The 66,427-nt window shown below is 41.0% G+C and overlaps 3 protein-coding genes across 8 annotated transcripts in view; 2 read left to right on the top strand and 1 right to left on the bottom strand.

Moving 5' to 3' along the window:
- Positions 1-7,892: 7,892 nt before the first annotated feature.
- On the bottom strand, positions 7,893-11,959 carry LOC116040848 (zinc finger protein 526-like). 3 transcript variants are annotated; one of them, XM_036008295.1, is made up of 3 exons: positions 11,299-11,950; positions 10,396-10,451; positions 7,893-8,351 (listed from the first exon to the last, which is right to left on the bottom strand). In XM_036008295.1, exons 1-3 carry the CDS (start codon positions 11,778-11,780, stop codon positions 8,062-8,064), a joined length of 828 nt encoding a protein of 275 aa, XP_035864188.1. In that variant the 5' UTR covers positions 11,781-11,950; the 3' UTR covers positions 7,893-8,061. The 3 variants fall into 3 exon arrangements, with proteins under 3 accessions (XP_035864188.1, XP_035864189.1, XP_031142408.2); XM_036008296.1 differs by lacking the exon at positions 10,396-10,451 and having other exon boundaries at positions 11,258-11,949; XM_031286548.2 differs by lacking the exon at positions 7,893-8,351 and having other exon boundaries at positions 10,427-10,523; positions 11,258-11,959.
- A 1,271-nt stretch (positions 11,960-13,230) lies between these two features.
- Positions 13,231-32,193, top strand: dalrd3 (DALR anticodon binding domain containing 3). Of its 2 annotated transcripts, XR_004899043.1 has the most exons (14): positions 13,231-13,757; positions 14,915-15,222; positions 15,750-16,063; positions 16,512-16,570; positions 16,690-16,791; positions 16,886-16,950; positions 17,800-17,858; positions 18,078-18,160; positions 18,349-18,475; positions 19,279-19,337; positions 19,518-19,634; positions 19,740-19,808; positions 20,394-21,510; positions 32,182-32,193. XR_004899043.1 is itself a non-coding variant. In XM_031286513.2 (13 exons), the coding sequence occupies exons 1-13, from the start codon at positions 13,524-13,526 to the stop codon at positions 20,511-20,513; spliced, it is 1,716 nt and encodes a 571-aa protein (XP_031142373.1). In that variant the 5' UTR covers positions 13,231-13,523; the 3' UTR covers positions 20,514-23,186. The 2 variants fall into 2 exon arrangements, 1 of the variants encoding a protein (XP_031142373.1); XM_031286513.2 differs by lacking the exon at positions 32,182-32,193 and having other exon boundaries at positions 20,394-23,186.
- A 27,427-nt stretch (positions 32,194-59,620) lies between these two features.
- Positions 59,621-66,427, top strand: part of celsr3 (cadherin, EGF LAG seven-pass G-type receptor 3) — a 112,335-nt gene continuing 105,528 nt past the window's right edge. For all 3 annotated transcript variants that reach the window (XM_031286484.2, XM_031286486.2, XM_031286483.2), the window contains exon 1: positions 59,621-65,803. In XM_031286484.2, the coding sequence (XP_031142344.2) occupies positions 60,079-65,803 (5,725 nt within the window). In that variant the 5' untranslated portion in view covers positions 59,621-60,078. The remainder of the gene's footprint in view (positions 65,804-66,427) is intronic.

Here is a 66,427-nt window from a genome sequence, read left to right as displayed (position 1 = left end):
GTATGTGGCGGAAAAAAAGTCATAGTATAAAATGTTTAAATAAAATCATAGGATAGGATAATTGAAAAAAGTCAGTATATTAATTGAAAAAGTCATAGTATAGTTTGTTAAAAAAATGGTCATAGTATGTTGAAAAAAGTGATAAAAAAGTCATGGTACTGAAGTATGTAAAAGAAAGTCATAGTATGGTATGTCGAAAAGAGTCAAAGTATAGTATGTATAGTATGAGAAGTAAGAATTGTGGAAGTGATTAAAGTTAAAGAGAGTTTTAGGACGACGATGTTCTCTCTCCTCTGCACTATAGCTGTGACATCACCCACACTGAGCAGCCTTTAAAAACGCAGAAAAAAGCCTAAAGAAGCACTCAACTTAAACAGTAATAACAAAAAACTGCAAAAGATATCAAAAAGCTGAATCATTTTCTGTCTAATAGCTGAAGGTTTTGAGAATATTTTAAAGTTTGAATGACGTCTGTATGTGAAAGTATGTGGGAGCAGTAGCATTTAGAAGTGGAAGAAGCCTGAAGAGGATTTAAAGATTGCTCCATTGACTTTCAATGTAAAGAGAAAAAAGCTTAATATTTTAAAAACTATAAATGGTGGCGAAAGGTTGAAGGAAAACTATCCTTAAAGAGCTGAACATTTTGATATATGAATGGTTTTTGTAGCTACAAAGTATGCAGAAGTAGTAGGTGACCCTTAATTATACTGGACTGTTATACCCTTATTATATTAGACTGTAGACACATTTTACATTTTTATATGATCAGCTGACCTGCTGCACCAGCAGTTACTAACAATATCAGTTTCTTTTTTGGAAAAGATAAGGAAACGAGGGGTCCTGTAAAATAAATTGTTTGAAAATAGTCAAGAAAGTGGCCAGGTTGGTTCAGTGGGTAGAGCAGGTGCACATGTACTGAGAGGTTTATGCCTCGACGCAGAGGTCCAGGGTTTGAATCTGACCTGTGAAAATGTCCTGCATGTCTTCCCCCTTTCTCACCTACGTAGCTGTCCTGTCAAAAATTAAAGGTGGAAAAGCCCAAAAAACAAACAAAATAAAAATAGTCAAGCAATGCTACAGTTTGTGTTTGGTACAACCAAACTGTAAAATGAGCTTTTAAAAAGGGGTTTCCTTGAGAAGCTAAGAACACAGAAACTAAATTCATACCCTTATCATAACTAAAAGTCTGCCACGTTGCATGTGTATTTCAATATTCATTTTAGAGAAGTAGAAAGCCAGTTGTTCAGATGGTTTCCAGTCCATCCAATCAGATAACAAACTGCATTGCTGTTAAACTGTTAATTACTGAGTTACATTCAAGGACAAAACGTGGGGAGTGATGCGCAGGTTTCCTCCATCAGAGGAGAACCCGCAGCCATCTTCTCTCCAACCCCCTCACCCTCCTTCTGCCTGCACCAGGTCTCTAGGGAGGCTCAGGTACTCTGCCAAATCCACCGGACTTTCCAGGCTAAACCCCAGAAGGACTGATGGGACTCCTGCGGTCACACTCTGCTGGTCACACCTGTCTCACATCATCCATCATGTCACATGCTAATTGACACACAAGGAAAGAGTCAGCTTACAGGCCTCAATTAGCACAACTGAAAGATCAGGGTTTTACATGGCAAACAAAACAATGATTCATGGAATAATATATCTACCAAAAGTTTTGAAACTTCTTTTAACCCTCCTGTTGTCCTCTGTTTTCATATGTTTCTATATCAGACATTTTGACTTTCTTTCAACCAAATCGCTCCAAAATTCACAAGCGAAATTAGGGATGAGATCTTTACTTTCATTGAATTTTGGGTGTTTTTATTAACTTTTATAGCATTAATCTGACTAAACTAAACTTTGACATATCTGAGATTATCCATTATCTTCCTTCCTCTGATCTTAACTTTTAGTCAAAATCATTCATAATTTAAACTTTTTTCTAACACAAAAATTAGATAATTTCCTATAAATGAGGTTAATGGCCCAGGAATTCCAAAAATAAGTGTAAAACTAGTGTTAATTAATAAGTTATTAATAAATAATTAATAAGTTAGTTCTAGTGGTGAATATACAGATGGTAATGGAAAAAAAGTGCCAAAGATGTTAAAACAAACACCAGAAACATTGAAAAAAACAAGCAAAACATGGGGGGAAAAAACTGTTAATTTTGACCCGGGAGGACCACACGAGGGTTAAATGTCTAGGTTGCATAAAACTTATGTTTTAATTGCATTTAAATACTACTAGATTTTAATGTCAAGCAGTTGCTGACAAACCATTGAATTATATTATTGAAATGCTGTTGAAACCATGGTAACTTACATGTCTAAAAAAAAACTCACTTTTAAACACAAGTTTTCCCATTCTATACCAAAACAACTGACGACTTTTGACATCACAAATCACCAAATTAAAGCTGACTGGCAACCACTGCTGTCACCGCTATGGTCATAACTTGTATTAATGTCAGTACTACTACCATTACCAGTGGTGGAAAGTTACTAAGTACATTTAGTTAAGAATAATCATTCAATTTTCTGTTACTTTATAATTCTGCTTCACTACATTTCAGAATGAAATAGTGTACTATTTGAATTGTACTGTACTGTGTGGAATCCCAATAAGAAATACTTCTTTTTAATAGGGCTGCACAATTAATCGCAATTGTATCGCAATCGCAATATGGACTAGTGCAATATCCAAATTGCAGGGGGGACGCAATATTTGTTAAAAAAAAAAAGCAAAATATGTACAAACCATTCTGAATGAAGTATTGTGGTGCTGCAGAGACGTCCCGGCCTACAAATCCTATCCTACAGACTTAAGAAAAAAAATCTTTGTTTGGTGATTTTTTTTTTGATCCCTGCAAAATCACACTATAAGCATTTTAATTTCTTTCAATGTTAATCATTTTCGATGAAAATTATGATACAAAAACGATCATTCCCTCCAATATCGTGAATCATATCGCAATCGCAATATCAGTCAAAATAATTGCAATTAGATATTTCCCTCATATCGTGCAGCCCTACTTTTTAATGATGTAATATTATAGATTAAACTACCCAGCAGTGAATAAAGTTCAACTTAGCTCCACGTTTATCTGCTCTACATTAAAGCGATGAACGCATTAATACATTCATCGATAATTATAATCCAATGCTATATTATATATTATTCTGAAATGAGTACTTTAACTTTTGATACTTTTACTTAAGTGACATTTGGAATGCAGGACTTTTACTTGTAACAGAATATTTCTAAAACTGTGGTGTTGCTACTTTGATATTTTTAGAGTAAAAGATCTAAGTACTTCTTCCTCCATTGACCATTACTTTAACCATTACTATACCAACCACCAGCACTACAAAAACTACTACTAATACTCCTGATAACAATGGGTGGATTTTGTATGCCACATATTTAAAGGCAGACTTAACTTGAAAACTTAAACTGAGCTGAACAATTAAAAATAAAAATAAATTTGAAGTGTATTTCAAAATTGAGATGGTCTGTTGTCAAAATTTAGTGTAAAAGAAAAAAAGTGTAGTTTTCAAGGCAGTCCTAGCAAATAAAGTAACATCACAGACAAAACATTGGACCAAAACTAGAGGATACTTTTAGAATCTGATTTACTATGGAATTTCCAAGAGGGTTTTCTGGAGACCACAATGTAATTTTCTAAATTACATTTAGAAAAACTGGGCAAATTGCAAAAAAATAAAATAAAATTCACGTATACAAAAACGCATTGTACGAGGGACTAAAAAGGTCAGCAAAGGAGCGGGAGCAACAAATGTTAAAGCGAGCTGGATCACTCAAATTACAATGAAACATTTACTTACTTACCTGAGGTCTCTGAAATTTGGTTTGTGGTGGTTCACAGCTCTGAAAAATTACATTTAGAAACGTTAAACACCAACATCTTTCCAGAAACAGTTGTCGTTAGTCTGAATGATTCACTGAACACTGTCAACAGTTTTCATAGGGTAACTATATCAGTATTTCACAGTCGGGGCTGTTTTGCCATTTGTTTAAAAAAAGAAAAGAAACAATGCTGTTAAAGTTATGGATTAAAAAAAAAAAATACTCTGCATGTCTAGATACAGCTTTATGTGAACAAATATGTTTTTTTTGTAATTTGGGTGAACTGGCCCTTTATTAAATGCCAATAGATTTAAATCTTCATGATAACTAAGGGCAGACATGTAACAAGTGGCGAAAGGCTACAGTGAGAAAAGCCCTGAATAAAACAGTAAATCCGTGAAGGTGCACATACTGTATCCAAAATAAATACATTTAGTCATAACACAAAACTATTAAGACAAACAGAGATCAGTTGACATAATTAACTGATTTTACTTCACTTGTCTATCCTTAAGATATTAAAACAATAATATATAAATGTCTGATTATCTTATTATATGTGCAACTTCTAATTCAAATAATATCTAATCAGTACAGGTTTAATAAATAACTTGAACGTACTTCAAGACAAGAAAAGAAACTTCACATCACAACTGACTGCTAAAAATTGTAAAGATGTAAGCCACCATACAAAAATGAGCATTGAGTTGACCTAGAATGATCTGAAATAAAGAGAACTAAAAAAAAGAGACAACAGAGTAGTAGTTGTGTCTCTCCAGCAGGGAGATGGGGACGAGGAGGGAGTGGATAAAGGAAGGAAAGGAGGAGTTTTGTCTGAGCAGGAGAAGTGAAAGTGAAATGAATCTCTTGAGTATTTAAAGAGGAAGTTTGGCGATTCGGAGCTGTTGGCAGACGGGACGACAGAGGAGGACACGCTGCTCTGAGAGGTTGGTGAGCTGGAAAACTTTCAGACCCTATTCTTCAAACTTAATCAATTGAATCATTTATACTGATGTCTTTTTGTACTTTCACTTTGTTTACACACTATTAGCTTCAAGTGCCAAGTCCTCATTCCACCTCTGTCTTTGATCCTGCTTTGGCTTCTTAAACTTTGTCCTCACATTCTTCTCATAAAATCTTCTTTTATTGCTTGTAAAACTGCTTGTGGCTGTTCCATTGTGTGTCTTCTTTGTTTTAAAGAGTCTTCAGGCGCTCTTATCAAGGGGTTGAAGTATAGGTGACAAACTGAAAGTTTATCTAAGTCCTCTCTTGTTTTTACAACTGCCTCTTTTCTTTCAAGTTCTTATTTTTCAGGGTTTTTGAAGCCTTTGAGGTAAATGTATGCTTTAAATCAGGATTTAAAAGCTATTTTTTAGATCCACAGAAAGAGTCCTGCAATGTAAAGGTGTTCATTTTTTTTTTTTTTTGCAGCTCTCTCCTTCCTTTTATCGTTCTATCAGCTCTTCCTCATCAGGCTGACCTCTGGTGTCTCTTCTTGCTTGCGTTTTCTTTCTTTCGATTAACAGATGACACACAACAGGTTTTTCAAGATGGAGCAACGATACAAAGAACTATTTTTAAGTGATGTGATTGTATACGTGATAGCTCAACATTTCCTGCTCCAATGTTTAATACATTGATACATTGATTTTTTTTCTCCATTTTTAAATTTATGTCTTTTGGTTTGTTTTAATTCCAGCAGCTTAAAGGTGCAGTAGGTAAGACTAACTTTCTGTCATATTTGCTGAAACTGACCCTATGTTCCAGTAGAACTATATGAAGCAGGTAAGTTAAAAAAAAATTCTGGCTCCTCTGGCACCACCTGTAATTTGCAAAATTCCACAGCTCCCTGTTCAGATGCACCAATCATGGCCAGGGGGGGGGGGTGTCTAACTGCGTGTCAATCACTGCTCATGCACATGCATTCATTCTCTTGTGTGGGGGGAGGGGCTTAGGGGGGGAGAGGGGGAGGGGGAGAGGGACTGAGAAGTTGTCCTGGATCTTCACAATCCTACCTACAGCACCTTTAAATAGGAGCTGTAAGCATTGATTCGTTTTATCATAAGCATTATTGTTTTTTTCTTTAAATGTCGTAATCAGGCAGCTGTCGGGTGTTCACAAGGTGCTTTGTCTTATTTTCAGTGATTTCTTTGAGCAAAAACAAACTCTACCCATATTTAAATAAAAAAAATGGTATGTACCTAGTGAACTGTCCCTTCAAGAACCAACATTACAACAGTTTGGCTGAGTGCTTGGTTGCAAAATAAAAGTTTGAAGTTGTGTTTTCTGCATGGGCAGCATGCAAAGTAGGATGCTGTCCTGTACCAATCAAACACTACACATACTGTAAAGCAAACATTATGTGATTAACTGGCTCTTCTGTTCCGTCCATTCAAATGCATGCTGCTCGTCTTATTTGTAAAACCGTTACAAATTCTTTCAGGACTTGCAGATCAAACCATAGAATATTGGTCCATTTGTCCGACTCGTGAAATGTAAAGTCACCTTTTTCCCCCTGTTAATAACCCCCCCCCCTTTAGCTGTGTTAACCTGACCAGAGCTGAGCCCGGACCTGAAGCTCGTTTTGGTGGGTGGGATTGTAACGGAACCCATAATGCAGCTGTGATTCTGAGTTTCAGCTGGTTATGGGGTCCGTTTCCATCCCACAATGCACAAGACATCCTGAGCAGACGGGCGGACGTCGAGCGCTTCACCTTCAACAAGAAAACCCTTAAACATCACAAATTACGCATCATATCAGATTAGTCTGCATTTTTGAAGTCAGCTTGTTTGAAAACTGATTCCCATTATTTCAGTTGAAAACTTTATTGTTCCTTAAAAGGAAAAACAAAAATTAAAACAATGGTATTAACAGTATAGAACAATATCAAAGTATTTACAGTAAAAATACACATCCCAGCTGAGTGAGCCAAAAGTATAAAACCATAGCCTATCTAGCTTATACTCTACCCATTCTGATTCAGATGGTCCCTTCAAGGTGGAATTACAGTTTTGATTCTCGCAAATGAATAAGGAAAGTGAAACTAACACCAGTAATGCCTATGTTTAATGCTGTGTTGCCACTTTGAACAGGATATGCAGGAGTGCAATGACTGATTTTTAGTTTGTCAGATACAGAAGGTGATTTTCCTCAATGACACGTTTTCTCCCGGATTGCTGACAACAGTAAATGCAACCGGGAATTTCGTGTCAGCCAAGAATGACACCAGAACCACAAGCTTTTACTGCAAATTATTTCAGATTCTCAGTTTGTAAAATGTAATTTTTTCCTGTTTTCTGTATAGTATTTCTAAATGGATATTTCTAATAAATCTCAGAATTTTAAACTAATCAGTTAAGGTGTATATTTTTCTTACAATATCAATCACCATGAATACCTGTGCTACAAATAGACTCCCATTCATGAACCACTGAAGAGCAACTTCTCTTCACTACTAGTGTTTTTATTTATATATATATATATATATATATATATATATATATATATATATATATATATATATATATATATATATATATATATATATATACACACACACACACACACACACACACACACACATACACATACAGTACACACACGAAACTGAATTTACATCAATGTTTGACAAAGCAACACTTTCTCTAAATTCCAAGTTGCAAAAATATTACCAGTAACATTACTGGCGCCCCACTTCAGATCAGCTGTAACAGCATAATGATCCCGAATGAAAGCTAAAGCTTATTCAAGAGTTTCCTACAACAAAAGACCGCAGCTGCCGGTGTGATTTGTGTGGTTTACACCAACATGCTCAGATGAGGTGGCAGAATCCATCCATGCCCTTTGTGGGTCTCATTCGTCATCTTTCATGTAAACTGGAAGCTAAGTTCACACTGCAGGTGCTAATTCTCCAAATTCTCTACAGATGTGATGTTCTGATTAACACATTCAGATATTTTTAAACACGTTTTAAGTCAGTAATGATAATATGTCTTTGATATGCTCTACAGGATTATACATATATAGTATGTAAATCCACCAAGCAGTGACCCAGAACGGAGCATGAAGGCCTGTAGTGTGAAAATAAAATAAAGAAATTTGGGCACACGTCAGCTGGTGGAGGAGAGGGACAGAGGTGTTCCCTACACCTGCATAACCCTGTCGTACGTCGTCGTCACTCACACAGAAAGTGTCAGTCAGTAACTCGAAGGTGCTGAAGGTGAAGGGAACCTAGACAGTATCCTGTCCACGAGTTCAAGGTTTCTCTCGTGGTTTTCTCGATTGATCCTTTCGTGCATGGCCACCAGCTGGCTCATTAGATTGTTCTGCATTTCCTTCTCATGGTCCATCAACCTCTGTAGTCGGGCGTCCTCCTGCACCTGCATGGACGCGTCCATCTCTCTGAGCTGGCTGACCGTCGCTGACACTAACGTAGAGACTTGCTCCATCACCGTCGTTTTCCTTTTCTTCGATGGAATTTTGTATGCTAGAAAACAAAAAGAGACAGCCAGTCAGTAACAGGACAGAAACAGTTTTTCATCCTGTCTCTGTGCTTCAACACACTGGAAATAAAACAATGACTATGAGGTTAAAGTGGACTTTCAGCTGTAGGGGTGTTTACATCCATTAAACATTATCGTCAAATCTTCCTTTCAAATCCAATGTGTTGCGAGGCCCTATGTGAACTTGACGTGCAAGGCCCTGCTCAGGCCCGCTTCTATGAGGGTGTAAAAGCATGCATCGCACCCTCAGTTGAAATTTTAATAATAAAAGCCAAGCGCATGATGGTAGCTCTTGAAGGTCTGGCGACAAATGCTTCCTCATTCTGTGGCCATTTGTGGCAGCAGCGCACAGTTTCAGAAGGTTTTAAAACCTTAAATATGTGGACTGTTTTTCTGACTCCATGTGAGAAGACTTAATAACAACCAAAGGGCGGTGTTGTATACTTTGGTGTGTAGCGATGTGTCTGTTTTTGCCATATTTTAAGTCATAGCACATGGTGCGCAGTTTCCCCAGACAGAAAGGTTGTAGGAGATGTACGTCTAGTTACATATAACTCTTGTTAACTTCAAATGGGTTTAATAAGGGATCCAACACTTTGCTCAACACAGTAGTTATCTAAACTAGTAAGTTTCACTTGAGTGAATTAAATAGCTAGCCAGCCAGCTAACATTAAATTCCATTCATCAAATGGGCTGATAAACATAAACAATGGGCTGATAAACTTTCAACTAAAATTGAAAAAGCTTTTCTTTTAAATTCAAATTGAGTAAAGGGTTGAAATTCCGGTTAAAATGAGGTACCCGTGTATATTTTTTTTCATTTGCAAGATTAACTTTACATATAAATAAACCAACCCTGTGTTTTTTCACACAGACCGACAAAACTGAAAAGACTGTCAATCAAAGCTCAGCTTTGGAAGGGGAAGAGATGATCAAGATGAGGAGACTGAGGGAAAAAAGAAAGAGAAGGTGATGAAGATGAGAGGGGAGGAGCAGGTACGGCCCACTGCCCAGGATAGGATAGAATTATGTCTCAGTGCTGTTCAACACAAACAAACTGACCTGGTCTAATTCAAACTATGTAATAATCAGAGATATTATATGTATATGTTGGTATACAATTTGACGAAATTAGACTTCGGCAAGAAAGACAAGTGAGGAGTCACACAGAAAGGGCCAAAAAGGGAAGTGGTGTCTGTAGTGTGAATTTCCCTTTACTTGAACACTTTAATTAAACATAGTCAACATTCATGTTTAGATGTTTTGTGATCATTTTACCGTCTTCTATAATCCCAGATTGTAGTGTGGAATGGATCATTCAGTAACATTTAACCTGATACTCATGTATTACTGCTTGACTAGTCTATGTCGACACCGTTTCATTTCCGGGATTGTTCAGGTGCCGCCAGAAATTCCGCCGGATGTCCCTCATTTCGGCCGGATGTCTGTCACCTTCCGCTTCCTTTGTGTTGGCATTTTAAACTCCGGATGATTTATGAGGACTACGGTTAACTGCTCCTCAGATCTCTGCAGGGTGAACTGAGACAGCTAGCTAGACTATCTGTCCAATCTGAGTTTTCTGTTGCACGACTAAAACAACTTTTGAACATACACATGTTCCATCAGAACAAGTTCCTTCCTGAGGCTGTTTTCCAGAGGCGCCGTTGCTTCGTGCGGTGCTTAGCGCCACCCAAGACAATTGTGATTGGTTTAAAGAAATGCCATTAAACCAGAGCACGTTTTTTTCCCATCCCGGAATGCTGTGTGGACTAGCCAGACCCTCCTTCGCAGCGCTGTGGAGGAAGATCTGGCAATGCCAAACTAATGTTTGACAGATAATTTATGCTACTGCCCACTGACATGGTTTTAAAGCTTAACCAATGTTTGCTCTCCAAACGTCTTAAAATGCACATATTTAGATCAGGGGGGTATGCTCCCAAACCCCTCTAGAAGCTTAGTTTTTGGACCTTCTAAAATCCTGTCCTGTCTTAACACAATAATCAGTGAAACTGAAACACATACGTTTACTGGTGTTAATGGGCTGCAACTGTTCTGGTGGGCTGCACTGCTCGTCAACTTCGTCCCAAAGCCACAACCTCCTGATGCTCCTCGCTGACGTCAGGCGGCAGAGGTGGAGGTGTGGGACTCCACCACACCTGAACATATGAATTTTATTAGGGCTGCAACTAACGTTTATTTTCACTGTTGATTAATCTGTTGACTCTTTTCTAGATCCATTGATTAGTTGTCTAGTCTATAAAATGTCAGAAAATGGAGAGAAAAAAAATATCTGAATAGTTGCAGATTAATGATTAATTTAATAGTTTGACAACTACATTTTATATATTGTAATTTAATCTGACTTTCCGTTTAAATTTCTCAAAAACTGTACTGTAAAACCCACATGAACATTTATAGTCAGGTCATCCTGAACAGGAATCCATTAGAAATTTCAGCTAACCTATGAAGGAAAGGTTTCATGGGACAGGTCAAAGATGAATATTTGATTTTGATATGATAAATTTTAAACTCCCTTTTTAAATAAAAACAGTACAGTATAATTACTTTTATTGCATTTGGATTCCATATGATCTCTAATACAATGTCGTTTTCACTTGGTATATCAAATGTAATAAATTATTGCTGAAATCGTTTTTGGCCGCTCCAAGCACCCGTACCGTAACACCACGAATAGACGCGCATCAAACTCCAAGCAGCGGATGGTTTTTGACTCCGTTTTGACAGTTTCGTTTCCCCGCAAACGACGGCTCTATTGACCGCAGTGTGTCGTCTGGGACCTCAGGACACACACTGGACACACGACAATGTAGGTCATCCAGGTATCTTTCCTCAACACAGTAATAGCCTAAGTGAAAACACATATGCTTACTGGGGTTAATGGGCTGCAACTGTTCTGGTGGGCTGTACTGCTCGTCCTCCATTGAACCCAGATGCTTGTTAAGCTCCCTGTCGTCAACTTCGTCCCAAAGCCCGACTACAACCTCCTGATGCTCCTCGCTGACGTCAGGCGGCAGAGGTGGAGGTGGAGGTGGAGGAGGAGGAGGCGGTGGTGGTGGGGGTGTGGGACTCCGTTGACGTTTCACCGGGTTCCCCACGGCGGCATTCCCGAAAACCCGGTGGCACAGCTCATAAAACGGCCAGTCGACGCGGTCGCTCCCGCAGCGGGTCTTCTGCTGGTGGTACTTGGTGTACTGTTTCCTCAGCGCCTTCAGTTTGCTGATCACCTGCATGTGTGATCTGTACACCCCCCTCTCCGCCAGCAGTTTGGTCATCCTGTTGTAAACCACAGAGTCCTTCACCGTGCCCGTCATCTGGTCACGGATCGCCTCCGACCCCCGGATGATCAGAAGTTCTTTGATTTCGTTCTCCTGCCAGTTGTGCATCTTCTCCATGGATGTAGGATCTTCTCTTTTGCTGCAGCGTCTCTCAACTTATTACAAATACCTCCCTTGTTGTATATTTGCGCCCTTTACGTCACATTTCCGCGCCGGAAGAAGACGTGCTCAAAGCTGGTCTATGATTGAGGATCACTCACTCAGTAGCTAAAAAAGAATATACTTCCATCAATCAAGTATGAAAGTATGATACTATTTTCTTGTTTATGCTGGTGCGCTTTTAAAGCACATCTTTAAAAGAATAATACATTTCAAGTTGTTGCCATATTAGTATTAATTACAACAAAGTCTTAGTGGTATTAAATCATTGCAATACATTATAAACCACTTTACTATAGTTTAACAGTTTCACACATATTAACCACTGGACACTTAAATGAAAAGTCCATTCTCAGTGTATATGACCTGGAGTTTTACATTTTCCACATGACATTTGTGTATTGGAACTTGATTGGCTCCCACACTAGCTGTGATATCGCAAAGTAATTGTGCTTCACACTGAGATTTAAGGTGACCACAGATAAACTTTCCCTGCTTACAATTGTTGCTTTCTGTTGATCTATTGTTGAATTGATTCATTAAGTATCACTGCAGCTGTATAGACTGCTATTCAAAGAGCATTACTATTTGAATTAGTAGTGAAATTAGTTATGGCAGAATTGACATATTTGTGTTAGGATACATAGTATAGACACCACATGGCCAAAAGAATAAAAACATTACACACCCATGTGCTAAACATCTCATTCCAAAACCACGTATGCTGTTATAAAAGCCTCCACTCTTCAGGGATTTTTCTCCTATTTAGCAACAAGAGCTTCAGTGAAGTCGGCCCTGATCATTTAGCCTACCTGATATGGAGGAATTGACAGCTTTTCTAATTTTCTCAATTCTGTCAGTAATTAATAAGGCAAATTCATTGCATGATTTAGTGGATAAAAGTTGATGGGCTATGCAACTGACAAAGGGGGTTTGTCAGCCTGTCAACAGCAGCAATTAGCATTGTTTTTGGCAATGATGTCAGAGGCATTTCTCTGTTCTAAATTAAAAAGGTTTTGTGATAGTCATCTCACTGAAACACAGGAATGATTAGAAAGAGTAAATAACAACCTTAGAAACAGCAGGTCAGTAATATTTAGGTGGCTTGTGGTTAAATGCAGCTCATCATGAGGAATTCAACAGAAGAGCAACATTTCCTTTGCTTTTCTAACTCTTAAGCTGCTGTTAAATGTGAATTTCACCCAGTTTGGGATCAATAACCTTTATCTTATCTTACGTAAAAAAATAAAATAAAATAAGAAGAAGCAACTTTTCCATTAGTGCTTGCACTAGAAAGAATAATTAAACATATTACAGAGAAGTAGCCATATGTCCACATACTTTTGGCCATACAGTGCAGTTACTCTGCCACAAACTGGATGGCGCTATTAGGCAGAAATTCTTTGGCATATTTCATTGGTCCAACACGGAAAGTTACCTCGGAAGAAACACGGATTGTACTTCACTAGTTCCGCAAAGAAAAAACAGCCGATGCAGTCCTCATTTACAGCCAATATCTGACATCGATCAGTGATAACCCGTACGGCTGGAAATTGGCTTGTAATTCGACAGTGTTGGAACGTAGCATAGCCTACATCAGCACCGATCAGTGAGACAGCGTTGGAACAGAAGATATGAGCAGGGTGTGGATGTGCTGCTGATAGCCTGGTAGCAAGCTCACCTGTGTATTTTGTGGTGGTGATGGAGAATATCGAGGAGTCTTCGCCCCTCCGGATCACCCCTACCGTCCGGGCGCTGAGCTCCGCACTGCGGGGGAAGCGTGAAAATGTCCCCGATTCCAGCCGGGAAAACGGCGACAGGATCTTCCCTGAACCGGAGAAGCTTTGGTTCAAGGAGAGCAGCGCTAAAAACCTGCGTAACAGGGACTTCTTGTCGCCGACCACGATGCTTAACACGCTGTATGCGGACGGACAGGTTGGTTTGAGGGGTACTTGTTGGGGTTTCCAGTATTTTCTAACGGGTTTATTGCTTATTTCGCGGTGTTTTAGACCGTATCATTTTCTGTTAACGCTATAGATGCACCGAAAGAGCCATCTTTAAAACCCGTTTCATGAAACGCAATAGCGCCGATGTTAAACATTGCTTGTTAACACGTCAAACTTGTTACACTTTGACATTTTATTATTCTACGTTACTCAGTAGTGTTTCTGGACAGTTTCTAAAGGTGTACTGTTTGCCGTGGAGCGAGTTATTTGTTCAGCGCAGTAATATATAGACGGAAGGTGTTTTCAGCGGTTTAGAATTAGAACGTGACTCGGCCAATAGGAACTAGGGACCCCGGAACAATCTGCTTTAACGAGTCCAATAACCTGCCTCGTTAACAAGTTGAAGCTGACTCGAATCATACAATAAATACCCAAATCATACATATATGTTTGAGTGACACAACAGCTAAACACCCCGAATTGATCAGCGGCCGCTGACTTTGCCCCATCATGATCGACCAGACATTAACAGCCTGCAGCAGTAATTATTAACCCATGAGTTGCAGACGCAATATGGGTCAAACAACACGCACAGCTGCAAGTCAGAGACGCGAAGCTAGCTGTGCTGCGACTGAAACACACGAAGGCCTCTTCCAGAGCTCGTTCATGTCAGTCTCTCAAAGATATGACGTTAACAAGTTTATGTCCGAGTGTAAATAATTTCACATGTGGGCGTGTTCATGCGTCCTTGTGTATGATATTTTTACATGTAGTATACATACATGTACGCTTGTATGATGATTTTTACAGATGCACTGATGTGGTTTGAAGCGGATGCAAACATCTGATATTTTCCCACTGACACTGATATGCATCTTTGTAAATAAGCACACATGCATATGCAAAAGTGTTTCAGACAGGCATATCTTAAGGTCAGAGCTATTAAGTATATTATTGGTATTGAATGGCATACTAGTACAATATCAACTGATATCAATTGCATGCCAGTATACTGTATCAGACCACCTCCAGTAGTAGTAATTACCTGAAATTCATCAGTATTTTCCCCCTTCTCACACACCCACACATACTTTTGTTCATGCATGCATGTATATGAGTCTCTAATCGCTCCCTTTATCCGCCCAGGTCCCTCCAGCAGTGATGTCCAGGGTCCTGTCCCTCCGTGGCAGTGGGGTTCTCCCTGTGGCTGGTGGGGAGGTAATGGGTGAAGGGTTGAGGGTGAGGGTGGACCGGGCCGCAGCCTTCCGGTCTGTCCTGGCAGATGGAGCCACAGAGTACCTGAAGCCCTCAAGTCAGAGGCAAGGCTGTGTGGTGCTCAACTGCCCTGCACTGCACCCTAAACCCAACACACCCACTCCTGAAACACTGACTCTGGGCCAGCTGAGGACTGTTCTGTTGGCTGACCACATGGGGGAGCTGTTGAGAAGACAGGGGTGAGTCTGTGGATTAATTCCAGATTCATAAATTGTTCACACACATCCACTTCCTATAGTTACTCTCACCTCTCCTAAACAATCTGTGCTTTATATTTGACTTTTTTATAACAATGAATCTAGTGCAAAAAATATCAGTTGCCAATTGTTTTAATTATTTATCAAGGACAATTTAGGGACATTGGCTGGTATCTGCTTGTAAAATGGGAAAATGTGCTGCTTTTGCTGTTTTATCATTGTAAATTGAATATCTTTGGTTTTTTACTTTGTTGCTTTGACAAAATAAGCAATTTGTATATGTCACCTTGGGCTCGGGGAAACTTTAATGGGCATTTTTCGATATTTTCGGACATATATTAAAGACCAAATGATCAGTCAGTTAATTGAAACTTTTTCAATTAACTGACTTATCATTTGGTCTTTAATATATGTCCGAAAATATCGAGCGGATGAATTGCTCATGCAAAACATGTTAATTGCAGCCATACATTAAAACTGCTCAGTACCAATCTCCTTACCTGTCTCAGATTTGCAGTCTCCTATTGCCCCACTCTTCCCGAGGAAAGCGACATCATTACCTTTCTCCGAGCTCTGGGCATTGATTGGCCGACAGCCCCGGCCAACTGGACCAATGAGGAGCGGGAGGAGAAGATTCAGGATGCGCTGGAGAACTCCCTGTACAGAGAAAGGGAAACAGAAAGAGGCAGGAGGACCAGCGGAGGAGGAGGAGGGAGCAAGGCGGAGGAGGGGGAGAACGAGGGAGCACTCCGGGTCAACCTGAAACGAGTGTTCCAGGAGGAGGGGCTGCTTGGATACGACCCCAGCCTTGGTACCTGCATAGGTAAGGCCATAAGAAGATTTTGCTTTCATGTTTCGAGATATGTCTGAGATTATTGCTTGCTACCCCAAAATAATAGAGCCTGTAGTGCTCAAAGCTTTGAAAAGGGCATTTCAGAAACTTAACAGCAACATGTGATTACAAAGGCAATTAACTGGTTAGTTAAAAAAAAGTTGTGGTTTTACAGGGATCTACGTGCTAAAACACGTCATCTATGTGGGTCCTCATGCCTTGTCTAATTTAAAACTAACTGCTCCATAGAGCTACTAGAGGTCAAAACTCCCTGCAAAAAAGCCAATAAGTGTAGTTCCCAAAATGCTGAATTATTACTTTAATACATTTGCAGAGTTGCACGTGTTAGTGTGGTAAGAGAAAATATTAGTAGGATAACAGATAGTTGGTACTATATATTTACTGTACTGGTAAGACATTGTTGGTGTATCTGTTTCAGTACACAGAGACAGTGTTTCCCACCTGGCGCAACTGGACCTCGCCACTGCCGACTGCACAGTAAGACACACACACTATGCTACACGATGCAGTATTTGCACACACATTGACGATTTTCTTTTTCTCAGTAAAAAGAGAAACAAAGTATTGATTCCTATGTCCTTGCTGCCTTTTTATAGGTAGCCATGGCAACAGCGTTACATGTGACTTCCTGTCAGGATGAGTTCCGCCAGCAGCAGATAGCAGTGCTGTGGAGAGCCAGTGGAGCGACACATACACAGGTACACACACACACACAGACACACATACACACACACACACACACACACAGCATTGTGTTCCTGTTTTTACCTGCTCTGCTCTCTGTGTCTGCAGAGACATCTGGTGTGTGGGCCTGTAAAGACTCCTGGTTCTCACCTCACTGCTGCACAATATCTGCAGTAAGAAACATCACTTTATTTGTCTACCTTTGTTTCTCTTCTCTTGTTTTTTTCTCAACATTTCTGTCTTTAGGTTCTTCCCAGTCTTATTCCTTCCCCTTCTTTTCTCTGCCTCCACTTGTTCTGCACAGCTCTCCACCAGACAGATGTTTATTATGCAGTCCTTCCAGAAAAATGCGGAGATTTTGTTGTTGTTGCGGGCAAAAATCCTTGATTATGCGGCACATTTTCTTAAAAAATGCGATGGAATATGCGGGATATTTATGCAATTTTATGCGATGAAATTGCGGGAACTTGCAAAAGTTGCGGGAACTAGCAAAAACTGCGGTTTCATCATGGCTTCATCGCGGGGTTTGCAGCTTTTTTGATGTTCACGTCGCGTAATTACGTCACTTCATAACGTTCCCATGGCAACAGGGGAAAATGGCTGCTCTTGTGTGAAGTAAACGTAACATTTTTCAACTTTCTGCTAAGATATGTGTGACTTTTTTGCAACGAAAATGCGGGGATTATGAAATCATACAAACCCCGCATATTTTGCGCGGGAATCTGCAATTTATGCAGCGAAAGTGCGGCGTATTTGAAAAAATACGGCCCCCGCATAAATATGCGGACTTTGGCTGATTATGCATTGAAGTATGCGATCGCATTATCACGTTTTTCTGGAGGGACTGATTATCACTCTCACTAGGATCTTGTCTGCACTGTGAAATCGCAGGTCTAATTAAACTAAATTAAAAGAACACTAATGGGCGGTGGCGGTGCTTTTCTTCATCTCTGTGTTATCACTTTATTTTAGCCCAGCTGTCTGTGTAAATTAGGCTCCTATTGTTTCTTCCTCTACTCCAGGCTGAGAAGAGGTCAGATGAAGGAGGCCTCAGAGATGAAGTATGGAGATCAAGTAGAAGGTGTGTGTGTGTGTGTGTGTGTGTGTGTGTGTGTGTGTGTGTGTGTGTGTGTGTGTGTGTGTGTGTGTGTGTGTGTGTGTGTGTGTGTGTGTGTGTGTGTGTGTGTGGATCATATGCTCCTTACTTATCTTACTGACCTTAATGACACGTATGGGGATTAATTATAGATAAAGTTACTTAACTGGAGTAAAATACCGCCTTCTCCTCGTCCTCTTGTAGGTCAGACATGGGATGACATCATCAGGGTCATGACCTCTGCCACTGTCAGATTTGAACTGCTGTCAACGGTCCACACCAGTCCTGTGAGTCATCATTACAGCTGTGTGTTTGCACCTGAAGGTGGTGATGTGCTATGTGTGTATTTGTCCCAAAGGGCCATATTGATCAGTGAAAAACTAAGAACTGTGTTTTGACCTGTCTCAGAAAATGATGACGGTTTGCTCTTTGATGTAATGAGTCAAGTCAGAATGATTGACAGCTGTCTGTTTAGGTGACACTGGACGTCCAGAGGGAAGGGGGAGTGTCTACCAAAGGGCCGCGAGGAGGAGTGTTTGTGATGTATAACTGTGCCCGACTACACACTCTTTTCGACAGCTATGAGAGAGGAGTAGAGAAGGGTGAGAGAGTGCAAGAGATTCATTTTTCATTTCTCTGATCAACAACGTTACAAACAATAATAACAACTCAGACCGCTGTGGCCTGGCGGTATTCCCTTAACCTCAGAACGGAAGACAAACCCACACTTAATAAAAGAAAATCCATATTTCAATTGAAAAGAAGCATGGACAGCAAATGTGGGAGTTAACTATCATAAAAGTTCAGCAGGAGGGTGATGACATTTTCTGGTAAGTTACAGCCTGATTCAATTGCTCTCAAGTAAAAGTGTCTTATTAAGCACATTTTAACAATCAATACAGACAACTAAACGTGATAAACTTGTACTATATAATCATCACTGCAAACAAATAAGACCATGATAGATTTTCTGCCAGTTTGGTCCCGTTGGTAAACAGTGTAAAATGCAAGACAAGGGTCAGTGGTGGTTTAAGGAAATTCCACTGTCTCAAATCAATGTCATGATTACCTATAGATGTTAAATGCTGCTTAATCATACGATATGACATCTGTGATGTTTAAACAGAGATTATTATGAAAACTGCAGTCTATAGCTGTTATTATTGTTCGAAATCACTCCCTTTTCTGTTACTTCATATTCACAAGCTACCCAGCAGATAAAGTATACATACAGTGCCAACATAGTTTCACAGGCGCGGTAGAGATGTAGCTAAACATGTACAAGTTTTTGTTAGAGTATTTTTTTTTTTTTTTTTTTTTTTTAGAATTAAACAGATTTATAAAAGTCTTTGTTTTAGGATTGTGTCATATTATATTGATCATTTTTCTGACTGTTTATTTGCAGGTCTATACCCAGAAATCCCTGAAGGCTCCCAGCTAGACTTCTCTGCTCTGAAAGAAGAGGTACCATATCATTCTCTTCTATGCTATTCTGTTGTCACTCCTTTCATTTCTTTAGATTTCCTTTTGTTTTTCTTTCTTTCCATTAAAAAAGATGTGAGACTATTAACTGTCCACTTTAGAAGTCCTCAGCGCAACATTTCAGCGTTGATCCTATCGGCGTCTCTGTGTTTTGACCGACAGGGCGAGTGGCTTCTCCTGTTCAATTACCTCATACCGTTCTCCGAGCTGCTGGACCAATCAGGACAAGCGTTAGACTGTGAAGGGGGAGGAGCCAGAGTCAATATTAAGACGGAGCAGGTCAGGGGATTGAGATGAACTGATTACTGATCAAAGATGTGTGTAAAACCAAACTCGGCTGTTAAAGATGTTTATCAAACTCGTGTATGTGTTTGTGTTCCTCAGATCTGTAAATTTCTCGTGTCACTCAGTAAAGACTTCAGCTCGTACTACAACAGAGTCCATGTGCTGGGGGTGAGGATGTATTTTCTGTATATATTCATATACGCTCATAAATAAAGTAGGTCTTGTGTTTGTACAGTATATGTTTAAATGTATTTGATGTATGTATTTATTCACTGAAGAGGAAATGTGAGCACAGGAGATGTTAACTCCTATTGTGAGTCTTTGTTTTTGTGGATGAATGTAAAGGCCTTTTTATTTAGGGTTAGAATTAGGGTTATGGTTATGGTTAAGGTTAGGCATTTAGATGTGATGGTTAAGGTTAGGGTAAGGGGCTAGGGAATGCATTATGTCAATGACGGGTCCCCACAAAGTGTGTGTGTGTGTGTGTGTGTGTGTGTGTGTGTGTGTGTGTGTGTGTGTGTGCGTGTGCGCGTGTGCGTGTGCGTGCTTCCTTCCTGTTGTACAACATATGGAGATTAGAATGTGATTACTGTCGCACAAAAACCAAGCCAAGAAAACACCAGTTCAGTATGAGGTTAGCAATATAAAAAAAAAATGTCTTTCTAAATCGGCCTTTTTTGCCAACGTCCCCCTTTTTTCCTTTATTTTTTTCTTTAACTCAACACTGTCTCTTTCTCTCGTCTTTCTTTCTAGGAGCCGTTGCCTCACCTCTTCAACCAGATGTTTTGTCGTTTGCATCTGTTGAGAGTGTTGAGAGAGCTCTACCACAGCGCGCTGGACACCCTTAACCTTCCCCCCATCAGGCAACTATAGCCTCGATATCTTTCACTCATCTTGTGATCACTGTTGGCCCTACATCCCCACACATCTCACACAAACACACACTCGCTTATGTTTTGCAATTGTAGTTCATCACATATACACTTCTGTTAGCAATGAAAATGTATTTAACTAAGACACATAGTCACCTTTCCCTCTTTTTCATAATGTTACAGCACAGTTTGTGGCTCTTGGTCAATAATGAGATATTGTTTTACCTGCCCACTGTCAGTGATAACTATAGCTTGACATACTATAACTGTTAAAATATTTAAAGGATGTCATTACCCACAAATAATGTAATGTGACGTCAGCAAACTCTGAACTCTGCACACTGTGAGTTCAGTTTGATCTGGGCAGATTGGTTTTGGTTTGTATGTTAAAGAAATAGTTTGACATTTTAGGAAGTATGCTTTTTTTGTTTCTTACTGAGAGTTGGAGGAGAAGATGAATACCTATCTGATGTCTGTGCAGTAAATATGAAGCTACAGCCAGCAGCTGGTTGACTTGGCTTAGCATAAAGACTGGAAGCAGGGGGGGAAACAGCTAGCGTGTCTCTTTGTCCAAAGGTAGCAATCAGCAATTAGCACGTTACATCTTGTAATTCGTACAAAAAGTGAAAACATTAGGCACTCAGAGAGCGCAGACCTCTGCCAAGGCATGCCCTCACAATGTAAATGCAGTGTCACTTTTCCCAGTCAGGAACTTATTTTTCAGGTTATTCTGACACCACCATGAATGCGGCACACATGCCCTATCTCACAATGTCAACGAAAGTGAAAACTAATTTGTGTTTCCACCCTGTGATTCAGATCCGCTCCAAAATGTAACGGTTTCTTCCTTGGCCCATGCTACACCCTTCCACCATGTTTCATTAAAAAACGGGCCAGTAGTTTTTTTTTACAGACAGGCAGGCAAACAAACAATAAGCATATTTTCCAAAATGTCATTATTTCTTTTAAGTTTGGATGTTTTTGCTAAATCTGTACGCGTATATAAGCGTACCAACAGCCAAAGAGGCCAAATCTAGAGTGTCTCAGTTAGCAAAGATGGGATGCTTTTTTTTCTGTTGAACCCCTACTTTGTAATTTTCAATACTGCTTTAATCATGTCACCATACAGGACATTCATATGCCCTTTGACCGAACAAGCCACAAAACTGTGCCAGACAACTTGTTACTTTACTGATTTTTGGTGCCAAAATCCCAGTTGTCAAAACACCCCATCTAAACTGTAATACGTATTGTCAAACCTTCTAAATTGCTTCATTATTATCACAGTAACCCCCCACTCCTGACGCTAACAATCTCTCCTGTTTGAAACACGTCTTAGTCACTGCTTGTACAAAATTGTTTTGCTTTTATTAAGCCTTTAATAAACTGTTGAAGGCCCCATTTCATGTATGTTACCCACCATGTATTTATCAGTGCCACACGAATATTTATTGTCATTTTAAAAAGAGTACAGAATATATATTCTGCTTATGAGTCTTAATTGCTGTGTTCATGTGATTATTCAGAGCCCTCAAATCACAGTTATCCTGCTTGACAAATCACAAATATTCAATATCAAACAACATGTACCAGATATATAACAGGTGTTCATAAGTTATTGACAAAAAACAGTACCTAGCAGCATTTAGGGCATTGTGCCATAATGTTAGGAAATGCATGAAAATAATATATATATGAAAGGTTTTATGCCAAAAAATGTTATTTATAAATTTTGGTAATAAAAATTGATCCTTGAAATGTGAAATGTGTTCCCATTTCAGTTACCTACTGTCTTAAAATGTGCCATAGCTTGTTTTAACTCTCTGCTCCACATTATTTTGTAAGTTGGTGTGTTTTTTTTTTTTGTTTTTTTTAAAAGTGATTATCTCATGTTGGAACAAAACAGTTAATGTACACAGGAATCAAATATCTTACTCACTTCTCACTGCATGAAATGTTGTTTGACCCCCTGCAAATGTTGCTTGTCCCTGAATGGTCTATGGATTTTTTAATGATTTTTTTTTTTTTTTTTTTACATTTTACTTTCTATAGAAAAGGGAATGGGATGTTTACAGTATGCTCATTTATTTACAGTGACTGTCTTATTATCCAAGCTGTAATTACCACAGTATTAAAGCAGGAGAGATGCAGAATGAAGGACTTTGTTTTTTTTCTTCCTACCTTATACTGTTCATTGTCTCACTGTATATGTTACACATGTATATAATAGATACAGTATGTTCACTTTAGCCAGTGGTGTGTTTCTCTTGCTGCCGTGTTTTCACCCCTCAGGTCTCAACATCTCTGACCTCCCATCTCTCGTTCTTTTCTCCCTCCTCTCTGCCACCCTAATAACTCCTATCTCTCTGCTAAGAGCCCTCATATCTCTTTATCCTGTACTGTATTATACACTCACATTCAGAGCTTAAGCTTGCCTATTTTAGTGCCACTGGTTTAAGTATTTTCATATCGTTTTTCTTCATGGACATGATGAAAATCAGTATGAAGAGTTTTCAGCTGGAAACCAAACAGCTGCAAGATGACTCAAATGCTTATAGACATGTTTACTGTATATCACACATACTGTAATGCAACTTTTGTGCAGTTGTTGTGAGTAAACCAGTATCAAAACAGAAATAACACACACGCACATAGCTGTGCCTCTTACCCTCAACCCTTCCCCTTCTCAGCATAGAATCAAATCTGTACTTTCCAAGCTGTGTTAATTGTACACATGTGGGGTCAATTCATTATTACTGACTACACTAACCGGTTGATGTTGTTGATCTGTAACGTTTTGGCTTTTTTACACAGTGTTATAATAATAGTTGTAAGATAAGTCCATAGCTGGAATAATTGGTTCTGTTTTAATTAACTGAGCAGCACAGACAGATTGATTGCCATAATAATAATTGCTATCAGTGAAGAATTCCACCATGGTTAAGGTCACTAGCAGCAATTAGCATGTAGCCTAGATAAAACCTCTAGATTTCATGGAGAGAAGATGGTAACTGAGTGTTATTGGTTCATGTCTACAGTAATCCTGCTGCACAGCTGATTCCCAATTAGCTCTATTTAACAATGAAGGAATTAAACATTTTAATTATCCATTAAAAAAGATCACAAGCAACTTAGGAGGATCATTGTGTTACAATTGCCAATTACTTAAATTGTCCAATTTGTTTATGTAAAACCATAACGTCTCACATATTCAATTAAGTATTCAATTAAAGCTTCTGTCCCTAAAATTTTACAACAGTACTTTGTTATTTTCTGCATCAGTCTACAGTATACGTTTATATTCAGTGTCTCCATGCTATCAGTATGTGTGCAGACAGAACTTTGTTTCTTTAAAAAGAAAGGGGAAATTATTCACTTGATTTATGTGGAGTTTCCACAGATACACACAAGATACCCTCCACCTGTTATGGCTGTCAGCTTCTTCTTCCAGCTTTTCTTCCAGGAAAGTCAGGAGAGTGAGATATGGTCCAAGACAATACAGTCGTGATACATCTTCCTGCCAACACAGCACACAGAGTAATTGACTGACAGTTAACAATAATAGTAAAAGATCTCAGAGAAAACTGCATTACGACAGAATACCAAGTCAACTTTGATATTCGATTTGGAATAATGTTTTTAACTCCTGACATTTACAGCCCTAAACGACGGCCAATATATGTGGCGAGCCCAGTTTAATGATGTTTCCTTCTTCCCCCAACCTTGCCTGTCCTGCAGTAATGAGCTGCTGTCAGCTGTGTCTGTCTCTTTTAATAGACGAGGTTATTACACACACACACACACACACACACACACACACACACGCACATTAAAGACAAGATATGGACAAAATAAGCACAGTTTCAAAAATGGGCATACAAGTGAGCAGGAAAAACTTGATTATTTTTAATGTAACATTAGCATTGCGTTTCATTTCCCCAAATTAGCTCTTTACCTGGATTTCTCTGAGACTTGACTTGCTTGAGATGCAAAATGATTTAAGTCAACAAGTTTAATGTTTTGCCCTTGTTAAATCATGGAACAATAAAAAGAAATAAGACAGCGCCAGGCAGGCCTTGCTTAGCCACACACCCAGAAGCACGAAAGGACTTGGTCTCAGTTATGCAACAATGGTCTACAGCAATGTTAGTGGCTCTGTGAGGCTGTACTACAGCTTTGAAAGGAAAATGAGCAAGTTTCTTGTCATTTTAATTGTGCATTGGTGCTTGCATGCGTGTGCGCGCGCGCACACACACACACACACACACACACACAGATGCATGAGTCAGGTGATAAAGAGGTCACCGTTAGATTCTCATTTGTGCAATCATGTGCTCCCGGGTCCGTTGTTGTGTGCTTAACAAGAGCAACAACACAGCTGTTTCCAGCGTTTTTACTCACTGTTTCTGCATATTTACATGAGTTATGAGAGCTATTATTAAGCACGGCTGCACTGCAAATGCTCTCAATGCTGTTTGCTTCTTTCTTTGTCTCTTCATTACAGACTGTGTATGCAAGCACAGCGCAAATGCCTTTATATGCATACTACAGAAATTCACAGAATATATATATATATTCTAAAATATATTTTTGTGTGTATTATGTACATTTGTACCTTATGTTGGCATGTTCAATCTGTTTTTTGTCATGTGTGTGCCATCTCTGGGTATGAAATCTCCCACAATACTCACCAAACCTGACATTATTAAATCATGCATTAAACACAACTGAAACACAACTGACTAGAAGGCATGTAAAGCAATGATGTAATGTCACTGCAGTACAACAGGTTCACCACATGGTGGAGATGTTTGGACAGGTTTTCAATCAGCTGACACCCTGACGCCCAAGGCCTGAACCCAGTCAGACACACTGCAAAAAATCCCAAGCTGTAAAGGTGATGTACAGTAGTCTTTTTATTAGCTGTATAGTTTCAGGTCAGATGATGTCTTAAATGCAGTTCAAATGGTTTAAATACATGTTATATAGGTTTAAGATCATTAGAATATATATGGAAGCCCACTCCACTAAATTTTACTATGAGTGCAGCATTTCTTTTGTCTTTTTTTAAGATTATTTTTTTGGCATTTTAGGCCTTCACTTCATAGGACAGCTTCGACATGAAAGGGGAGAGAGAGGGTGAACGACATGCAGCAAAGGGCCGCAAGTCGGAATTGAACCTGCAGCCGCTGCGGCGAGGACTGGGCTCTACCAGGTGAGCTACCCAGGCACCTCAAGTGCAGCATTTCTTTGAACATTTTAAATTATCATCATATATAGGCTATATATTTTAATTTTGGTGAAAACGGGAGGAGGGCAAAAAAAACAGAATTATTAACCTGTGACTCTAGCTAAGTGTGATACGTGTGATGGACTTGTCAACCCTCTTCTTCTTTGGTGTAAGTAGCTGAATATAAGTGCGGTTCGGATCATGAGCTCATTTTGTTTACTGGTATCTGTATCGGAACATCTCTACATACATGCACAGAGGCATACAGAATTGAACACACACAAAATGGTTAGATTAGCAGCTGCTCAGGTTGCAATGTGTTTCAATTTGCACTTTTGAATGGTTTCCATTTCCATTTTAAATAGTAACTCCACTTTCATGTTGATCAGTTTGCCATTTCTGTTTTGGATGACATTGTCCTCACCTGGACAAGCAGCAAACTACAGCAGTAAGCGCTGCTGACTTCTCAGACTTCAAACATGCTTGATGTGAATTACACCTTCAGACTGAGCGCAAGATAAATTACAATGAATCTTTTTCTGCAGTGCAGTTAGGGCAGGTCCAGGAGGCTTCATCCTTTTCATCTCCCTCACTACCAATCAGAAACTCCCTTTTGCAAGACCCCCGCTTGCTTGTCAATCACTCCCCTCGGGCTATAGGTTGGAGCGAGACAAAAGAGGGAGGAGAGCGGAGAAAGAGAGAGAGGATAAAACAGGACAGGGGGGGGGGGGTACGCGAAAGTGGTTGATAAACACAGGGATGGGATGTTAGAGAGAGCGGAGCATGTATTAGGCTAATCGCTGAGAGTGGATCCACTGTCTTGAAGAGGGATGAATGAATGGGGTCAGGGACGCCCCTGAGAATAAAGAGAAAGAGCGAAGGCTTGATAGAGTGAGAGAAAGGGGGATAACAGAAGGTAGGATAGAGTAAATGCATGGGGTGGAAATGGACTGACGAGAAATTAAATAACAGAGAGAAATGGAGAGGAAACATGGAAATGAGGAGTGTGCAAGACAGAGAGGAAGAGTTAGCAGGAAAGAAGCAGATAAAAAGAGGAGAATGGGGAGAGAGCATGAGACAAAAGTGTAACTGGGTGGAAGACAAGAAAGTGAGAGGAGGAGATTAAAAGAGGTAGGGAATGAGAGGAGAGAGAGAGAGAGAGAGAGAGAGAGCAAGAGAGAGAGAGAGAGAGCGATAATACTGTACAAGAGACTTGCTACTAGGAAATTAAACTAGACAAATGATGACAGGTGCGGTTTAATGACAAATAGTTACACTGCAAATTCCCTTTTTTTCTCATGCCAGGCCTAGTAGCTCATCTGACCAGATCCTACCATGCCTCCTAAAGGAAACTCCAACAACAATTCAGAAGACATCATCTCTATGGCTCAGTCAGGCGCGTGAATTACTTGAACAGATGGACTTTTATCAAATTCTTATTGAACAGCAGGAGAAAAATTTCAAATCCTGTGTTGAAATTCTTGTTGATTCCTCTAATAAAAGAGTGGGGGAGCTGCTGAGAAGTCAATGATCTCAGAGTCAGTCCGGAATTTAACCAAAAGGAATTACATGACTTTAAAAACTACTGCAAGACATAGGGTGAGGACTGCAAAGAGGCCAAGAATAATGTGGAAACCGTCTGCAAAAGCCTTATCCAAATCAATGATAAAAATGATTATATAGAAGGCCAATCTTGAAGGAATAATATTGTCATTCATGGCACAGACGAATCAGTCAGTGAAAAATGGTCTGATTGTGAGGATAAAGTAAAGAAGCTTCTATCTGAGAAACTACAAATAGACCACTGCATAACTGAACTGGAGGGGGCCCACAGGACTGGAAAGCCTTCCCCTCTACCAAGCCCAGCCCCATTGATGTCAAGTTTCTGCGTTATAAGGACAAACTGGAAGTTCTCAATAAAGCCAAAGCCCTGAAAGGCACGAACATCTTCATAAATGAGGAGTTTCCTGAAGCTCTTCGACAGAAGAGAGAATAACTTTTTCTTGCCTTGAGGGCTGCAAGGGAGCGGGGGGGAGATTGCTTATGACAAACTCATGGTACACCCACCATCCCAGAAACCTGCTCTGAAGCCTAGGCAGAATAAGGTCATGCCTCAGAGCTCTGAACAATAGACACAATGCACCCCTCTCAACATATACATACATTGTCATATATCCAACACCTTCTTAAATCCAATATGTATTTTAACATGTTAAACTACCCACTTGCATTCCATTCTCATGATGGACTGCAGTTGTCTTTCTTATCACTGTCATAACAATCTCTTAAATTCTACTGCTTATTGTTCCTGCTGTAAAAAAGTGTTACCATCTGAGATGCACACTAATTCATCATATTTACATCAAAAAATAAAAAGTATTGCAAATCTAAATCTTGTCTTTACATTGGAAATGATTAATTTACACAGGTCTCATCTACAGGTTTTCTTGGAATCCTGACAGATAACTGAGTAAGCTGGAAGAAGCATATTCATTTTGTTTGCACTTTGTTTTTTGTTTCTAAATCCACTGGAATTATTGGCAAATTCCGAAGTTTGGTTTATCAGAAATGTTTACTAACTCTTTATTATAGCCTAAATGTATCCATACCTCATATATTGCAATGTTATTTGGGGAGCTACTTATCCCACCTACCTTTATAAGCTACATACTCTGCTTTTACTTTTATTGCAGAATTGCAACATTTAGCAGCAGGACTGACCATTCAGCCCATCTCTTTAAAGAGCTCAAGATCCTATCAGTCTTTAACATAAATTAGTACCAAACTTGTGTTTTTATTTTCAATTTTTTTTTTTGCACTAGCTAAACACAGCTTACACTAGTTTTCCCTTCTGATGCCTTGTGTAGGATTTTTTCAGTCTAATGCTGACATTCTGTCGTGATATGCAGGGAATGGTGGACCCAAATGCAGAGAGCAGGCAGAAGTTTCGTTGCTTGAAGATTTATTTAACACAAAAACCAGGGCACATATCAAAAGGAATCCAAAAATGCAAAAACAACAACACAAGGAGTCCAAACTGAGGGAGGCAAAAACTAAGTCCAGAATGCAAAAAGAAAAAGAGCAGGATATCAAAACGAGAGCCCAGAGACCACAGGGAAGACTAACACACAAACATAGAGACTGGAACACAATGATCTGACACGAGACAAGGCCAACACAGAGGCTAATGGTTATAATAAGTTACATGGTTATAATACAAGACATGCCACATATTTACACCTTCCAATGTTCCCTACAGGGCTCTGTCAACTCTCTATTAGATACAGGGGAGCACAGCTATGGAACAGTTATATTCACACTGCATTTCACTCAACGTCTGTCAAAAATCATAAAAATAGGCTTAGGACCTGTCTGATGAACCAAACTTAACTGTCTGTACTTATCTGAACTGTTCATATCTGATTTAGTTTGGCCTTCCTGTCTGTCATAACCACTCACACATACACATATAAGTCCACACATCCTCATTATCTATATTCTTGTAATTTATTTTATGCCTTTGTTGTTTCATGTAGCCAACATTATGCTTGTTTTTTGAATTCCATGCTTACTTACTGTAAATTTCAGGACATTTGTAATTGCTCATATTTCCTTTTCTCTTCCTTAGGTGAGATTCCTTCTATAAGCCCCTAGGGGTTTTCTTAATCTCACCTGCACAATCTTTTTTTTAATTTTATTTTCTTGTTGTGTTTCTGTTGCCTTGATTTTATTGTGCAAATAATAAAACTTCTGGACATGCTGCCAGCTTTGTTGGAGCTTTGCTGAAAAGCTGATGAAAAAGCAACCATGCCAAACCCTGTGTGCAACAGTCAAAAATAGAATGATTAACCTGCTACAAATGTCACCACTACTGTATTGCATCCCCTGTTCACTCTGCTTTTGAAAACCAACATCACAAAGCAATTCTGAGATGTCGAAGCATTGAAGTTCTGAAACCACACTGTAATACAAAACAAACAAATTAAATCTTTAATATTCCTCAAAATAGAAACACTGGAGTATCCTGGTCATGGTCCTGGTAGTGCTCCAACTACCAGTCAGACTTTTATTTCTGGAAAATTTGACAGCTAAAACAATTCTTACCACTCTGCTACTCTATATTATTTCATCTATTTATCTATTTCCTGTGTCCTTGTATCAATCAGTCCAAGGAGTTCTCTCAACCTCTGTATGTCTGTCTGTGTGTTTTTCTGTGTGTGTTTGTGTGTTTGTGTGTGTGTGTGTGTGTGTGTGTGTGTGTGTGTGTGTGTGTGTGTGTGTGTGTGTGTGTTGCATTAACATTTATATGTTATCTTATCAAGAAAAGATGTTAATATGTTAATACCAGGTGCAAATGTGAGTTTCTGTGTGTTTCAGAAAGTGTGACTGTGTTTTCCTGCCTACATGAGTATGTGTATCATGTATTATTGTGTATGTTTGTGAAACACAGACACACAAACAAAAGATAAAAGAAACTATGACAATGCAGTACAATGGGCTGTGAACCATTCATATCCTCCGATCTCTACCAGCAGTCAACAGGCAGGTTTATCCCCACTCTCCATGTGAGGAGATGCAGCCGGGTGTGACGTCTGCTTCATCGAGGCCTCTGACACATTAATGTCAACAGATTAAACACACTATTCAAGACTGCACGCTGCTCATATCTTGGTGGCGTGGAAGCTAAGGCACTCTATTTTGAGCTGTTTTCATCCTCCACAGGCCTTCCTTATTGACTCAGTAGGAAAGCTCAGAGACAGAAAGAGGAGGCTGCTAGAAAGGCTGGAGCAGTCTGAGTTTGGTCAGCCACACACTTTACATAATAAATGTAGATTATGGCTTGTAATTTTCTTGATTCACATCTTGAGCCATTCCTGACTGGAGCTAACATTATGGAAGTACATTGACTACAAAAGATTTGAGAGCACAAAACTGCAAGTCAACATTTGAGACCGCACGGGCACAGACTCATGCTACACAATCAGATTTGAACGTGCAATCCTGATCAAGCATGCACCCACCATGTTTTTAACTCAGACTGCTCCACCTTCACTTAAATCGCAATGTATTAGGAAGGGATCTTTTAATGGCCACTATTAACAGGAAGAATGATTACAGCAAGCATTACCTGTTTCCATGTTCATTTGGGCACCTGACTATTGTTTTAAAACAAACTTGAACAAGCGCGATTTCGCAATAGCTGCGTCCAGGTATGCGGAAGCATCCACGCGTTCATGCATTCATACACGCACAACCTCACAAACACTTGCCCTACATGCCAAATTTCAGCTTCCAAGGGCGAAAACTGTGTCCGCCAAAGGGTGGGGAAGTTTTTGTGGAGCCACAGAGCGAGTGCGCTATACACAAAACATCACTCGTCACATAAAACTGAGATTTAAGGTGAGCACAGAGAAACTTCCCCCTTCGGCAGATAAATATTATAGTAGTAGTATTCTTCTAGTGTCAAACTCGGCACATACGTCATTCTGCACAGTGAAGCTCAAACATCTTTGTGATGTAACAACAACCAAAACACATTTTTGAATGGAGGGGGACTTTAAGATCTCTATGATGTTGCATTATTACTGTGTAGTCGCAATATGCCACCACACAAATCTGAATTAGAAAAGCAATGTACAGTGTTAATTTTCTCCTTTAATCTGTATCAATTCAGAGTGCTAATATGGAGTTGTTTGGTGTACTGATGCACTGGAGCATGGGCATGGCTGCATACATACATACCGGTACCTCCAATAGCTATTTCATAACATTTCTGTCAGAAAGCACACGTGAATTCAGCAGAAACAGCACTGCACTTAAAATTGATTTAGTACAAGGATGAGAGTGAAACTGAAGGCAAGCTGCTGATATCGCTGTGGCTGCTAGTGTGTAATAATCTCTCAACAGCAGAGACTCAGCATTCTGCTGGATTCAACATGTGGAGTATTTTGTGAACCGTGCCCCTTAAATTAATTTCCAAAACAATTGCAAATGCGCCTGTCAAGTGCAGCATGTAAGTGACAGGCAGGAGATTGGTGGGGGTTTGGTCATGATGGGGGTGAAGGAGGGGAGGGTGGGTATCAGAAGCAGGGCCTGTGTTATACAATAATTGAATAAATTCAGAATTGAATTAAATTAAATCGTATGAATTAGGATTCTGGGTATACCTAATTGCTGTGAACTGCGGTTACTTGCCCAAGGCTATGGCTCGTGGTTGAGATGGGGGCTGGGTGGAGGAGAGGCAGTGGCAGTGATGTTCTGCCCTTGGGAGAAATTATTTCGCAATGTTTTGTTCTTTTATAGACATCAAAAGGCAAAGGAACGGCCTGTCATCCATTCATTATAGAGTAAATGAGGGTTAAATCCACTTTTAAAAATCCTGTGCCTTTTCCGTTGTTTGGTGCATTTACACAGACAACATGATGTTGCTTGAAAGTAGAAAATATTTCTCCTACAGCTACAATGGAAAAAGATTTCAGTGGTCAGATCTGATCCTCAGAATCAAAGAGGGAAGGGTTTCTAGACACCTCTTTGCACTGATGTTTAACATCATCATACAGAAGGAAATCCATTATAAAACCAATTTCTGCACCCACAGTGACAGAATATTGCCCCAAATTCAAGGACAGGCTATAATCTTGAGTAAGAGACAGACCCTGACCCAATTCTCACTCATTTCTTAATAAAGTATCGTCATAGTCATTTGAATCTATGCATGAACCAAACTAAGAGAAAAAAAGTAATCTTATGATCATGTGCACATTGTTTAACTGCAACAGAAGTAAACAAGCAAGGTCAAAGGAAAATGGATACTGAAAAAGTAATTCAGCACAAAAATATAATGGAAGCACAGTTAAATTAAATGAATACAATTTTAAAATCTAAATCAAAATTATGATGATAAACTTTAAACTTTACAAAAGACAATAAATATGTCAGCCTTTTTACTGCTGATGATGTTTATAAGGCAGCTGTTCCACAGCTGTTAACTGGGTTTTAGGAGTCTGATTTCATCAATAGCTGCCATCCTCGAGAGGAAATGTTTGGCAAGATAAAGAGTTGCTCCTGTGTCAGCCATCAGAACCTATACGGTACACATCAGCAAGTAGCTGGTTTAGATCCACTGAAATGTAGGCCTACAATATAAACAATTAGAAAATAGTGCCCAATATTGAAGGTTGAGATAAGATAATAAACAGTGTATTCAGTCATTAGGAGAGGATATTGTTCTCTTTTGCTACTTTATGATTTATTCTATTTATGCTTTGAAGTGTCTTTTTAAAAAAAAAAAAAAATTGGCCAAAGCAGCTCAAAGTCTAAAACGTTTTCACTGTGTGTGTCTTTGGGGCATCCGTTAACTAGGTCCCTCCCTCCCACAGCGGAAATGGTCAGATTTAATCTGATAAACTCTCGATGCAACAGCTGTCACCCAGACCCGGCCTGTCTATGACCAAATCTCCCTGCCCCCCCCCCCTCACTATCTCTTCCCCTCCATCTCTGCTTAATGCCTCTCAGCCTCTATAGCCCCCAAGCGTGCATGTAGCCATGTAGCCACACATGCACCCCCCCCCCCTCCCCCACACACACATACACACACGCACAAAATGTCAAAATGTCTATTTTTCTACTGTTAGATTTTTTTTAGCAGATGTTCTGATAGAGATTGAAAAACTATGAGTGGAACAGTGCATGGACATGCAGTGTTCTGCTGAAAGACTTTGGCAGCTGATGAACACAACATTCAGTGTTGTGGAGATCGAACATTTGATCTTTTCATTATGGCAGAGTGTGACTGGATCAACCTGCCTCCCCATACTCCCAGTAAGCTTTACTTATCTGTGCTGTTGGATTACAGTGGCATTAAGTAATCTATGGCTGTCAGTGTCCGGCGATGCTCTGCAGTGTCCGGTTGCATCCTGCCAAGTGTCTGTGTCTTGCTACGCCCACCCATGCTGTGCTTTGCCATGCTACATCCTGTAACGCCCTTCAGTGCCCTGTTATGACATGAACTACCACGACTACCATTTGTAGTCACTGTTCCATTATCTTTGTGACTATTACTGCCACTGTTCAGCACACACCCAACTGGCACCGTCAGACACCGCCTACCAAGAGCCTGGGTCTGTCCGAGGTTTCTTCCTAAAAGGGAGTTTTTCCTCGCCACTGTCGCATTAGCCACTGCTAATGATTGCTCTTGGGGGAATTACTGGAATTGTTGGGTAGTTGTAAATTATAGAGTGTGGTCTAGACCTACTCTATCTGTAAAGTGTCTTGAGATAACTCTTGTTATGATTTGATACTAAAATTGAATTGAATTGAATAAGATGGGTGAGAAGCTTTTGTTCTGTTAAAGCCAGAAAGTCAGAAATCTCATCATAATTAGGACATTGGTAGATAAATAAACTTACCCAGCTCCCCATCTATGTATGTTTACTGCAATTTTGTACCATGAGATGTTTTTATACTGTACCTTTTAAACCTACTGGCCTACTCAGCAACGATCATCCTTGCAAACCCCACCCAGAAGGTTACTGTACTTTCAAACAGTACGACCCAGTGGCCGGGTTAGCTCCGTTGGTAGAGTGGCCGCACATATATAGAGGTTTATTCCTAGCCGCAGAAGGTCCAGACTTCAAGTCCGACCTGTGACGAATTCCTGTCTTCCCCCTTTCCTCTCCCCTCTGATCAGGGACTTTTTCGGGGAAGAAATTAAGCCCCCAGAACTTAATTGAGACCATGGTCCCTGTGGTCGAAAATGCAACGAGCTCCTCAGAAGGGTCCCTGGAGGAAAGTTCCTGCGGTCAAAACACACCTAATGCTGTAACATTGCAAGTCTGTTGCCAAGACATATCAAGTAAGTGGACCTTGCATCTAGGGTATTTACCACATTTATGTATCCCCGAGGCCAACAATGAACCTCCATGCTCAAACATCAAGTAAAGCTTGCTGTCAGGCATTTTGATGAAATATACTGCACATCAAATAATAGTTAGTACTTATTTATGATCATTTAGGTTTCATTGGAAGAAGAGCAGATACCTAACTCAGCCCAAATAATCAAATGAAAAGATGAGCACACATGCAGAGGCTGACACAGAAGTTGTGCATATTTTTATTACACTACTACAGTACTTTATTAGTTGTCATATAGTCTGTTGTTGGTATTTTTATGTAAAATGTAATTCAGTGACTAGTTCCCACTGTTATATTTTCCTGTGTATCTCAGGCTTGAAAAATGAACAACCCTTTTCCATTTGTGTGTTTAGTCTGAGCAAGAAGCAGATTAATACACTAAAAGAAACATACAGTCTGTATTTTAAATAGTTTTTTGCAGCTATTGTTTTTGATGTTTCCCCTTGTTTATATCAACTTGGCTTACTGCAAACATCCAGATGCAGAAGCCCCTGAATACAACCACAGACCTCTCTTTTCTACACCGAGCAGCGCCTTTGTTGAACATGAAAGTTAAAAGCATTCAGGAAAATTCTGGAAATTAACATCTGAGTCAAAGTAGGCAGTTGGAGGTAAGGTTGGAGACACCAATACAATGTTTCGCAGCTACCAACACTGTTTTTGCATTGATATAACTTCCTGTTGACTTTGAAATAGCATTTAACCGCGAAATGCATGTCACTAATTTTACTTGGGCTCACTGGGATGCTGTCAGTGTCCTAACCCATTATCAAGCTGTCTATTCAACCCCCCTTTAATATGCTGCATTTCAAAGAATGATGTGCCCCCTGCCCACACACACACACACATACACACACACATATACACACACACACACACACACACACACACACACACACACACACACACACACACACACACGTTTTAAACATGCAAGCTGGCACGCACATATGCTAATGCACTCATTTTCTCCATGTCTTTTGCCATCACATACACACGCACACACTCTTATCAAAGTGCATATCCAGCATTAGTGATTGGGAAGGAGCAGCAGGGAGTCGAGGGGCGTGTGTGAGTGTGTAATGATCCCCCTTCAAGCTGGTAGCACTCCACAGTTTGTGTGTGTGTGTGTGTGTGTGTGTGTGTGTGTGTGGGAGGAGGCTTCTGAAACTGGCCTGAAACTTTGGGATACAGTACAGATCTCACCAGGTTTACACACACGCACGCGTGCGCGCACACACACACACACACACACACACACACACACACACTCAGTCCAACACAAACTTTGGCCCTGTTTTCCCCTGGTTTTAAAATCTGTAGGTATGATGAAGCCATGTCCCGTTTCAAGTAAAACATACATATTGACATGCAAATTTTGTTTAAAAATTAAAAATAAAGACGGGGTGAGCAAGAAAGCAAAACTAACTTTGGTCCGTATTTCATTGTGGTTGTTGTAGCAGATATAACTCAGCAACAGTCAGGTAGCAGCGCACATGTACTGGTGGGAGACAATACTGAAATATTATTGGCCAGAGTGACACAATGCTAATATCAAGCCTTTCTGATCGGTTACATTACTCAGGAACAGCAGTGGCCAACCTTCTCACAGCAGGGTGGAGACAAGGCCCTGCTAATGTCTGAAGATTTGACCAGTGTTTCCGTTAGGATTTTTTTTAGCAGTGGGGGCAGGTCTGTCTGAACAACAACCCCCCCAGCCCTGGCGGGCCGCCACTACAAAATCAACATAGAGGAAACACTGTTTAACTGTCAAGTTCCACTTGAACCTGACTCATCTATTAATGGACGTCTTATTTGAATCCTTATTTAAAAGCAGGAATGAGCGACTGATCATTTGTGCTTTATAAATCATTAAAAATATCAAACCATTATCAAAACGGCGATTAATTTTAGGGCAAAAATGATAATTGACTGTATATGTATACATACATACATACATATGTATATGTATGTATATGTATATTTCCTCTTCAGGACTGGGGCGCACGATGTTTACAACTGCCACAGTTCATACACATCCATTTACACCAGAGGACAGAGCAGGACTTCAGTGTGAATCCAACTGTAAGCACATATTCATCCGCTCATAAAGAACAATGAGTCACACACCTCTTCACTGTACTGTACAGATTCTGTACATCCACCTAGTTTCTGCAGTTATTTATAGGACAGCTGACTGCTGGCTACATGTAGCCTATGTGGCCCATATAGGAAGATCTGTATTGTGATCATTTCAGTTTAATCTGTATGATTTAAGAAAATGTAAAAATAGTACTTATACTTGATCATTTTGTTTTTCAAATATTTTATTAATTTAATTTGTAATTTAATTTAAGGTGGTTTGCTACTTATTATTTTATCCTTTTAATGCTTTACTTATGTAAAGTGTTTTGAATTGCCTTGTGCTGAAATGTGCTATTTTGTTTTCTTAGTTTTTTTGGTCACAGAAAGCTGATAAAAAAAACTGAACAACAAACATGATGAAAAGAGGAAAACAAAAGGAAAACAAACAAACCCAACTAGCCTGACTTTCTTTTTTTAAGATTATTTTTTGGCATGTTTGGCCTTTATGTGATAGTGTGGAGGCTAGGACTGGAAACGTGAGGAGAGAGTGGGGTATGGCATGCAAAAACGTCTGGGACGTTGGGGTAATGTGGCATGCGCTGTAACCACTCGGATACCAAGATGCTCATAGCTTGAGTGCTGTATAGTGGACAACTCAAAAAATACAGTAGGCATGTGGCCACAGACACTCAACCCTGGCCCAATGATGGTCGACAGCAGATGGACAGAATGGTGAGTTGTAGAGACAGAAGAGTTCTATTCTTGCACATAGGACACAACCGAACAAAGTGATTAGGCTTGCTCTATTTCCGAGATGGTTAGCACATTTTACTCTACTGTTTCATGGGAGAAAAGGTGGTGAATGAGAAATCAATGAGTCCAGTTTCTGTCCATATTTTCAGGAGAGCTCATATCTGCACCTGAGCCCCAATCATCTGTCTGAAAGGGTTTTACAATAAAGCGATAATCTTTGGATCCTCCCTAAACTCCTGCTGATGCACTTATGATAAGTGGCCGTATGGTATAATGGGGCTGAAATGTAAATGTGGAAATGTAATAGCACTGGAATGCCTCGTAGTCAAGAGAAGAGATACCTATAAAGAATACAAGATGAGATGTTCCCTCTGTTCTGCTGAGTGCTCTCTTCTGTTCTGCTCTAATGCATGTCTCAAGGCTTTGCCGTGTTCACTGGTTCAGTGATTATGTTAAAAATATAAAGGCAATATATGGTATTGGATTCAATTAGACTGTCAGCTGAATGATTGAAATATATATGTAAATTGTATACTATAATAGATATAATCGTTTTCCTATTATAATAGTTTGGCTTTTAACCAAAGCAGAAAAGCACAGGTGGAACTAATAGAGAGTTTTTAGTGTTTTGATGAATGGCAGCCTGCCATTGGCTGCTGAGTAAAAGAGACTTCCCCTAGACTGGCCCCTAGACGACTGTCAGCCCTGTCAGATCTGTGACACAAAGACTTAAACATCAGATCTTTTATATTTTGTGTCTGTCAGAACAACTGAAAGTCTTGCCTTCTGTTTCTGGACACAAGAGATTGAAATAAAAGTGATAGGTGCAATGAAACTTCCTAAAGTCAAAAACCACACTGTATTGAACTGACACAATATCCAGTTTGGCTAGATTTTTATCTGAAGCGGCTTATATCCATGTCTCTTACACTTAAGTCTAACTTTTTACTGCACACAAGGAGTACAGTCAAGTACTGCTGCATACCACTACTGCAGTACTACAGCTGGACCTACGTATAGCTAAGGATGACAAAATACAGCTTAGACTGATTTAATGTTTAGGTCCGGTCTCACCAACATTCATAACAACCAATTTTCAGACAAAAATCAAATCATTAAAAACGGAATTGCTGCGATCACTGTAATGTCTCAGAGAAGGCCAATTAACATGCTGAGCTTTTACGCATAGTTTAACTGTGGTGCACTTTCCTGCATGACTTCACACAATGGACCAATAGCACATTAGTTGAATAGTGCGGACGTTTGAGGGAATGGTTAACTGGAGAGTCTGAAATTAAAGAATCATATAAGCTTTATAAGCGAACGTTTTGAAGTACACCTATTGTTTTAAATGGCCGAACAAGCACCAAAAGCATTTTGGCATCAAACTGCATTAATGCGTCTACTTCAAACTTGCAATGTGACATCATGACTTCGCGTAAACATACACGGCACTTTCTAAAGTGGCATGTTATCTGCACGCATTTTGAGCTATCCGCGTGTATGTCTACGCTGTATTGACAATGAGGACATACGTCATGGTAGCTTGCTGTCACGTGATGATTTGGGAGGTGTCTGAGCCCGCTCACCATTTTGGGATCCTATGCTATCAGTTGCCAGGGACAACAGTGTAAGAGCGACACAGAGACGGAGCAGGAACGTCAGCATCACGGCGAACAGGTTGGGTTTAGGAAAAGAACGGGATGGTTGGGTTGAGGAAAAACAATAACGGGATTGGGTTTAGGAAAAGAAGAACGGGACAGTTGGGTTTAGGGAAACAATAACAGGACGCAGGACAACAACGGCCCGGTTGGGTTTGGAAAAGAAGAAAGCGACGGTTGGGTTTAGGAAATGTGACACGCGGGACACGATCCCCGGTCTCCTGGGTGTAAGTCCTGTGTTGTTTGACCCATCCACCACCCCAACCAGCCTCCATACGCAGATTTTTGGGCTTTCATACTACTCGCTACGACGTAAATTGACACGCAATCGCAAGGTAATGTAAGTCAATGGAGGCCAAACGGCATTGATGAACACGCTAAAAAGCGATTATGCGTCATGATAACACGCCAAAAAGGCATACAAATTGGCGTGTCATACATACGCCACTTCTTGAGATCAATCTGAAACTTGTTTTGATTTTGGAGCATCAAAATGAGGACTACATGTTTGGAGAAAGTTACTGTAAATACGCTATGTAATGATGTGATCCAAATAAAAATTTATATTAATAATGTATATTCAGGCGCCTTACGGCCCAAAACTGCTGTGCGCTTTCGCAGCGCACCCGTCTCTCTGTCTCTCCACTGACTGACTGAGGTCGGTGTTCATTGGTAATCAGTGAAATTGGCCCCACCAGGCATGAGAGCAGCAATAATGGTGTGCATACAAACTTCTAAATGTCTTCTATTTATATATTTTTTTATGGTGAAACACAAGAGCGGAGGATGTTAAAGGAGAATTCTGGTCGATTTCAACGCGTAGCTATGTTGTTTGTTGTCACGTAGTGCTGTCAGTAGCGAGAAAAACGAAAATAATCGGTGTTGCCTACACCGAGTTATGCTACTGCTAGCTTTCGCACCCAGGCAGCTGAAACGGGGCAGGTTTTAAACGTGCTTTTAGCCTCTTAACATGTTCGAGATGTCATTACAAGTGCCTTGCCATGTGAACTGATTCCTTCCAAGTGAACACAGTGAATATGGCTGCAGTAGGTGTGAAAGAAATGCATAAAAATTGTGCTAATTCATACCTCTGTTTAGTTCCGGTGTTCCGGTGGTCAGACGGCAAGACGAGTGCTTAAGGACCGTTTACAAACTACAACACCGAAAAGTGATACAAAAATATTTTCAAAAATAGGCATATGCTTATTTTTTAAAAGTATGTGCTGTAGTACAACTAGCAAGAGACAAGTTATAATTGAGGTAAGTTTGGAGACACTACCATATTTAATCATTCAATTAATAAATATTTTTGTTGTATCTCTTTTCGGTGTTGTAGTTTGTAGACGGTCTCAAGCACTCGTCTTGCCGTCTCAACACCGGAACTAAACAGAGGTATGTGCACTGGCTGAATTAACACAACTTTTATGCATTTCTTTCACATCTACTGCAGCCATATTCACTGTGTTCACTCGGAAGGAATCAGTTCACATGGCAAGGCACTTGTAATGACATCTCGAACATGTTAAGAGGCTAAAAGCACGTTTGCCCCCGTTTCTCACTACTGACAGCGCTACGTGACAACAAACAACATAGCTACGTGTTGAAATCAACCTGAATTCTCCTTTAATGATCGTGTGAATCACACTCATAATTCATTGCACCGACAACATTGCAAAATGTCACGCCAACTGAGTGTGTAAAAGTTTCTTTAAAAAGCCCAATAGGCTTATAATTGTGATGGCGTTTATAAATGAGTTGAAATAATGAGCAATTAATTTGGGTGGAGGATGAAGAACAAGCACTATAACTATATATTTATAATGTTTTTAGTGACCTGATCTGTCACTGCAAAAAAACAATCATCTGTTTCGTGATGAAAAGTGACTGAAGGGTTGAGGGAGGTTTTATGACCCTCTCTGTCAAAGGAGAAAGTCTAATGCCCCACTGATAGGGGTATCGGTAACTTAAAAAAACATTTTCCTAAATAGCGACATTTTCTAAACTACTGCTGGTTCTGTGGTGTTGGCACTTCAAATCTGATGCCTGAAGTGCGCCATACAAGCATCAATTGAGGCACATCAATTGAGGCGCATCAATTATCACTTTCAGTGCGCTTGGGCCTTAAGTCTCAAACGTCTGGAGCTGCTCCATAGACAATAAAAGGGAGACTGATTTAGTGGACCCACAGAATGTTTGTTTTCCTTTTTATACCAAGATGAGCTTTATTCTATTGAGTTCTGAAACAGAAAATGTCTCCAAATAGTCAGAACATTCCCCTGGGTGCTCTCTGTGTAATCTATAACATCTTTCCCAATTCATTGTCTATGGAGCAATTCCAGACTTTATACTTAATGACATCACAAATTTTAGTTTTAACACCCTCGTTTTGGATATTAGGAGAGAGTTGTTCATGTTTACTTATATGTTTGGACTGTCTTAGACCATAGTAATAACATGTATGAATTTTAAAAATGGCCACAGTTCCACTTTAAGTAGAGCTGGCAAGTGGAGTGTGAGATGTGCTAAAATGGCCACTGTACAAATGATAATCCCTCTTGATCTACAGTAGGTGGCATGACCTTTCCTCCGGTGGCACCCTTACACCTAACTTTACATTATTTGACACACAATTGGTAAAAATATGAGAACAGCAAACATGTCTTAATTTGTCATCCATCTATTAATGTTTTCTGCTGTGTGTTACAGCCTCATTTGGCTGCTAGCGTGGATACAGACTTTAAGTCTTCTTTGTATGTAAATGTATCATACTTTTTTTTGTAACCAAATTTTCAGTAATCCTGTAATCCTATTGTACAAAATGAGTGAATTCCTAATGCAGTCCATTTAAAAGACAGAGTCATCCAGCTGGATTAAATACAGATCAAATACAGTCCGATTACCACCTATTGCTTTTTGTCTAACCATCCTATTGCAGGTAATCAGGAGCATAACTTCCAAATACTGTGCTGTAATAAAACACAGCTCTCTCTGCTGGATTCAATATTGATCCAATTTAGTGTGATTTCCATCTGAGCTCTGGCTGCAGACCGACTTGCCTGATGCCAAACAGACAGACTGGGTGATGGAGGAACTAGAGCCAGAGCTACACAAAGCTATGATGATCTGAATGTGAATACAGTTTGACTCAAGTCCAGACTGAAACAGATCGAAATTGAACGGGATCCAGTGCTGAGTGGTACTTAGAGTCAGATTACAGATTTGGTTTAGAGGTTGATTACCAGTCTGGTTGTCTGATCTGCTGAGTGTCACTCTTTGTGTGTGCTGCAGTAGGAGGGATGTGAAGCAATGTTGAATGAAATCCAGATTGAGTAGCGCAGAGGGAAATAATGCACTGATCCAAAAGTGATGTGCAGGAAAAGGAGAGGGAGAGAGATGGGCTGTGAACTGCTCCTGACACAAATCATTTTGTACATTTGTCTTTTTTCCATCATAAACAAATGTTGTCTTTTGGGGATTACAGGCCTGGAAATAAAAATGTTATATTATAAAATATTTGAAAAATAAATAGAAAACATCTTATTTCTGTGCTTTCTTTGTTGTAAGGGAAAGGGACAAGGGTATAAAATAAAATAAAAAAACATAAAAGAAACCAGATTTTGGCACAGGGACATACAAATAGTAATCAGGGGAATCAAAGCATGTGTATTTATAGAACGGCTTTCATTCACAACACAAAGCTGTCCCAGCTGCTGTTTTTGTAAATTCCTGTTGTATGTTCTTTTTTTTATCCAGATATATGAACAGTATTTCTTCTATAAGGAAAGTATGTGCAGATCCATTGTTATGTAGAGATGCTGTTGTATAAAGGCCATTATGCTTTTGAAGATGTTCCTTATATATGCCGAGCTGTGCAGCATATCAAACTGCATCACTGTCATAAGCATAATTGCAGTAAAGATTTCCTTGTCAAGTGTTGTTGCTCTGTCCAACATGGAGGCCTGTCCCTGTAACCATGTGTAACTAATTTACAACCAATCTGGGTTCCTCAATGTCCTGCTGGCTCAGTGGGATAGGATGCCTACCACATACTCACAGTGTTGCAGATTGGAAATGGTTTCATGGATAATATCATGTGCAATAGAGCTGCAACGACTAATCGAGTAATCAATTAGTTGTCAACTATTAAATTAATCGGGCAACTGTTTTCGATTAATCGGTTCAAGTCATTTTTTATGAAAAAAAAGTATCTGATTTCAGCTTCTTAAATGTGAATATTTTCTAGTTTATTTAGTCCTCCATGACAGTAAACTGAATATCTTTAAATTGTGGACAAAACGAGACATTTGAGGACGTCATCTTGGGCTTTGGGAAACACTGATCGACATTTGTCATTTTATAGAACAAACCGCTAATCGATTAATCGAGAAAAAATAATGGACAGATTAATTGACAATGAAAATAATCGTTAGTTGCAGCCCTACATCCAAACACTCTCCCCCCTCTTTCTTGTAGTATCTGCGGACTTCTCAGATTGGATTTACCAACCCACTCAGCAGACAGAACACTGACAATGTACGATTGCAACTACAGTACAACGTGAATATGGTTAAGATTTGGGTAAGACTATGGAAAGATAGTTATGGCAAAAAACAAACGAAACATTCAGTCTCCACATGAAAGTCAGACGCGCTACACATCCCCCCACCAACCCATCCTGTATACTCCTTTTCTGCTATACTATATAAAGAGTAAGCACTTTCTGCAATGGCACCGAAAATTGGCACTGGATGTAAATTTTGCACTGCAAAATAATCCAGTCAGAGGGTAATTCACTAAACAAAATTCAAACCATGTTTTAAACTTTTTGTTTATATTGTGTGAATAAAGAACCATTACTATGGGCCTGTAAATTGAAACACTATTTGAGCTGTACAAATAAAATTTACTTGACTGTCCAGACTTTGGCTTTGCATATGTTATTTATCATCCGTCATTGTTTAAAAACTATGCAAACAAAGACTAGAGATCTGTATCTGTTTAAAAGGCCATCAAGTATTGAAATTTGTAATTTAAGATAATCTGCTGATTTGTGTTTACTGCATGATATAAATAAATAACATTGTCATTCACACTTGCATTGACACTCGTACTACAAACAGTTATCTGAGTATATGAATGTTGATTAGACATGTTTACATTTATATAATAAGCTTGATATCTTTTTCATGTAATTTCATATGTAATCATATGAATAAAGCCATTCGTGGAAAGCATTATTTAAATTTGATTTGATTTGAGTGGTTGAAAATCCATCTGTGTTCACATGCTGTTTTGGACTAACTCCAATCAACGCATTACACAAACTGGACATGGCCTCAATTGGCTCCTTTCACTTAACAACTATTGAAATCTGTTATTATTAGGTGAGTCTGCATCATTTGACCTGTCACCCTTCTGGATAGTTTCAAACAGCAGATTTTAACTAGATGAGCAGTTTGTGTTGGTCATTGCGAATGTTATAAGGACAGAAATTAATTTCCATTTAATTACATGAATTTGCTAAACACTCTGAAAACGCTATTCTTATCTTGAACCAATGCACTGAATATTCGAAAATAAAACCATGCAAAGTTAATAATATGAGATATTAAGTGTCTTACAAGCTGTTCCAACAGGTTTTCCTGCAGAAACTGGAAGAAATAAAATATTTAGATTTTTCACTGTGTCTTCAGTCTGGTACTCTCTAATGCCCCCAAACACTTAGACCGCGCCTGACTGCTCAAATGGAAATATGGCAAAGCCCAGCAGGAGTGGGTATGGATTATGATAGCGGTTGTCCGTGGGCCCTGAATCTGCATACAAAATACAACAACGTAACACCTCTCACATGTGAACATGTTTCACCATAACAGAAGAAAATGACGAGGCTCATCCAGCTAAGGGATTGTTAACCATCACTGGATGAGTTGGCCGATTACCCCTACAAGAAAAAACCCTTTACAAGAATTCTCTGGAGGAGAGCAATCGATTATCAGGAGAACTTTAAATTCAGAGTAAAATCTCAAACTGTGCCTGAATTATCGGTGTGGCACAGTGGTGCTGAAGCCCCGGCAGTCCTGTGGTCCTAAACTGGCAGAGAAGCTAGCAGATGTGAAGCCAAAAAGTGATGGATTCTGTCCTTGTTTCTGATCCCTCTTAGTGTGCTACCCTGCTCTGAATCACACATGTAATTATTTGGCCATGATGATATTTACAACATGGAGAAATATATAAACAGATTCTCTCTCTTTCTGAGTGGTATATGTTGTGTGCTGGTACAAATCTCTGAGTATAATGAGCCCTAACGCTATTTTGGCAAAAAAGTATAAAAAGATGAATATCTTCTTTAATTTGCAACATAGTGATACATTCTTAATGTGAAGTTTTGTGTCAAAGGCACTTTACTTTCCTAATGCAGCTAATTCTCTCTCTCTATGTCGGATTTACAGCTTGGCATGCTTTGAATTTTCTTCTTCCATTATGCATATTGTGGTGTGATACTATGCTTAGTAAACAGTCACACAGAAAGAAAACTGTGGCTGCAGGGAGCGGTTGTGCGTTGGTGTAGTGAGCCAGTGTGACGGTTCGGAAGTTTTTTGTTCCTGAAATGTAAAGCAGGCAAAGAACGAATAACAATCCCAGATATTTATGTCTCCGCTGCATAATTTTAGCCTCATACATGTCATCACTCCCACTCTTCTTGTTTTTCTCTCACCTCCAAATCTTCCTTACTTCCTTTCGTCAACATCCTTTTTTCCTCCTCAACCTTTGTCTCACATCCTTTTTTTCCTTCTCCTCTCCTTAGTTTATCTACCCCTTCCTCCTCACACACGCTCCTCTCATTCTCTCTCTTTTTATTCAGTGATTTAGGTCACTGACTGACTAAAAGACTACGCACAGCTGGCCTATAAACTGTTCTGCCCTCCTCTCTAGTCCCTTCCCTTCACACATGTACACATGCACGCACGCATGCACGCATTTGTTTATTTAGTCCATTATGTGCTGAACTTTACACCCTAAATTCTCTCTGAATTATTTTCTTTACCTGTATCTGTCTTTCATCTCATTTTCTTTAGCTCTTTTTTAATATTTCACATCTCTCATCTTCTCCCTTAACTATCTAAATTGCTGCTCCTCCTTCATCGTTCTCCCTCATCAGTCTTTTTATAAACAAAACTCTGTGACCTGAATAGAATTACTCTGTGATTTGACATCCTGGTCTCTTTTGTCATCCCAAAGACCTCTGCTGGGGTGTTTGATCTTTTGGATGTCAGCACCATTTATTTAACTTTTTATCAGTTTTATTTACGTTTATTTATGTGAGACTCAGAGGGGACATTATATGTTTGTTTGTTTGTTTGTTGTTCCTGTATTTTGTTTGCTTTGCAACGAACAAATAGCCCATGCATGCAGGCTCATCACTCTCATCTAAATCTAATAAAGTGGCCACCAGATACAGCACACAATCACAAATACATGTATACACACTCACCAAGACATTCACATGCACATACACAAGGGTGCGCGCGCACACACACACACACACACACACACACACACACACACACACACACACACACACATACACACACACACACACACATACACACAGACACACACATACACACAGACAAGCTTAATAACATTATCTCTACCCAAATAATTAATGACATAATTTTTTATTGTAGCTTCTACAATGCTGGCCAATTGGACGCCAGAGGTAATAAAGAGGAAGTGAGAGAGAGCGACAGACAGACAGAATAGGAGGACAGGAAGAAAGAAAGCATGTATTAAAAAAAGAGAGTAAAGGGTTGGTGAAAATATCTAAGAGACCACAGAGAGAGAAGGTGAAGGGACAAAAGGTCATAAGTCAAGACAAGGTCATATTCTTAATTTTGAGCTGTGATATTAGCTGCTATACAATATATAGGCTACTAGATGAAATAGCCTAGTACTTAGAGTAGAGTAGAGTATATACTGTAGGTATACACAGAGAATAATAGAAGACACAAGGCACAATAAACAGAAAAAAGAAAATGAAAAGTTACAATATGAAAGAAAGAAAGAGGAACTCACAACAATTTTACAACAAGCTTGGGTATAGCATTACTTACATCCAGCAGAAATGGAGCAACATGAGCATCCCACCGAAGTCCTCAGTCTTACCACCTGTTAAAATACAAGTCCAATATTCACAATAAAACCTTGTTTACACACACACACACACACACACACACACACACACACACACACACACACACACACACACACACACACACACAGTCATATTATATTTGCATTTATTTTTTCCAAAATATTAATACTAATACATGGACACACACTTGCAACCAAAAGTAAACCTACCGGAGTAACGCCATTTAGACATGTTTTATGGTTGGTTTTATACCTTAAAGGAACACGGCAACTTATTGGGACTTTAGCTTATTCACCGTAACCCCCAGAGTTAGATAAGTCCATACATACCCTTCTCATCTCCGTGCGTGTTGTAACTCTGTCTGACGCCCCCAGCGCTAGCTTAGCCTAGCACAGATCCTGGAGGTAACTGGTTCCAACTAGCCTACTGCTCCCAATAAGTGACAAAATAACGCCAACATGTTCCTATTTACATGTTGTGATTTGTATAGTAACAGGGTGTACAAATAACAAGGTCACTATGCTTTTACTATCTAGTAATTGTTGACTCTATTACTCCAACTCTGAGTGAACTCCAGGCGAACTCTCTGCTCCTCACCACAGGGCTTCAGGTGCTGCTAGCAAATCACTCTGCCCAAGTAGCAGAAGTAGCAGTGCTTCGCCTTTCTAAGAATATAGTTCCCACTTTGTATACGGTTAGAAAAAGGCTGTGTCTCATATGACCTTGTTATTTGTACACGCTGTGACTATACAAATCACAACATGTAAATAGGAACATGTTGGCATTATGTTGTCACTTATTGGGAGCAGTAGGCTAGTTGGAACCGGTTACCTTCAGGATCTGTGCTAACCAGGCTAGCGGTGGGGGCGTCAGACAGAGTTACAACACGCACGGAGATGAGAAGGGTATGTATCGACTTGTCTAACTCTGGGGGTTACGGTGAATAAGCTAAAGTCCCAATAAGTCGGCGTGTTCCTTTAATAGCTCTGCATTAACAGCCAAGTGTGCTAGTATTTCTATAGTAACTACTATTTCTATGTCTAACTTTAAAATGACAGAGCCAAACAAGAACAATATTTATTTTAGTAGGACTGTTTATGCAATTCAGTCCATTTTTTTAAGCCCTTATGTTGTGTTGCTTGTTTAGTGTTAGCAAATACCTATGGCAAATTACCGTTAGCTGGTAAATTTTAGGATGTTTAGCTAACTTTACTATAAACGCACTGTGAAATTGTAGCTAATGAAAAAAATGCAAAGTGCATTGAAAGTGTCTCTAACGTTAACTGTCTTAACAGTTCTCACTTATACAACAACTAACTTATAGCTACAATTAACATTAGCTTATACTTTTTACCTTATTATACTAGGTAGCGTAAGCAACTGGCGTTAGCCAGCGATTAGCGCAGATACTAACGTAACAACAGAAATGGCATTGCGTGATGTGCTATCAGGGTTGCAATGCTCGCGTTTATGTTTACCCATAAACTAAAAAATAATTCATATTAACAGTCTAACTGTTACGTGTTTACCACAAGTTACGGAAGCAACCAACATTTTTTTTATTAGTCATTACTATACTCACGGAGATATGTTGTTTTGGGGTTGGAATAGGGAATAGAGGAGGAAAGCAAAAGCTCACTAGGTAAACTAATAAATTAACTTGTGCAGTGCAGCCTTGTGATGCATTTAAGTGTGTCGTGTTTAGCTATTTGCTTAAAGTTTTTTCTCATTTGTTTACACACTAACACAGATAAAGGTAATTGAGACAGTGAACACAATCTGTAACTCATGTAGGCTACCAACCACCTGAAGTCCTGAACCAATTCTGCTGAAATACAAGCACATTTCCTGCTTTACACTCAGATTGTAGTTATAAACCACACTACACACAATTCTCTACATTTGTGTTCACATTGAACAGACAGTGCCATTCAAAATGCTAAATTTAGATTTACTAGGATCCACTCTGACTCCTCACATGGGCAATCACACGTTTTTAAATTACATACAAACAAGCATTAGCAATATAGGGGCACAGAGCTCATCTGTTTTGGAGCAATGGATGCCAACATAGGAGAGAGAGGCATAGAAGAGGAGTGAGAGGAAGAAGGACAAGGACGAAGAGAAAGAGCAAAGGAAAGCCATACTCTCTGATGAGTTTTGGGCCACTTAAGTTGACCATGGTCTAACAATGAAGGAGGCTGGGCAGAGACTACAATCAACATTGAGCAAGTTCACAGTAGATAAGGTAAGAAATCTACTCTCACTACAGTATTGTAGTACTGCATATTAGTACTCAATGAATACTGTAGTACAGTATTGCAAGTGGACTGTACTACTGTAAACGTAAAGTATGTTTCATATGTGTATGAGATTGGGAACTATCCTAGTAGCCTACCTACAGGGAGTACATTGCCTGCGATGTTGAAAAGGTGCTGTGTCCAGACTGAAACAGAAGACAGGATGCTGTATACATGTAGGCCTAAATGTTTCTATTGTTTGTTTTGTATGTTGAACATTTTACAGTAACAGTGTGTTTGTTGGAATGTAGCCTATACCGTATTTTGAGGGGGAAAATATATTGTTGTTCATATTACAGTATCTTTATGCTTTTATATTTAAGTATAAAAACAATAAGATTTTTTACAACAGACTACATACGTAATAAGTGTAACTTAGGCATTCATACTAGTGTTTTCCATTAAGCACATCAGTGTTTAGTTGGTTCTTAGAAATGTCTTAGAAAAGTTTAATTTTGCAGGAAATTTGTAGAGTTTTGCCTTTTGTGTGTGTTTCTGGATTTGTGTGTAGAGTTCTAAGAATATGAAGGATGTCTGTTTGAATGACAGACCCACTGATGTTAAAGAGTTGTGACATTATGCTGATGTGGATGTTACTTTTTTATTAATATTATTAATTACCCTTGTTGTGTACCCTTCCCTTGACATTGAAATGTAGGAAGCACAAAATCATTATCATCATTAGTCATTTTTGAGAAGGGAACCAGGAGTCCTGTTTTTATCAGTTACCATAGAAACAGCAGTCTTAGCAACTTAAACCTGTTGAAACCAAGGCAAATGGTCTTCCCATGCCAAAAATATGACCTCATGAGCATTAATTATACTGCAAATCTATAAATGTGTGGATAATGGGAAAACACTATTACTATTAATTTAATACAGAGTAAGTAGTAAGCATGAAAAGCAAGTAGACCATGAAGCACACTGAGCAAACTCCATCTGCTTGTTAAATAACTTAATGGCTCTGCAAAAGTTTTTTTTGGTGGAGAATCAAAAACGCTCAAGCAGCCGTTGTTTTTGACGATCAATCTGAAAATGCCAAAATAATAGCCTAATAATAATAATTTGTTGATGCGGCCCACACTCCAAAAGGTTGAGAGCTGTTTCCTTGTATCGTTTTTACAGCCTAATCTCTTGCAGGGAAATCCCCTGAAACTGTTCAAACTGAACAGGAATTAAATGACCTAAAGGGGGCAAATTTAAACTTAATGTGAACAAGACGAGAGTTAGAGAAGAGGAGCTGAGGACGGAGACTCTAATAATGAAATTAGTGGCCAGCTGTTAAATCAACAGTTATGGATCACAGGAGGAGAAGCAGCTCTACAGGAGGTTTTCACCTTCTTCCTTCCCATAATTCTTTCATCTTTTCATTGTGTGAGGCTCGTCCCTGCGGAGAGGCAAGGCTCATTATTTGTGCATGCACGCTGCTTCTAAAATTCACACAATCACGACACGCGCTGGGCAGCTGCCGCCATATGCCATCTTGTGTGTGTGTGTGTGTGTGTGTGTGTGTGTGTGTGTGGGGGGGGGGGGGTGTTCCGGTAAGTGGCTCTGTCATTGACTGACTGTCTGAATGGCAGGATGTGTCTGCCTTCACTCACTCGCTCTCACACACACAGAGGTTGAGGCAGACAACAAAACAGGAAAGCTACACACACACACACACACACACACACACACGCATGCACGCATGCACGCACGCACACACACACACACACACACTGTCCCACCTCCGTCACCCTCACCCTGTGCTGTGTTGAATATGCATCACTGCTGCTTTCAAACCGGACAGATGAGCCAACGGCCACCTGCTGGCCTGCCTCTCAGGATCTCCCCGGGTTTTTTGGGGGGAGGGTTGTTGGGAGGGGAAAGCTGGGTTACAAACAGTCTGTGGCCTGCCCCTCTACAGCCTCACCCCTCCATTCCTCCCCCTGTGGGATGGATCAACAGAGAGCCAAAAGGCTGAGGGTAGCAGGCTATTAGAGGGGAGTGTTATGCGAGAGGGGGAAAGCAATGAGGACACAAGAAGGCCTTATCTGTTAAGACCTTCTTTGTTTTTGTATTCATGTCTTTATGTTGTTAATCTGTCTCTATCGTTGTGTGTGTGTGTGTGTGTGTGTGTGTGTGTGTGTGTGTGTGTGTGTGTGTGTGTGTGTGTGTGTGTGTGTGTGTGTGTGTGTGTAGCTTTCCTGTTTTGTCGTCTGCCTCAACCTCTGTGTTCACCTTTACACACACATACACACACACACACACACACACAGCAGTAATCCACCAGTCTCAGTGTAACCCCTCAACCACACACACACACACACACACACAGCAGTAATCCGCCAGTCTCAGTGTAACCCCTCAACCACACACAAACGCACATGCACACACACTTTCACAGACTGTTCCCATGGAAACCCACACTGACAGAAAGCACCCGGGCCCTTGCCTGGAGGCTCAAGGCGGCAAGGAGACTTCCCGCGAGGAGTCAGCCGGTTATTGATCCCTCAGCACATGGAGGCCAGCCGACTGGCCAAGTACGCACACACACAACACCCACACATACGCACACTGCTGCTCTTGGCACAAAAACAGATCCACTAAAACAGGTCTCAGTTTTGGCTTTACCAATTGACAATAAAAACGTAACCCTTAATAGGCACACTGTAGCCCTTAAAAATCATCATAGCAACAGTAAACATGTCCCCCCTGATAAATTGTAAAATCCCATCATCAACAGATTCATCACCTTATTTGTTGCTTGCATGTTTTCTGTTTTGGAAATGTAAGAACACATCGGTGAGATCATTCTCACAAAATCCAACATGCAAACAACATTGCCATGAAATGCCAGAAAACATCACCGTTGAGCAATGAAATGGATAATTCCCTGAGGGCTTGTGAAACTCCAATTCACAGCATTACAGATATTTTGCGTGACACAGGAAATTGTATAAATGTTGTAGTGCTCCCTCAAGCTGAGCAATTTTTTAAAATGCAAATGAAATTGTGTTCTCCACCTCCTCTGGGTTACAATAGGCCACACACCGGCACATAAACTGCTTTTATATGGTCTGATCAACAAGACTCATCATTGTCATCAGCTTAAGCACCAAGAAACTTGCACCAGTGTTAGTCAAAAACAGTTGACATTCATTTACCTTCGGAAGCCTTTATTTCAGGTGCAGTCAGCAGGCCAGTTAGCAAGACATCTGGTAATTTCAAGCATGTCAAAACAATCAGACGAAGCTACATGGAAGCAGCATTATTTTTCTGTTTAGAGAACAATATTAGATTCTGTTCATGTGTGCATAAACCCGGCTATTAGTGGATAGCAGAGCAGACGGCAGCAGAGTGGATCAGCAGCAGAATCCAGCTGTTCCTGACCCACATTACCTCAGCTACACTGGGAATAAGATTTTCTCATTTGAATTAGGGCTTCTGATTTCTGACTCCACGGCGAGCGGTATTACGGGCTGGACACAGAATCATGAAATTAATTGTGGTCTGAAGATTTTTATTTTAGGTACAGCCAGTAAACATCCTGCCATAATCTGATTTGTTTTTGTTTTTCACTTTTCTGAACAGAGTACTGTATATGCTGCACTTTAACGGAAAGATACAGTAAAGTTACCAAAGTTCAGAAATCATATTCAACTTTTGACTTCAAATCACACATTTGAAAGGTCTTTGCAGCAGGTAGCTGTCCATGGTCCTGAATCAGCCAACACAATTCACAACATTAAAAAGCAGGTACCCGGTGTACCCATCGTTTGGTGGTGCATTTGTTCTTGTTTATATAGACAGCATGACATCTCATTGGGATTTTTTCAGTGGAAGCTCCAATATACATTGATGGCAGAATATTTTTTCAGCTACCTGAAAGATCAATTTGAGCATCAGGTTTTAGAGTCAGAGCCACCACTTTACACTGACATGTAAAAATCATACAGGTTATTATCTTTGCAAGTGTCTGGCCAACATTCTTTCAGCCTTCGTCCTTCTCACTTTATGAGGGCAGTGGTGCTGTGAAACTGGCCAAAACCTTCAAAGACTACCGTACTTATCAAGGCTTGTGGTTCAATTTGGTCTGGTCTATATATACATCTGTCATATTTAGATGATTAAATAGCCTAATATAATTACATAGACCTGGATGAAATGGCTTGTGGGTTGCTGATGCCTTGGCTGCTGTTGATAGACTGACTGTTAGTCGATGGACTGACTGCTAGTTGCACAAATTCAAGATCAGTGTTTGTTATTAAAGGATTAGTTTCGGACACTTGCAGTTAACCTCCATGCCCCATCTCTCGTTCTAATTATCTTTGTCTTTTTTCCTCCTCTCTTCATATCCATCTCACTCTTTTATCTCTAACCTCTGTCTTTTTCACCTTTAGTTGTTGTTTCTTGTCTCTACCCCCTTTTAGGAGTGAAATGTTCTTTTTTTAGATTGTGTAAACAGGCTCTGGAGGGTTACTTCCAGTGTATTTTCCCCATCAGGACCGGGTGACATTTCCAGGAATGTTAGCTTTAACACTCCAGGGCTGAGCATGCAAAAGGTTATGACATTTTTTTCTTCATAATGCATAAAAACAAATACAGGGAACAAACTAATTACGAGAGAGTGCGGGTCAGTGTATTACCTCAGCTTTCTCAGAGCAAGTATTTGATTGGCGCCGTGTTTTCAGTGAGCAGAGGAATAATAATTTCATTTTTGGAGATTTGTTTTTAGAGCTTTTTCCTTTATTAAAGCAGCTGAAGAGTGACATGAAATAGGGAAGAGAGAGAGGGGATGACAGCAAAGGGCCATGAGTCAAATTCGAACCTGGGCCGCTGCCATGGACTTAACCTACATGGGTCTACCCAGTGAGGTAGAGGTTGCCCCAATTTTGTTCTTTTTAATTATTCATTATATCATTTCTCAATCATTTCTTATAATTTATTGTGTTCTATCGTTTTATTTCCTGTTTGTTAATAATGCACTTTGTAACTGTTTTTTTTTTTTTTCCTTTACTTCCTTTATTTTCAACATCCAGCTTCATGTCATGTGTGAATACCTTGACATTTCACCGAATTACAACCATAATGCCAGAAAAATTCACACTGACATTTTTCAAGTTTCATGTATTACAGCGGCTTAACTTTCTCTCCTTCCTCACTCATTTTCCATTTCTCCCTCCTCCTTGTCTCCCCCTCCTCGTCACTCATCACTCACCCTATTTTCCCAGTCATTCTCTTCCTTTCACACTCTCCTCTCATCATCTTCTCTCTCTCTCTCTCTCTCTCTCTCTCTCTCTCTCTCTCTCCCTCTGATGTCAGAGCCCCACAGGGTGCTGTAGTAACTGTCAGTCACTTTCGTTTAGTGTTTATAGTCCGTCCAGCCTCTCTGATCCATTATAAATAGCTTTAAGTGGCACAGCACTCCCTCGTCGCTGTCACTCAACACTTTGTCTATTAGACTTCGTACTCAACCTAATTAATCTGACCAGCCGCTCAGAATAAAAATAAAGGTGGATATTAAACAGTTACATCATGATTGTAAAATCCTAATAGTGTGTTATTATTAAGTAAAACAAATAAGAACATTAAACAAAAAATGTAATATATTATTCATGTGTTTATCTAAGTAGGCATGCTGAATCATTTTGTTTACTTAATTAGAGCAACGCAGACCAGCAGGAATCAGCCCCAGTCGATTTGTGTCAGACTTGTATTTGATTTGACAGTCAGAATTATTTATAATTCAAGAGTTTTCAAGGGTGAATAGTGGATTTTCCAAGCTCTTAAGGTCTGCGGCTGGTCTTTCCAAATGCCAAGTATGAATGAATGAGCAACGATGGAGTATGAAGTACAGTGGCAAGAAAAAGTATGTGAACCTTTTGGAATTTCATAGTTTTCTGAATAAATTTGTCATAAAATGTGATCTGATCTTCATCTAAGTCAAGGGTATTGACAAATATGTGTCTCCATGAAATTCCAAAAGGTTCACATACTTTTTCTTGCCACTGTATATTGAGGGCTGATGGCCCTTATGGTCGTTAATTTCGCCTCTTCCTTTACTTTATGTTCTGTATATTTCCAGAGATTTAAGGTGGCTTTGCCAGATCAATGTATCTTGATTGGGGTCTCTATTTGCAATTAATAATACATTAGTCCATTCTGATTTTGTAGAACAACCACTATTCTTCAAAATTGCTAATTCAATTCATGTACTCTTGGGAAGACAATCTGAGTCTGTTTATCCCAACAAGTGGAAAATGGAAACAGAGAGTCTTCAGGATTTTATATTATCATATGATTAGAGTTCCCATTCAGGGTAATTAACCGTCCATTTACAAGCAGAATTACTTCATGTCAGAAATTTCCCCCTGACGGATTGCCTGCTCTCTGGATTTTTCTTTCCCTGATAGACCTAAAGCTATTAATAAATCAAAGACTTTCAAGGGCATACAAGGATTAAACTAGTTTTCATATTCTGTAATGTGGATATTTTCAATGTGAAATATGCTGTGTAATCCCCTCTGCCTCCTCTAAATCCCTCCTGTTGAGTGTGCTTAGGGTTGGAGAAGTAGGTTATTGTAACCCTTGTTACATTACTTAAAGATTACACCCCCTAGATTTTACATATGCACCCTCCTTTACCTTTTCTTAAAAATGTGGGATTTCTCAGTTATCTTGCAAGAGAAAACAAATGATTTTTTAGCAAATAAAAATCTAAGTTAAAACAATATTTCACACTGGAGAAAGTAAACTTGTTTTACTTTTTTTCATTTTAGCTGGGGACACATTAAGTACACTGCAGTTTTTGCCTGACTGAACTTCTTTTTCACACATTCACACAGAGAACAAGATTTAATTACTGGTAATTGTGCTACAAACACTGAAATTGAAACAGTAATAGCCCAAGAGTGTTAATTTCACAGTGAGGAGCATTGTAACAATAAACCATTTGAATTTCAGAGATTTTGGGGGCAGAGCAGCAAGAAGGAAGACCTTGATTCAACAGGAGGAGTTCAAGTTTTATACCCCAATGAAGTGAACTTGTGCAAGTTATTGAATCCTTGACGCCTTCAGGGGTCATTTGACCTCGGACCTCTCTGATGGGTGGCGAAGAAAAAGAAAGCTTCTCCTCCTTGGTTGAAAAATGTATCATTACATCTTAAACATCTTTACTGAATGGGTAAACTGAGTAATGCCTGTCACACAGTTCCACGTGCTGCCTAGTCACAACGTGTCTAGACGTCCTCATGCTCCCCAGACACGCACCCATTCCAAATCCTGTTAACGGTGCCAACCTGCGCCACAATAACCTACATTCTACAGTAATCACACTGACAGACTGAGGCATGTGAGGGTGTCGGAACAACGATAGAAAAACGGCAGCAAATCCTGGTGACAGAGCACAAGGCTGGAGGGAGGCTGCTGACACGAAGCTCTCCCTCTTTTGTGTATTCAAATCTTATTTGGAAAAGGAGGATATGCATTTTGGAGCACCAAATTGCTGTGGCTATGCTCCAAGCTTCCATCAGCTCTGGAAAAAAGCAGAGGCATGGATCCAAACAGACTGGGACACACACACATACACAAACACACTGTCTTACCACTGTATTGTAAGAACTTTCAACTGAAGTGTTGGTTACACCTCAATTTAGCTGCCATGGACAACACAACAAAATCTCTTTTTTTTTCATTGTTGTTTAAGTATAGAGTAGCTTACAGTAAGTCGATTTTTGACCCTTTTTAGGGGGGCTCAAGCCCCCTAAATATAATCTCAGCCCCCCTAAAAATTATAATAATAAAAAACTTAAAAAAAAGCTGTGAGCTTGTCTGTTAGTGACAGAGGCCAAACAATTACAGGTTCAAAGAAACAGGTTTAATATCCTGTGTCGCTGTCGCCAATGCTATGCACCTGTAACCCAGTCAAGTTAACAATTAAATTAACAATTTTGCAAGGCACTGTATCCGTGTCACATTCTCATTATGGGCTGAGCCCCCCTGAAGGTCTGATCCTAGAATTGCCCCTGGTTCCCAGCAATAATTTCTCATCACAAATAAATATAATATAAGTCAGAAGAATATTATAACATTGTTATGTCTATTTTTATGGGAAACACTATTGTATATAGCAATAGGGCTGGGTGTTGTGATGTTTTTTATACTATAGGACTGATACAGTAGGCTACCTGAGTTTTGGTACCAATACCAAAATAAACATTTATTTTTAGGCCTATATATTAAGAATGTAAACATTTTTTTTCTACAAATTCCAAGAACTTAGCCCAAATAAAATAAGGTCTAAAATTGGCAAAATTATGAAATAATAATAATAATAATAATAATAATAATAATAATAATAAGAAGAAGAAGAAGAAGAAGAAGAAGAAGAAGAAGAAGAAGAAGAAGAAGAAGAAGAAGAAGAAGAAGTAAATAGGAGGATGCCATCTATCTGTATTTGACCATTTGTGATGCTCTGCTGAGTCTGCTGACACATTTTGGCATCAAAAAGTGTTGATGTTCAATACCCAGCCCAGACTCAGTTAATCCCCACACATATGACACTCACACCTGACCTAGCCTTACCCTGATCCTAATTTTATTGATTGGGGTTAGTTGGGCCAGACCATATGAACTAAAGTGAGATAAAACAACATGGAAATCACACACACCAAGACACACAATAATAGGCATATTACACAGGAGACAGAGGAACAGCAAAACACAAGGGGATACGGAAATGCACGCTTACGGTCCATGCTGGGTCACGCAGCATCAGGGCTGAGATTTGCCTGCTCCTCAGCTTCTCTGGCCGCTGATGCACGACTTGCCCGACTGACACGCCTTGTGTATCTTCTCCCACCAGCCACAGGAAGAAATCATATTCAATTCTTTCCGTGTCATTAGAAAAACTATGCACCACCCAGCCGGCATTATAAATTGGTATTGAATGGGTAGATGGGGAGGAAATGTTGGAGGAAATTTGTAGCCTACATATTTGCATAATGCGTTTTTTTTTTCCTTCCGACAAGTATCAGGAAATGGATCTGCCCATTTAGCCATGCGTAAATTAGTGTTAAATTGGGGTGATGCATGACGCATGTGCCTTTACCACTGAAATGAATCGCACTAATCCTATAATACATTTGGCTACTACTACAGCAGATGCTATATGAATACTTATCCTATGCGACTATTATAGCTTTTAAAACACAATATAGTGTATCCTTCCACGGAAAACATTATTCACAATGAAGTCACTGGATTGGAATTTCTGTTTTCTATGCTGTGTGTGTGTGTGTGTGTGTGTGTGTGTGTGTGTGTGTGTGTGTGTGTGTGTGTGACTTACTCATCGCGGGAGATGACGTCACTTTTACTAGATAGAGCTAACCTGACGATTCCGAGCTTAGGCTACATCACTGGACTAGAATATACTGTGTGCAGCCTGATGATATCACGAAAAATGAAAATCAATGAACAAATGACGCTGCGAAACTAAAGCTTATTTCTGAGGGGGAAATATATATATTTAAAACTATCTTGATGTTGTTTTCTCCCTTTTGCTAAAGTTTCTAGGATTGTTTTTTTTTTTGTTTTTTTTTGCAATTCATCAAAACCTGCACTGTTGCATCATTTAATTTTAAAATGAAATTGTTAGGTCTCATTTCTAAGAATCAGCAGCTTTGCTGGGTTTTCTGTATAACCCAGGTAAAGGGTGACAAACCTGCGGGGCTCTTTGTGAAGATGATAATTCTTCGGATGATATGGTGATGACGGTATGATTGTGTAAGATATAGGCTATTCCCCTGTCCTATTCCAGTTGAGGATATGGCTGCCGCCGCGGGTGCTGTGTAACACCAACCATTATGAGAGAGGAAAGGAGAGAGAGAGAGAGAGAGAGAGAGAGAGAGAGAGAGAGAGAGAGAGAGAGAGAGAGAGAGAGAGAGAGAGAGAGAGAGAGAGAGACGGTGTGTTGAGATGCAAGCAATAGGGGGAGGGGTAGAAAAGGAGAGGAGGAGAGTGTGATTGTGTGATTGGGGATGGACGGATAGACCGGGCTGTGCCGCCACTGCTAGGAGAGCGCGCACACACATACATGCACACACATACGTATACACACCCACACACACTCCAGAGGGTAGTGTGTGAGCCAGCCAGTCAGTCAGTGTGAGTGTGTAAGCCATGTTGGATGTGAATGAACGGGAGGAGAGATGCTGCTGCCGCGCCGCTCCTAACGCTCAGACCTCCAGCTCCACGGACCATAGCGGGTAGATGCCAACTCTCCAGGCCGACGGAGAGACGGGGGAGCCTGGGGGAAGGTGTCGGGCGGTGCCGGCGGTCCTGGAACTGGCCACCTAGCCGGAACGAGGGAGAGAGAGAGAGAAGTAACGGGGAGAAGGGAAGACGCACTCGAGAGAGAAAGAGAGAGAATAGGCACAAGTGGAAGAGGGAGAAAGGAGGGAGATACAGAGAAAGGAAGAGACTAAATGGCTGTACCGCTACCGGGCTTCACCCCGCTCCTGCTCTCGTCTCTGGCACTCCACCTGCTTCTCCTCGGCCCTTTGTTTGCTCTCGCCCCGGGGACGGTGAATACAGGAGGGGCTTCCAACCGCTGGATCCCGGGCCTCTGTTACCGAGACGCCGGTAAAGTGAGCCAGAAGCAACAGCAGCAGCGCGAGGAAGCAGGGGAGTTGCCGAGGGACAGCTGTAATCTACGCCCTAGCAGGTGGCCCGTAGAGCGGATACAGACTGAGGGATGCTCTGGAGTGCAGCGCGCAGAGGGGACGCTGGGAAGATATCACCAGGATGGGGCGAGGGGGACACGGAAGGAGGGACTGAAAGGAGTCGGGACGTTTTGGAGGAGTGGAAACGGCCCTCCGGCACCATCATCACCTCCACCTTCTCTCCACCCAGGTATTAGGAGCAGGTCGAGCTCTGATGGCGTCGGCGCAGGAGAGGGAGTGGAGAGAGGGGGGATTACGAGGAAGGGCGTTGTTTCTCCTCCCGCTTCACCTGCTTTCACCTCCTCGCCGGTTCAAAACGGCAAGAAACGGGCAGTACAAAGGACTAGAGCGTTTGCGCAACGGTGGCCGGCGTCGAGGCCACACCTCGCCAAACGTGGCGCCGCTAGAGCCTTTGTGCACGCCTCTGGCCTGTGCAGGGCACCCGGAAGTGGAGAGATGAGAGGGGGAGAGGTGCGGGAGAGGGTTCGTGAGGTGAGGAGGCTTTTTGCTACATGGTGCTCTCTGACACCCGAGTATCTCTCCTGCTCAAGCCCCGACAAACAAGCCCTCTCCCCGACCAACAACCCCTCACCTGGCCCCTTGCCAACCGGTTGCTCTTGTTGCATTCATCCTATTTCTGGATACAATTCACCACACAGCGAGGCTTCAAACTACACCTTTAAATGTCACCCCCGTTACAACAGCAATTCAGACTGTAACCAGGGATCGAAATTGGACATTTGTCATTTTTCAACTTGTAATTCCTCCCAGACCGGCTACACAGATACAATTCAGCCACATCCAGTTTACAGGAACAGCAACAAAAACAAGGCTTGGGATGCTGATGGGAGCTCAGCCAACGTGGACAGGGGGGCTGGTAATTGTTCTCATTTGGGAAGGCACAATATTATCGATCCCAGCAGCAACATAGAGGGGGGTGATGATAGCTGTTTGACAGAGTGCAGTGAGAGGGGGGCGAGGAGTGGGGGAGATGAGGAAGAAGGAAAGGAAGCGTGCAGATGTAGCGCACTGGCCGTGATTAACCCCAGTACCTGGGCGCACTTAGATTGTTGTGGACCTCCTGCCCGTGAGGTGAAAGTAAGGTATTACCACGCCAGAATTCTGGATAAGAGGAGAGTGTGGGATGAGAGGAAAGAGGGGAAAGATGGACGAGGAGGAGAGGTGAAACAAGGCAACAAACACATTAATGTATCTAATTATCTGGATAGTGATTTGGCTTTTCCGATTCTGACGCGCCTATGTAGGGCTGATAATGAGCTTCCGCAGGGGAAATCAGCACCATCAAACAGGGGGCAGAGCAGCCAAACCCGGGGAGAAAGCGAGGAGGTTCCCGGTGGTTGCTTTGGTTGTTTGGACAGAATAGAAATGGGGGATGGATATTTAGCTGGGTTTATGGTCCCGGAGGGAGTCATAGTTCAGAGGAATATCCCCATCCAATTTTCCTCCAGCAGCATCACAAAGACGCCCAGCCAACATTTTCCATCCAGCAAAAGCGCAATTCCCGAAATTACATCAAAATATTCTGGCCTGGTGCTCAATACGCCCCCTCAAACACAAACAGGCGATTATGCAGAAAGTGGAAAAGTATCCAAATCGCTCCGTCTATTTGCTGAAAAAGTAAACGCAACTTCAGAGACAGAATCTGCCGGTGACTCAGTCTTTTCCTCGCCTGCGAAGTTTCTTGTTAAATTTCCCGGTTTTGTGTCAGCCACGTCTCGCTCTGCAACAGCAATCAAAGCACGTGCTGTCACTCAGCCTGATGACACCCCAGCAGAACACCTCTCGTTTTTCTCAGAAATTAACCTGACCACATGGCAGGATGACTCTGCACGTTCGCTTCACTTAACCTCTGTGGACATGGTTTCAGCACGACGGACAGCTCCCCCAGACTCTCAGCGCGTGTTCATGTGGATCAAATTCAACAGCAACAGCAATAACAACAACGAAGAGGAGGGGAGCAAGGAGACAAATGGTTATAGTCGTGAATCTAAAATAGAAAAATCGCCGTGGCATGGTCAGACACAGCAACCAGACCTGTGGGAGACCGCACTGCGAGAGATGGTCAAGGCAGGGTGCGCTGACAGCATTTACACCGACTGTACAGCCACCGAGCAGGGGGACCAACATATGCAATTAAAACCCGGTAAGCAAGTGCCATTAGAGCCCGAAGGTGTCAGACAGTCAGATAGGCGGCAGATGGGGGCCGAGGGAGAAAGGGAGAGGGATGCAAAAAGGGAGGGAGAGGGCTTGGAGGGGTCCGCTGCTGTTGCTGCCGTTGTTGGGGGAGGAAAATTACAGGTGGGGGATGGCGAGAGAGAGGCGCGGCTGATGGGAGGGAGAGAACCAGAGGGAGAGGAGAAAGAGGAGAGGGAAAAGAGAATAACAAAGGCAGGCCAGGCAGAGGAGAGAGAGGCAGAGGGAGGGAAGGGTCAGGATAGGGGCAGTAGCACCACCACCATCACACAGCCAGATAGCGAAATAGGGAAGAAAGAGAGCCAGGCAGATGAAAGCCATGAGGTTGGAGAGGGGGATGAGAGGGAGGTGGAAGGGGAGGAGGAGAGGCACAGTACAAGGGGAGAGAGGAGCCTGGAACGACTGATAATAGTAGCAGATGATGAAATCTCACAGGGAGAAAGGGGGAGGAAGATTTTGATGCCTTGGCCTCGCTCTCGACGTGCAGCCAACAGACATCCCCATTTCTCCCAGTACAACTTCCAAGTACAAGTAGCTGAGAACCAGCCACCCGGCACCTCAGTCATTATCATGTCCGCTTCAGACCCAGATGCAGGAGATGCAGGCAGGGTGAGTTACACCATGGCTCCGCTGATGAACAGTCGATCCTCTGACTACTTCCACATCCACCCAGACACAGGTCTCATCACCTCCACTCAGATTCTAGACAGAGAACACATGGATTTGCATTACTTCCGGGTCACGGCGACCGATCATGGCTCCTCTCGCCTCTCTGGCACCACAATGGTGGCCATTACTGTTTCAGACCGTAATGATCATTCTCCTATATTTGAGCAGACAGAGTACAGGGAGACGATCAGGGAGAACGTAGAGGAGGGGTATCCCATCTTACAGCTGAGAGCGACAGACTTAGACTCCCCATCCAATGCCAATATCCGTTACCGCTTTGTCGGTGACACGGCTGCAATAGCAAGAGCGGCCTTTGAGATTGACCCACGCTCTGGCCTCATTACAACCCGTGGATCGGTGGACCGGGAAACCAACGAGCACTACACTTTACAGGTGGAGGCCAGTGACCAGGGGAAGGAACCGGGGCCACGCTCCGCTACTGTTGAAGTTTTCATTACCATCCTGGATGAAAATGACAATGTGCCACAGTTCAGTGAAAAGCGCTATGTGGTAGCAGTGAAGGAGGATGTACGGCCTCACTCTGAGATCCTCCGTGTGAGTGCCACAGACCTGGACAAGGACAGTAACGCTGCTGTTCACTATAATATCATCAGTGGTAACAGCCGTGGACAGTTTTCCATCGACAGTGTCACTGGGGAGATCCATGTTGTGGCACCACTAGACTATGAGGCAGAACGGGAGTATACGCTCCGTGTTCGTGCACAGGACAATGGCCGCCCACCTCTCTCCAACAACACCGGTATTGTCAGTGTACAGGTGACGGATGTCAACGACAACCCACCAATCTTTGTGTCCACACCATTCCAGGCGTCTGTGCTTGAGAGCGCCCCAGTTGGTAGTTCCATCCTCCACATTCAGGCCATTGATACCGATTCCGGTGATAACGCCCGCCTGGAGTACAGGTTAACTGGCACCGGTTCTGACACACCATTCATTATCAATTCTGCAACCGGCTGGGTCACTGTGAGCTCCATTCTTGACCGAGAATCTGTGGAACACTATTTCTTTGGCGTGGAGGCCAGGGATTATGGCATGCCGCCTCTTTCTGCTACGGCAAGTGTTACAATTACAGTGATGGACGTTAATGACAACCGCCCTGAGTTCCTCCAAAAGGAGTACTATTCTCGCCTGAATGAGGACGCTGTGGTTGGTACCAGCGTAGTGACTGTCACGGCTGTGGACCGGGATGTCAACAGTGCGGTGACCTATCAGATTACAGGAGGAAACACCAGAAACCGCTTTGCCATCAGCACAGCAGGAGGGGCTGGACTTCTCACATTAGCTCTCCCATTGGACTACAAACAGGAGCGGCGTTACGTTCTAACAGTCACTGCCTCAGACCGCACACTCCACGACACCTGTCAGGTGCACATCAACATCACAGATGCCAACACGCATCGGCCTGTATTCCAGAGTGCCCACTACTCAGTCAGCGTGAATGAGGACCGACCACCCGGAAGCACTGTAGTTGTAATCAGTGCCACGGATGATGATGTTGGTGAAAATGCTCGAATCACATACTTCCTCGAGGACAATATCCCACAATTCCGCATCGACACCGCCACAGGGGCTATAACACTGCAGGCAGAGCTCGACTATGAGGACCAGATGACCTACACTTTGGCTATAACAGCTAAAGACAACGGCATACCACAGAAATCAGACACTACATATGTTGAGGTTAATGTGAATGATGTGAACGACAACGCACCTCAGTTCCTCAGCCCCAGATATCAGGGAACAGTAAGCGAAGACGCCCCTCCCTTTACTAGTGTCCTCCAAATCTCAGCCACTGACCGTGATGCACACGCAAATGGTCGTGTTCAGTACACCTTCCAAAATGGTGAGGATGGGGATGGAGACTTTACCATTGAGCCTACATCTGGCATCGTCCGAACCGTTCGGCGGTTGGACCGTGAGAGTGTGCCATTCTATGAGCTCACGGCTTATGCCGTAGATCGCGGCGTGCCCCCTCAGCGAACCCCCGTCCACATCCAGGTGACAGTCCTGGATGTGAACGACAATGCCCCTGTCTTCCCTGCGGATGACTTTGAAGTTCTAGTGAAGGAAAACAGCGCAGTGGGCTCTGTGGTAGCCCAGATCACAGCCACTGACCCAGATGAAGGCGCCAACGCTCAGATCATGTACCAAATCGTGGAGGGCAACATCCCTGAGATCTTTCAGATGGACATCTTTTCAGGGGAACTCACTTCACTTATTGATCTTGACTATGAGGCCCGCAATGAGTATGTCATCGTAGTCCAGGCCACGTCAGCACCTCTTGTCAGCCGGGCCACTGCCCGGATCCGATTGGTGGACCAGAACGACAACCGGCCCACTCTGCAGGACTTCCAAATCATATTCAACAACTTTGTGTCCAATCGGTCCAACAGTTTCCCCAGCGGGGTAATTGGGAAGGTACCCGCCCACGACCCTGATGTGTCAGACAGACTGTACTACACCATCGACCGAGGGAACGAGCTTCACCTGCTGCTCCTGAATCACACCAGTGGAGAGATCCGACTGAGCCGAAAACTGGATAACAACAGGCCGCTGGTGGCTCCCATGCTGATCACTGTCACAGGTAAGAGACTGTGGAGGGGAAGATGGGAGGGAGGGTATGTGTGTGTGTGTGTGTGTGTGTGTGTGTGTGTGTGTGTAGTCAGTTTAGATTCCCCTGTAGCTTTTTTCACTGTAACAAATCCTGTGGAGATAAGGACTCAGACTCTACAGGTTTGAATGAGAAAGGGGTGTGATAAATCCGAATGACATTTAGTTGAGCCCTGGGCATTGCTTCTGCATTTTTCTTTTGTCTCTTTCTATTGACTTGTGTACATGAAGGAATGAGGAATTAATTGGGCTTCTTGAAACACTTTCTGCAGATTATGTGTGTGTGAGTCGTAAAAGGAAGCTGATTGAATGAGTGGGAGGGAGAAAAAGCCAGAAAAGTTCTGCTACATGTACCTGAGTCCCTTAAGGAGAAGGCTCTTGGGAGAAATTGTGTGTGCATGTGTTTGTGAGAGAAATATAGACCGTGACAGTTGTTGCTCAAGTTAAACTTACCCGAAAGAACTGGAGGTAAACATTTAGGAAATTGATGCTAAAGAAGTGTATGAAAAAGGGATGACGAGAAAAAAAATGCGTGTGATGCTGAGTGTGGATTTTGTGTGAGAAATCGTGACAGTAGATATCATGGAAGGGAGAAAGC

This window comes from Sander lucioperca, chromosome 12 (assembly GCF_008315115.2).
Source record: "Sander lucioperca isolate FBNREF2018 chromosome 12, SLUC_FBN_1.2, whole genome shotgun sequence".
Lineage (NCBI taxonomy): Eukaryota > Metazoa > Chordata > Actinopteri > Perciformes > Percidae > Sander > Sander lucioperca.
This window is presented reverse-complemented; position numbering and strand designations above follow the sequence as displayed.

What these genes read in the sequence shown, in the direction of transcription:
- LOC116040848 (XM_036008295.1), bottom strand. Translation starts at nt 11,780, where the DNA reads ATGGAGAAGATGCACAACTGGCAGGAGAACGAAATCAAAGAACTTCTG. An exon ending in CTGGGTTCAATGGAGGACGA is followed by an intron (nt 10,452 to 11,298) that starts GCAGTACAGCCC and finishes GTTGTGGCTTTG; the next exon opens with GGACGAAGTTGACGAGCAGT. An exon ending in GTTGCAGCCCATTAACACCA is followed by an intron (nt 8,352 to 10,395) that starts GTAAACGTATGT and finishes TTTGTTTTCTAG; the next exon opens with CATACAAAATTCCATCGAAG.
- dalrd3 (XM_031286513.2), top strand. Translation starts at nt 13,524, where the DNA reads ATGGAGAATATCGAGGAGTCTTCGCCCCTCCGGATCACCCCTACCGTC. An exon ending in CAGCCTTGGTACCTGCATAG is followed by an intron (nt 16,064 to 16,511) that starts GTAAGGCCATAA and finishes TATCTGTTTCAG; the next exon opens with TACACAGAGACAGTGTTTCC. An exon ending in TGAGAGAGGAGTAGAGAAGG is followed by an intron (nt 18,476 to 19,278) that starts GTGAGAGAGTGC and finishes GTTTATTTGCAG; the next exon opens with GTCTATACCCAGAAATCCCT.